The following is a 72,089-nucleotide window of genomic DNA, read 5'->3' as shown; positions in this document are numbered from 1 at the left end:
TCATCATACATGCTGCTTTGTCCACATATCCTGATCTGCATTCGTGCACCCCATGACCTCTCTTTTGACATAGTTGGCAAACCACTGGTGGACCACGTCGATTATCCTTCACCCGACAGTTCATTGCTATATGTCCCAGCCGGTTACAAAGAAAACATCTTTGTGACGTCCCTTGTCTGTTGATTAGACCCCGATTCCTCGTCTCTCCTACTGCTGCCATCAGCGCGTCGTTGCCACTCTCCTAAATTCCTTAGTCCCTGCGCCTCTACGAACTGATCTGAATACGCCGCCATTTCCTCTACTTTTTTTAATTTCCTCTCTTCGAGGAATATCGCCAGACTGTCGCTGCACCTGGCGAGAAATTGTTCTCCTACGACCTTGTCCTGCACCCCTTCATATGTCTTGTTGGCCTCTGACAACTCCATCCATCTTTCAAAGTAGTTTGTCAATCTACATACAAACTGTTTTCCAGTTTCCCTGTCTTCCTGCTTGCATGACCTGAACTTTTCGCGGAAACCCTCAGCGGTTAGCCGGAATCTTTGCAATAAAGTGTTCTTCACCTTGTCATAGTCTAAACTCTCTTCGGCGGCCATCCGACACTAAATAATGAAAACATGCCTTCTATGGAAAAGCTGACTAAACAGTTCATGCTTCTATTCCTGTAGAACATGCAATATAATGTTCCTGGGGCTAACTGTTTCATAAACAAATCCTGTTCTTGTAAGATACCTGTAAATAAAGCTGATATCAGGAAAGTCATTAGAACTATAAAAAATCAACATAAATGCAAACGGGTGTATTCAACAGTTCAGCAGGTAGCGTCAAGAAACGCAGAGCAGGAACAGCTCGAAGCACGAGTGGCTTACACTCGCGCTGCTATCCAGCTGGCTCAGTGGCTGCACTGCAGGCATCGAATCGATAATTTGGCTGGCCTTGTCCGTGCACTCTATTTATTTATGCAGATTACTACAGCAACTTTATGGGCATTGTAGAGGGAAAGGACCGAAACGAGTACAATAACAATGCAAACAATGTGAAATACACTGCAGATGCTTGACACAACAGTAGCACTATACACCAAATGAATGAAATAAATGTCGCAGTTTCGCCCGAAAGGCGAAGCATCAATTGCGATAGCAAATTAGAGAGCTATTCGGAGTAGGGATAGTAGTTTTATAGGCTGCATAAACTTGGACACATTCGCTTACAAATTGAATTAACAAGCGTGGTGTCGGCACGCACAAGCAAACATGAATAAATCACACTGAATTACCGCAGACGACCGTCAAAACGCTGGCAGCCGCCGCAGCGGGCGAAGGTTCGTGCGGTCTATTGCTGAAACGGAAACTGAGCGGCGAATGCACAGCGCATACAAAGGTCAGAGCCATGTGGAGATCGTTTTTAAGAGATGGTGCGGACGACCGCCGCAGCCGGGCAAAGTAGAAGCGCGATTGTTGGCAGAGTAGAAGCCACCCCCCCCCTCCCTCCCGCGCTGCCTTCCCGCTTTTCTTCTTTCGCGTGGGAGATTGAATGGCCAGTTCCTCTTGAGCTCGGTTGCAAGATATGCATTTTGTGCCGCAGCACAGTGTCACCCCGCCTCCCTCCCTCCCATATCCCTACGGCCTCTCTCGCGACAGAAGTCGCGTTTGCTTACCACTGTGCATTCGCTCTCCATGATAACGCGCGTCTCCCGCGTGCTTTCACTCGCACATACGGCGCCCGGCGACGATTTTATCGTCCTTGGACTTTATACGGAACCTCATGGTGACGCCGACGGCAGAGATCCGCTTGAAGTGTCCATTTAATTGCTATTGCAATAAAACAAGTTCAGGCTTTCTCAGCACTGCAAATATAGTCTTACAATAAAGAAAAAAAAGACGTCTTCACAAGCAACATCTTATAGAACCACATGGGCTACACAGAGTATGATTAAATGATGAACCTGCTTGAAGCAAGTTTATCGGCATAAAGTTATCAAGTCACGCTACCAGTGCTAAATGTACAGAGTATCTATATGGAAAATGAAACAAATATGATGGCCAGCATTTATACACTTGCGAAGCACAATGCAGGTCTCTTGGTGCTAGTCTGGGCCTGGAGCTGCTTGAACTTTAAGGAGACTATCCACATGTCTCATCTCTGGTGGCCACATGCAGTGGCTGTTGCCAATCAACCATCTGCTATGGATGATGGCGACAGAATTGTTTTCATCTAGAAATTTGGCAATGACGTCCCACCTTATACAAGAAAGAAAAAGATTAATTTATACAACATTTATAGAGTGACAAAGCAAATGCTAAACAAGCATTGTGACTTAAGAGTACTTCTGTTTAAGCAAGTTGGTGTGACATAAAGTTGAAACAGCATGAAAAGATGGCGACAAGGAGCACATACACACAGGACCAGTGCTGTACTACCAACTTGGTAGTGGTGGTAGTACAGCAGTGGTCCGGTGTGTATGTGCTCCTTGTTGTTGCTGTCTTTTCGTGATGTTTAAATGTGAAGCACTGTGAGTTAAGTCTGTACTATTGCATGGAACAGTGGGAAAATAAGTCTGTTTTTTAAAAACAGTTCTAAGACATTTCTGCAATATGTTGTGAAGTGGCCATGATTGCAGGCTAGAGAGCTGCGATGCTACGAAAATTCCCAGCATCGAGGATGTGCATGGCATTGAATAAAGTTCCCCCAGCTGCAGGTATTTCTTCCCTATGACGCAGGGTACACCAGATTGATAATGGGTGAAGTTGTCTACAACAATAATTGACCCATCACCGAGTTTGCAACAATGGCTCCCCTGTCAGCAGCAAGAAAAATGCCCTTAGGCAATGCGACTTTTGTGAACTGCGGGCCCTGCACGGAGCAATAAGTAGTCCAGAGTCATGTTCCCCCTTGAATGAGTCACGTTCAGTGCTATTATGGACCTTCAAACTGTGACCTTGCTCTGACAGCCTGTTACAGAGCTGCTCAAGAGGATTCCCTGGCTTTCTGAGCAATATTTTCAATGTGGACATGAAATTTTCAATAGGAAAAGCACTCCAGGTGTCCAATGGTCCAACTTGCTTGACATCACTTGCCAGATCACACGGCCATGCACATTATGCAATACATGCTCCTTGCCATATACATTAATAAATGACAATAAATAACTTCAAAACTTTGCCAGCATATTCAACTTCACTCACACTAGCACCAAGCACTGTGATGGCTACATGCAAAGCAAGGAAGTTCTTGTACATATGTGAAGGAATCAGTGATGACAGTACAACTGGTCCTCCATACAACAAAAAAAATTGAAATTCAGTGGCCTTCCATCGGTCCAGCTCTGACAAGCTTCATGGCCTTCTATTGAAATCAGAAGGGACATACTTAGCACTTTTTAAATTTCGCTCTGACAGCTCGTTGCGCACTTCCAAGTCTTATCTCTTTGAGGCCTCAGAACCACAATACAAGCAACTTATGCACCGCACCCAGACAGACAAGATGCATATAGTCGAGAGGCACATCTTTCACTATGTTCATTGGCAGCTCTTCCAAAATGCTATGCCCTGTTTGGTGACGCTGTTGCATTTTGGAACGAAAACTAGCATCAGTTCTCTCTGCAGTCAGATTTGGGAAGCACACTCTTTGGCAGTATTCGCCCTGAACCACACATTTCGTATAGCTATAATAACTACATTTCGTATAGCTATAGCCTATGCGACCTACGATAGAAAGGATGAAAGCTCTGGCAGGTGTGTCGCATACAAGTGCATGTAGCTCAACAGGGATTTCCAATGTGCCAAAGACAATGCCTGATGTCATTAGACGTTCATCAACGAAACGCCGCAAGAATTAGTTTGCGTCCTTTGGCTTGCTGTCACAGTACAAACAGCCAGCAACAAAGGGAGGTTTCTCCTGCAAATTTATGCGACCAAGGATAGTCCAGAACTGGCCTTTCGAGTTCTTTGTTAGCGGCAGTCCGTCAATATTAAAACTAAGCCTCAGTTCACTGGGCATCTGTTCACAGTCCTGCAGGGTTCGTCGTAGTCCTATTTCAAGACAGAAATGATGGTTCTTTCCGCCTGCAAAATCAAGAATGTTGACTGACTTTCTTGATGTTTGCAGCAGGGCTCGCGCTGACGATGGGAGTGAAGCCAAACATCCAAGGGAGCTAATCGCTCCTAACTGCAATGTCATCGCAGCGTGGGACGATTGCGATTCAACCACCCAAGCCTGCAACCTGCCCCGGAAGTCTGACACAGTGAGTGGCCTCGGATCTTATGCACCACCTTGCACCACGCTGTCATTAATACCAAACATTTGCGCATAACTTCCTCGCTGGCAGCTTTCCGATGTACTTATTGAGGACAGCACGTTAACTTGTTCACGGTCGGGGCACGATCACACAGACGACGATTCCTTCACCGTCCACGATTTCACCGCAAGCTCTTGATGTTGGTTCAACGGATAGTCACTAAGCAAACTGATGCACCCATCCACACGACGGTTTACTTCTCGTCGAAGTCTATGATTTCAATTGCAAAACATTTCAACTACTGTAACTTTCAGACCATCACACAACAGCCCCGCAGGGGCGCCTGCGTCAGCAGGCGTTTGGTGAGCTGCGCCACCACGTACCTGAGCACACGAGGGTTGGACCCTCCCGCGTCTAACCGTGCGCGGCTTAGCCGTGTCCGGGGAAAAGGGGATCCTGGGGGTTGAGCCAACACTGAGTGTTTGGACCTTTAAGGCCCCTCGGCGGAGGCAACACACCCCTTTGGCCTCGGCTTCACGTAGACGGCACCCCCGGACTGACCCACCCGGGGAAATCGGTAGTTGCCTTTTCCTGTCTCTCTCTCCAATCTTCGTCTTTCTCTCGTCTTTTCATCTTTCCTGTCTTCTACTCTCTTCTATATTACTTCCGATCTTCTTGGCAGCAAGGGTTAACCCTGTGTGAGTAGCCAACCTAGGTTATTTCATATTCGGTTATAGTGGTGACGTACGGCTGGCGTCTGCAGGACCTGTGTTTACAGGCCCTGCAGCGTCCCCTTGTTGGGCTCCATGGTGGGTGGCTGGCGTTGCTGCCGAAAAATCTATATATCCTTATGGCTAGTTCCTTCCCATCACTCCCTGATCGCCGTCTGAAACGAGGGCGCACCGAAGACGTGTTCCAGTTCTTTGGACAACAAAGACAAAACTTCCCACGATTCCATGTAATTCACTCCGAAAAAGCAGGAAAACAAGTACGAACAATCTCTCCATTTCTAGTCTCTAAATCCCTAACTGAGGCTCTTGGGCCAGGCTATAAGGCATCGAGGATGGCCAGTGGTGACCTCCTCTTGGAGCTCCATGATCAGAAACAATATGACAAGCTGCCTAATCTAGTGTCCTTTGGGGACATCCAAGTAACTGTAACCCCACACCGCACCATGAACACCACCCGCGGCGTTGTCTCAGATGACGATTTGTTGGAACTGACTGAAGCTGAACTCTTGGAGGGCTTCAGTGAACAGAATGTTATCAACGTTAAGCGAATTAAAATGAGGCGTGACGGAAAAGAAATCCAGACTAAGCACCTGATACTCACTTTCAATTCAAGTGTTCTGCCCGAGTCCATCGAGGCCGGGTACATCAAACTTCGTGTAAGGCCATACGTGCCAAATCCTCTGAGATGTTTTAAGTGCCAGCGATTTGGGCACAGCTCACAGAACTGCCGAGGTCGGCAAACTTGTGCGAAATGCAGTGCACACGAACACACTTCTGAATCTTGTGAAACTCTCTCCACTGTGTAAACTTTGATGGGGAACACGCCGCATACTCGCGGTCCTGCCCATCCTGGAAAAAGGAAAAGGAAATTGTCACAATTAAAGTAAAACAAAACATTTCGTTCAAAGAGGCACGTCGGCAGGTATTCTACCTGCCAAAAACCAGCTTTGCCGAAGTGGTGCGTCAGGGGGCTGCGCCACAACGGCTTTCGGCGGCTGTCTGGCACATGCGTAGTGAGCCAGCCGTGACGCCATCCGCCCCCTCGGTGGCTGCAGCTAGTGCTGCTCCGCCATCTCAGAAGAAGGGGCCATCGACCTCCGGGCTGGTGGCCTCAAGGGTCTCGTCTCTTGACACGAGGCCTTCAACGCGAACAAACCGCTCTCAAGAGCGGGTGTCCAGCGCGCCGCAAGAGCCGATGGACACATCTTCTAGCCAGACGGCGCAGCCAGCGCCTAAGGAGCGGCGAGAATTTCTCGACCGCTCCAAAAAAGAGAAACCCCGCATTACAGGGCCTCTAAAGGGTTCTGTAAGCTTTCTTCTCTTAAACACACAGCACAAAACTCTTTTTAATATGGGCACTCAAATAATTCATTGGAACGTCGGAGGTCTCCTTCAAAATCTTGACGACGTTAAAGAACTCCTCCGCAAGTTTAGTCCCAGGGTGCTGTGTGTTCAAGAAACACACCTCAAACATACACAAACAAATTTCCTTAGACAATATGCTATTTTTCGCAAAGACCGCGAGGACACTGTCGTGTCATCCGGTGGTGTAGCTATCATAGTAGACAGAGGTGTTGCCTGCCGGGAAATAAAACTTCATACGCCCCTAGAGGCAGTTGCTGTCCAAGGGGTGCTGTTTGACAAGCTAGTCACTGTCAGCTCTATATACATCCCTCCCAGTTATCACCTTAATAAAACCGAATTTCAAAACTACATAGATGAGCTTCCGGCTCCATACATAGTTGTCGGAGATTTGAACGCACACAACACACTGTGGGGAGACTCTCGTTGCGATGCGAGAGGTCGCCTAATCGAAAACTTTCTCTTTTCCTCAGGAGCATGTATACTTAATAAGAAAGAGCCAACATACTACAGTGTGGCGCATAATACATACTCCTCCATAGATTTAACTATAGTATCAAGCACACTAATGCCGTACCTAGAGTGGTCCGTTCTCAAGAACCCTTTTGGGAGCGACCACTTCCCTATTATATTAAACTTAACAAAACAAGATATAAGCTCACCACACATTTCCCGATGGAAGGTTGACACAGCTAACTGGGAACGTTTTCGAGAACTTACGTATTTAAGCACGGATGATACTGCCTCCTTTAATATAGAAGACGCTGTGGCATATATTACAGGCTTTATAATTGACGCTGCCACGAAATGCATCCGTCAAACTAATGGACTAGCGAATAAACGTCGCATCCCGTGGTGGAATGAAGAATGTAAACAAGCACGGAAAAATCAAAGCAAAGCTTGGGGACGACTTCGCGACTCCCCAACTGCTGAAAATTTGATTAGTTTCAAACAAATAAAGTCCCAGGGTAGAGGAACATGCCGACGTGCTAAAAGGGAGAGTTGGGAGAAGTACATCTCCAGTATAAATTCTTACACGGATGAGACAAAAGTGTGGAATCGAGTAAATAAATTAAAAGGCCGGGAGGTACACCCATTACCGTTAGTCAGTACCCAAGGTGAGAGCCTGGAAGACCAGGCAGATTGTCTGGGCGAACACTTCGAACATGTATCCAGTGCGTCCCACTACACACAAGCATTTCTGAGGTTCAAAGAACGCGAAGAGCGACAGCCCCTTAAACGTAAAGGTTCATCGAGTGAGGCCTACAACTATCCATTTACTTTAACTGAACTCAAGGCATCCCTCGCTTGCTGCAATGACTCGGCGCCAGGCGGTGATCGTGTCATATATGAAATGATTAAGTACGTACATCCTGAAGCTCTGAAAACACTCCTGTATCTTTTCAATGCCATGTGGGCAGATGGGTATATCCCGTCCTCGTGGAAAGAAGCTATATTCATCCCCGTGCTTAAACAAGGCAAAGACCCATCCCTAGCCAGCAGCTACAGGCCAATTGCGCTAACAAGCTGCCTGTGCAAACAATTTGAAAAAATGATAAACAGGCACTTAATCTCTTTCCTTGAATATAACAAACTACTAGACCCCTTAATGTGGTTTCAGGGAAGGTATGTCCACAACAGACCACCTTGTTCGCATTGAGTCTTATATTAGGGATGCTTTTATACATAAGCAGTTCTGCCTCTCAGTGTTCCTCGACCTAGAAAAAGCTTACGACACGACATGGCACTACGGCATTCTCAGAGATCTTTCCACGATGGGTGTCCGTGGCAACAGGTTAAATACAATCGAAAGTTACCTATCTAATCGCACATTCCGCGTAAGAGTAGGTAACGCTCTGTCTAAGTCATTCACCCAAGAGACCGGTGTACCACAGGGAGGCGTGCTCAGTTGCACACTATTTATAGTAAAAATGAATTCCCTGCACACAGTCATTCCACGCACAATGTTTTATTCCATTTATGTCGACGATGTACAAATAGCCTTCAAGTCATGCAATATTGCCATCTGCGAACGACAAGTGCAGCTTGGAATAAACAAATTGTCCAAATGGGCGGATGAGAATGGTTTTAAAGTTAACGCTCACAAGAGCACTTGCATACTCTTTACAAACTAGAGAGGCCTAACGCCAGTCCCAACTTTTGAAATCAAAGGAGATGCGCTCTCTGTAAGCAGCGAGCACAAGTTTCATGGAGTAACTTTAGATTCAAAACTCACGTTTATTCCTCATATTAAGCGTCTGAGGGCAAAGTGCCTGAAGACAATGAACCTCCTAAAGCTTCTATCGCGCACAACATGGGGCAGTGATCGAAGGTGTCTCTTAAACCTCTATAACAGTCTTGTCCTCTCACGCCTTGATTACGGGTCTATAATTTATAATTCTGCAATGCCAAGTGCGTTAAAAATCCTAGACCCCGTTCACCACTTGGGCATCCGTCTCGCGACTGGTGCTTTCAGGACAAGTCCAATCCAGAGCCTCTACGTAGAGTCGAATCAGTGGTCGCTTCATCTGCAACGGTCATACAGCAGTTTTACATATTTCCTGAAAGTACAAGCAAACATTGAACATCCTTGTTATTCAACTATAAATGACGTGACCGCTGCCACACTCTTCCATAATCGACCTGTCGCGAGAAAGCCGTTCTCTTTGCGTGTGAGGAACCTCAGTGAGGAAATGGGTGTTCCGCTTCTTGAACAATGTCCTGTGGCTCCAGCGAAACTGTTGCCACCATGGCAGTGGCAGCTCATAGAGTGTGACACATCGTTCGTAGAGGTCACTAAACACGCGCCAGAGGCACATATTAGAATTCATTTCTTTGAACTCCAATCTAAATACTCGTGTACAGAGTTTTACACAGACGCTTCCAAGTCACATGCCGGGGTATCTTATGCAGCCATCGGTCCATCGTTTTCGGAATCCGGTGTACTGCACCCGGAGACAAGTATCTTTACGGCTGAGGCCTATGCAGTATTATCGGCTGTAAAGTTTATAATGAAATCAAAACTCAAAAAGACTATCATATTTACAGACTCGCAAAGTGTTGTGAAAGCATTGCAATCACTCTGTAAACACAAAAACATTGTACTTAATGAGCTCTATTTCATTCTGTGTAAAGCGTATATATCTAACCAGCATGTGATTATATGCTGGGTGCCGGGTCATAGAGGCATTGAGGGTAATGTTCGAGCAGATCAAATGGCCACATCTGTTACATCTCAGGCTATTAACCCTACAACTGCCGTTCCTGCAACAGATTTGAAGCCTTTCCTGCGAAAGAAACTGCGAAGCCACTGGCAACGCTTGTGGGACGCTGAAACAAACAATAAGCTTCACCTCATTAAACCACAGTTAGGTTTCTGGCCTCCCGTAACGAAAACACGACGAACTGATGTCCTATTCTGTCGTCTCAGAATAGGACATACATATGGCACCCACAATTTTTTGCTTACTGGTAGTGAACCACCAACCTGTGGTAGATGTGGTGAGAGGCTGACTGTCCTCCATGTCCTCGTGGAGTGCCGGGAAGCCGAAACAGAAAGAAAGAAATATTTTTCACAAGCGTACCGATATCATGTCCCGCTTCACCCCATTATGTTTCTTGGCGAAGAACCGATCTTTAATGCCAAAGCAGTCGTCGATTTTTTTAGCAATGTGGTCCTGCATGTTATTAGCCCAACTAGTTCGTAGCGCATCCTCTATCCAGAGGATGCCGCTGTGATAATTTTTTATAGCACATGCCTCCAGGCCCTTGTGGTTCAAGGGCTCTGTCTAGGCAGTAGTGCTTCTTGCCAATTACTGCATCTTAAATATTTTAAATATCGTGTCATTCTTTCTCAATGCATTCTTCATTGCAGAGTACACCTCATTATTCATTGCCATGATTTTAGTACCTGTATATTTTACGCACTTTACAGCGATTATTTTTAGGCCCCTTTACAGCCCCGTCACATCTACTTTCAGAATTCATCACTTCACTGCGAACTAACAAACACTGGCATGGCGCTCTTTGGCCATACGAGGCCCTTGCGCCACTAAACCACACACATTCATTCATTCACACAACAGGGGATTTGCTCACATGATTCACATTCTTCACCGCGAGACGCCATCTCGACAGTCGGTAGGCTTGGAATAGCTTGGCTAATGGACTATCCAGAATGGAAGCACATAGGTGAAACAGGAGACGCTGGCGAAAGGTTGCTATTTTTATAGCGGCAATCTCCTAGCTGCTTGCTAGCTGTTGTTACATTTGGCGACCAGCGGGGGCAGCGATCTTGGAAGTATCTCCTGTTTACCTGCGACGAATCTCTTCAGGAGGCTGAAAAGCCGTCCCGCCGAGAAAGATCAGCGGCGACATCACGTCTCTACACCTTTCAAAGAGTACGAGTCTCGACACTATAGGAAGAGGAGACTCTTGGAAAAGGGCGGCTACTACGATGCATTCTCACGGCCGCTCGACAGACCAGCTGGCCGCCAAGGCCGTTCTCCAAACATACCCGTCGTTGGCTGGCCATTCCAGGAACAACAGACGTATCAGTTCAAGTCAGGTGCGAAGCCACCTGTCTACGAGTGTCCCCTCCTTTATGTGGGGAAGTGAGTTCTCGAGGGCACTTCTCCGAATGTGGTCGGGCAACGAAGGTGCCGGGGGATTATGTGCACCCTCGCCCTCAACGCAGACCATCGGTGACTCTCGATGCTCCGATTGGAGGATGGTGGGACCGCAGCTTGGACAGAGGGATTTTAAGAAAACTTTGGGGGCCATCAAGAGTGCTCTCCCATCTGCCCTGAGATATGAGGACCTGTTCCTCCCTTCAATGTCTTCAGCGTCAGCGTGGATGAGGCGGAAGATGGTATGGGCCAGCTACCACTTTGGATATGCCAGACTCCAACTCTTACACCAGCTGGCGAGGCCAGACACCCCAATTCCTGCAACTGGTAGCAGCGGTGGTGTAGGCTAGAGAGCGACCCACAGTTTGACGTCGAACTCGGATAGACCACGACTCCCAACTTCAACAACTGGTGGCAGCAGTGGGATTGACCTCACGGATGTTGGGATGGACGTGTTGACCGACCGGTATCCTGATCAAGTTGGAGGTGACTTGGGAATGACCACCTCTTGCAACTGACTGGATACGGCGGAGAAGGACTGGTGATATGGTGCTGCTTCTGTGGGTAAGCGTTTGGTTTTGGCTGTAGGATTTACCAGGCTTTAATTTCTTTGGGTTTGAAAAATTGAATCACTGGGGATCTTTTACTTGTATTCTCATTCGGAATTTTGATTTGCGTGTGTATCGCAGCAAGTATTGTGTGACAGCAGAGCCAAAGCTTAAAGCAGTGACCATGGTCCTGTTGAGTTTGACGAGAGCTAGCCTATTGTGGTTGTGTGAAGAGCTCGAGGTAGACGTAGAGGAGGACTTAGCGGAACCAGAGATTTGTAAAACCATTCTCCAAAGTGACAATGATTTGTATATCATCGAACATCTCGGTAACAAAATTCTAAGCAAAATTCAGAAGCAGGAACCAATTAGGCAGGAATAGGAAAAAATTAGACAGGAACAGGAAGAAAAGAGGCAGGAATTGAAAAGAATATTGCAGGAGAAATACAGTTGGAAGAAAGGGAAGCAAGTAGGAAGTATGCAGCATCGGTGGAGAGAGACATTGGACGTTTGCAGCAGACAATCGAAGACAGACAATGGAGGCTTGAGAAATCTGTTAAGTTGGAGGCAGCGAAAGTGGGAGGAAGTCGCTAGCAGGGTTTTGGCAAGAGCCGAAGAGGTTAGTACTTCTGAGGTTAGCAGCGAGTTCAAAGGTAACTTAAAGTGTTAGCTGCTAACGATGCCTTAGTGGCGACAAAGGCCGTTGAAGGCTGCAGTGAGAGTGACGAGGTGCTGTGTCAACAGAGCACTGTAGAAACAGCTAGGCCAGCTGAGAATGAATTGGCACAGTCACCGTGTGTGGGCGCCGCAGGAGTTGTTAGCGAGGTCGTTAACAAGGAACAGGGCACTACTGACCCGACAGACACGAGCACCCAGGTCGAGTGAGGGCTGCGTGCCGATGCGCAGTGCGACCTGGACGATGCAGTTGTGAGCAGTTCGCAGGATTGAGGGCTGGTAGCTCAAAGATAAACAGCTGCATGGTTCAGGGATCGATAAAGCTGTCTGCCAGTCTGGAAAGCCAAAAGAGGATGATTTAGGTACAAATCATTCAGACTGTGCGGGTGAGACAGCGATTAAGACTGACAAGCTGTGTCCTGATGCACAGTGTGAGCTAGACAATGCAGTAGAGGGCAGTTCGCAGGAGTGCGAGTTGCGTAGCTCGAGTAAATACTACTGCATTGTTCCAGAGTCGGTCGAGCTGTCCTGCCAGTCGGGGCAAAGAGGGAGATGATTTAATAGTAAATCACTCAGACTGTGGGGGTAAGACAGAGATCCGGACAGAGGAGATACCTAACGATCAGCACGAGGCGCGAGCAGATGACTCAAAAGTGAGTTCGAAAAAAAGGCGCCGTAGAAGCAAGCGCCGTAAGGATCGGAATGTGGTAGAGAGTCCAACACAGCCTAGCAAAGTGATAGGCGTAACGGTGCATGAGCGGGGCGCCAAGAAAAGAAAGGTGCGATCGGCGTTTTCGTGTCCGAGCCGCCGGCTTAAAAGCGTCAAGGGAGCATGCTCTGCACGAACGCGGACAAAGAGCATGGGGCAATTATGTTCCCCGTCGTTCCGTCGGTTTTTTTTTTTTCCGGGGTGCAGCATGCAGTGCGAAGGGGCGCAAGATGGCAGGACGAGGTGAGGTGATAGGGAGACGCGACGAGGTCAACCAAGGTCGCTTTGGAATCATGTCACCAGGGCACAAATTGGCAGGGGACTGTGACGTCTCTAAAGAGCTGACGGACTCTCAGGTCTTTTGTTGTGTGTGGTTAGCCAGAATAGCTTTCAGGGCGGGACCACCTCGAGTGCGGCTCAAAATTATGAGTCCGTCGGAACGAGTTGAAAAAACTAAAGGTTCCGCAGAAACAAACGCTTTGTTTAGTTAGTTTGTTTTTGAGCATTTAAAGGTTTCGCGATTTGAAATTATAGTTTCTTTCAATGAATAATTTTTTAGCTTTGTTGTTTTCTTTTGAGAAGCTCCGAGGTTTGAAAGATTTAATTTGAGTAAAACTTTAGTTTCGCAAAGTGTTCATTAATGAGTAGATAGGTTTTTTTTGTGTGTGTGAATGACCTGAAGCGTCAAGTTCATTCGTTAAAAGCCTTTAGTAACGCGCGCTGGTATCCGTTAACCTTCATAAAAAGTGTAAATTTTCTTTTAAGGTTAGGCGCGTTGTGTTTTAAGTGAGTGCATAATTTGCACTGAGAAACGTGCGTTCCATTAGCGCGGGTCCTGTGCGGACGGGAGGAAACAATATTTGCGACTGGTTCACTCGTGTGTGTTGAAGGGCGGCAGTGTTCTGTGTTTTCTATTAAGCGTGCATGGAAGCAGTTATTGGCAGACGCGTTTTCTTCTAAAATTCTTGTGAGTGCGTAAGTTACGCACGTTTAGTTTTGTTATTTTAAGGCGTGTCCTGCAATGTCAAAAAGGAAAGAAAACGTCTGCGTGAGACGCAAGTATACGTTGTGATTAGGGAGCGCAAAATTGGTGCGATTTTGATTATATATCCTTAGAGTTCACGAGGCTGTGCAGTGGCACCAGTAGGTGCGATAAGTAGTCCACTGTGATAAGGGTATGAACAGGCTGCTCGTGAAGTTAGGCTGCTGAAGGTATGCGGAAGCGTAGGTTATTTAGAGCCTCTGGGTTCAGCTCTACGTATGCCTTTGCTCTCGTGCGGCGTGACAGTCGGGTTTCGTTGAACTCAAAGGAACATGAGCACTTGCTTTGGCTGCACAAAATTTTGGGGTCGAAATTTGCAGTCCCCAGTTGAGTGGCGTATATTGAAATTTTAGTATGAGGCCTGGTGACTTAAACAGTTGATTCCGGGCGTTTACACGCTGAGTGGTACTGTGTTGCTGGGATTGACTCTTCCGTGCCGGTAGTTGTGAGATGGTTGGGGGCATTCTGAGTTTGCAGTTGTCGCAGAATGCCAAGCAATCTTCTGGGTCACCAGCCATTCTCTTCCTGGTTAGCGCTGGCCGGTCGAGATTTTCCGAGCCGCGAAGGAGCTGTTACGTTCGGCGACCAGCGGGGGCAGCGATCTTGGAAGTATCTCCTGTTTACCTGCGACGAATCGCTTCGGGAGCCTGAAAAGCCGTCCCGCCGGGAAAGATCAGCGGCGACATCACGTCTCTACACCTTTCAGAAGTACGAGTCTCGACACTATCGGATAGAGATGGGCAAAATGGCTCACTTCAGGTGAGCGGCTCGGAACGGCTCAGCTCACTGAAATGAACCGGTTCATTTGAACGGCTCACCGGTTCACTTAAACGTGTAACCTGTGTTATGCATATTCTATAGTTATCTGGCTTTGAAAAAAAAAACGATATATGCATAATTTAATAACCGTGCTATTGGTATTTTCGCTATGTGTACAGAATATTTTTACATATATTAAAAGCATGAATTTTTAGTTGTAATGAAACTTTTCTGATCATTGGGGATAAAATGCTTATGATACCCTGAGAGGCAGAACGCGACGTACTTTAAAAAAAAAAATGTAACTTCATCGTTATTACAGAGAAGCTTGTCTGTTTCTGTGGTACTTTAAAATCAACTTTTGTCAAACTAAAAACACAAAATGATTACATTATGTTTCAACTTTATTCATTTATTTACATACGTACGTTCACTATAATATGTGTAATCTGTAACGCCATGCAAAATGAATGTAGAAATCATTTCTTGAAGTAATATACAAAAATCATACGAAAGATCCACAAACTGCCGCACGTATCCTTTCGTTTTTTTTCCTCTTGAGTACACGCGCGATACTGGCGATCATGCCATCATACGCCAGGCCAAAAGAAAAAAAGAAGAATTGAAGTTCTATTACAACACAACAGATCATTGACCTCGTTTTAATGAAGTGCTAATGATACACGCTCAGAAAATGCACTGAAGTGGAGGTCATAGGCGACATTTTCATGACTACACTAATTAGCACAAATGAAGACCAGGACGTAAACTGTACGTTCACCTGTTGTCTTTAAAGACACGGAAGACCATCTTCGAAGTGTTATTGGACCAGCACACGATGTGCGATCGGTGAAAGTCGTGACACATCGTTCGAACAGCAGCAGGCAACGAACGGTACCATCCTTTGCCAATTAAGACTTCTTTACTTCTCCCCTCGGTGGCATCGGTTGCCACACCATAGGACGCACAAAAAACCAAAGGGACTGCTGCTCACACCACACACTGCGAGTGAGTACCAGTAGCACGAGTCTGCCCACACCGGCCACCATTCGTCGGTCAGAAATCGAAACCCAGCAGAAGACCAAGCTCTGACGGAACGGTTCGGCATGGCTCATTCAAGGAGAGCGAACCGGCTTCCTTACTCCAAAAGAAACGCTGCTCACTTACTGAACCACGGCTCAATCACTCTTCAAAAGCGCGGCTCAAAAGATCCGGCTCGTTCCTGAGCGCTTTCTAGGAATGGTTCCCTCACGCTCACTGAACGAGAGAGAGCCCAGCCAGCTTCCTCTCTCCGAAAGAACCTGCCGCTCACTTACTGAACCGCAGCTCCCTCGCTCTTCAAAAGAGCGGCGCGCTCCTGAGCGCTCCGGAGCGAGCTGGATCTCTTGAAGAGCGAGGGAGCCGTGGCGAAAAGAGCAGCGCGCTCAAGAGCAAGCCGGATCTTTTGAAGAGCGAGGGAAGCCGTGGTTCAGTAAGTGAGCGGCGGTTCTTTCGTTCTTCAGCCGAAGGCGAGGAGGTGAAAGGCGACTCTTGCGAGGAAGGGTGGAAGGGCAGTTGCTTTCTCGTACAGCTAATAGATGGCGCGGAAGTCGCATCCCAGCAGGAGACGCGGCTCTGACGGAACGCAACGGCACGGCTCTCTGAACGCGAGAGAACCGGCTCCGTTTCTCCAAAAGAACTGCCTCTCATTTTTGCTGAACCACCGCTCACTCACTCTTTAAAAAAAGCCACTCACAAGATCCGGCTCGCTCCTGAGCGACCCTTCTCTACTATAGGAAGAGGAGACTCTTGGAAAAGAGCCGCTGCTACGATGCGTTCTCATGGCCGCTCGACAGACCAGCTGGCCGCCAAGGCCATTTTCCAAACATACCCGTCGTTGGTGGCCATTCCAGGAACAACAGAGGCGTCAGTTCAAGTCAGGTGTGAAGCCACCTGTCTACGAGTGTCCCCTACTTTATGTGGGGAAGTGAGCAGTGTGTGCCCAAGGGCACTTCTCCGAATGTGGTCGGGCAACGAAGCCGCCGGGGGATGATGCGCACCCTCGCCCTCAACGCAGACCATCGGTGACTGAGGGTATTCCAAATATATAAAATAGGCCAAATTTTTTTTCTACATGAATTTAAAAGGCGAACGGCTTATAATCTGTTGTGGATGCACGAAGCGTTTCCGCGCCTCCGAGAAAGAACACTTAAAAAACTTTCAACAATCAAGCGGACTGCAAGGTGAAGATAATGGCAAACAGAAGTGTAGCGTATAAGTTTCACGTTTGCAGCTGCTTACTGAAAGAAAAGTAATTGTATTTGAAGCAAGCAGTGCACATGCTCTGATTGTCCCCATTAATTCCCCGAAAGAACATGCTCAGGACAATTCGTTGTCTCCAGAAAGTATGCAATAGGACGTTTTTGGGTCAATCCAGCTGGTGTCGTCTTCAGTACATCCCACGGACGTGAAGAAAAGTGCGAGGATGTTTGTATCATTTAAGGACGTCCTCAGGACATTGAGTGTTGTCTCGGCTTGTTGAAACGTGGGTGCCAGATTGAGGATTTTCTCATTTATTTACAGTTAATCGCTCACAGTTATACATCTGTTCGGTTTAGATTTCATATAACTGTTTAATTCATCTTACATATTTGCATTATTTTCAATCAATGTGTGCCTTTGACTCTGACTCCCCAAGTTCTCACTTTGATAGTTTCACGCAGCGGGTAAAGCCCTCTGCAGAATGCGTTTGGATGGGCCTACTCCTAGAGCATTGTGTTTCTCTGTTAGCACCTTTCAGAGTACAAGCTGCTTCTGTTCATTAGGTAGATGGCCCCTGTGAGAAAAGAAGGAGCTGCCGCAGCTTCGTCGGGCGCTTCAGGACAGCCGAATGCGAGCCGGGCCGCGCACAATGCATTATTCTAGCAGGTCGTGGGCTACGCCCGGAATTGCTTGCGGAAGCAAAACTACCAGAGCTGGTGGTCATGGAATGGTGAGTAAGACAGCATGGCCCCGCGAGCATGCGGCCACTATAGACGGCTGTCAAATGCGATCAATTCGGTTTTTAAAGCGAAACTTTCTAGCCGAGTACGAGGCACATTTTAGAAAATTTCAGGGCCTCTAACGCCAAACGCATTTAACAGGATGGTGACGCCATCTAGGAACGGTTCAGCGAATAAGTAGTTTATAAGCTTACCCCTTTCAAGCATAAAGTTTCATGCAGTAATTACTAGAGGGCACTGTGTGGTTCTGGTGTCTACGGGAGCTGCAAGAAGGGCGATGCAGCCAGCATATAGCAATGATCTCTAGTACATGGATTTGCCTAACCCTTGTCCTTTTGGTTTCACACGACTTTGTAAACTGATCAGAACAGCGTTATAGTAATGTAACAAATGTCAATAAAATTCTTCTACGGCAGGGGGTCCTAACACAGGACTTCGAGCACACAAGCCTGATATTGAAACCATTACGCGACGGACGTATGTGTCGAAAAGCCGCATAAAACAACCTTCCTCACGGGCAAGCAAGCGTATCGAGATGTTTGGTGCGTTTTGACTTGGCCACCTAGACAGGCGTTTCCGCTGCAATTTGTAGTGATTATGCGTGTTCGCAGATTCTTATTGCCGTCTGCATTTAGAAAAGTGTTCATGGCTTTGAAATTTAGGCCTATGAAGGCAGATAAAGCAGTAGTAAACAAACATGCTGCTTTTTAATACTAATATTTATACCTCAAGAACACATTTCAGATATACACACACGTGGTTCACGAGACAATCACACCATGAATGCGTCACTTTACGTAGTTGTCAACTGGTGCTGAATCTGCCAGCATTTCTTTATTTGGACTTTTATGACATCGCTCTAAAGACTATATCACTCATACAGGCCATAAATGCAGCGCGTGTAGGTGGCATGCCTTATAACTGCTATAACGCGGAAGGCGTGTCTTTTTTTTCTTTAATTATAGTTTTCTGTGGTCTTTATGGGCTCCTCACCAGGCACCACTGCAAATTTTTAGTTATACATTGGAACTTGTTAAACCTCTGTCTACGGATCATTTTACTACAAAAGTTTTCTCTATTTTTTTTTATCGACTTATTGAAGACAGTAATTGACAGTCACTTAAGGATCCTTACATGATTTGAATGCGAAAGCATTACAACTTATCTAAGCTATCACCATTAACAGTTTCTTAAGTATTGCAATGTGTTTGCATTGCATTCTTCGCTTTCCTTTTTTTTGCGTTCACCAAGGGGTGACGTGGCTTGTTGAAGTATTTTCTTTATTTTATTGTCGCATTTGTTTTATCGCTGATCTCGGGGCGTGCGGGTGTTAAGAGAGAAGAGGTTGTGAGACGCATGGCAACACAGCAAGCAATTTTAATTTCATGCAAAACCCAAAACCTCAAAATAAAAACTCACTCAAACTATATAGCACACACAGAACTAAAACACAATGAATAAATAAATGTTAACAAAAATACAACCTTATGAATCAATAAACATGCCCTTAATTCCTCCTACACTATTTCTGGGCGTTTCCTCCACGAAAGTCGGGCAACCTTAGCTTATTGCTGCGACATAACAAGAATAGATCATTCTTATACTGAGTTTGTTGTTGCAGGTATCTTCCCGGCCGGAAACTTGTAGGATCTTTCCCAATGTCCTTGCTCTTGCCGACTGTCGCATAATTGTTGCTGCCTTGATGTCGGCCCATCAACTTGTTCAACTCGGATGCCGGTGTCGTGAACTCAGTCGGTGACGTGGCATCTAGGCCCACCTGGTTAGGCCTCCCTAGCAAACATTCTAATACAAAAACTAATAGCCTATTAGGTTATTGACACTAATACTGTCTATTAGGTCTATTAGTGTATTAGTCTAATAGATATTGATGTGTTAGTCTAATAGGCCTATTAGTCTAGTAGGTCTATTATTGTATTAGTCTAGTAGGTCTATTAGTGTATTAGTCTAATAGGCCTATTAGTGTTAGTCTAATAGGCCTATTGCTGTGAAAGAAAACGTTGTAATGCACCAGATAACGAAAAACAGGTAAAATTGCTAGAAGCATTTATTAGCACAGCATATCCTTTTACAGATTCCTCTTTAGAGATATTCGTCAGGTCAGCAATCTTGATTGAGAGAGCTTTTCGTTGACTTCGACCAGAGGAGGTCTATTTGATGAAGTGGTTAAAAAAACCTGGGCACAAAAATACACACTTTATATAAAAACAGTTGAAAGCAGGGGTGCTAGTTCTACCACGAAACGTTTAAGCTGGCAATATTTGCTTCCAAATTAGAATAAATGCGGCTCGCCAATATTTTAGGACAGTTGATATATGCTAGCTCAAAATGCTTATCATAATAAACAATGACGTTACCTGACATGACAGGACAATTACAAAGCACACAAAATCAACATAACGTGTGTTCCATCGAAACTGTAGACAGATATAAGGAACTCTAGACAGAAATCTTGCACAGCGTTGTCGGAAACAGGCATGTTATCGCTGCAACGTACACAGCAATCGGCCCGACGGCACTGTACTTACGTCCACCGTCAGGATTTAAAAAAAGAAGAAAACACTTCGTACTGTACAACAGAAGCATAAATAAGAAGTATAATTACCTCGAAATGGTAAATCGGCGCCGGGGAAAACGCTGCACATCGATGCACGCTGATGATCCACAAAGCCGCGAAGGACAGGGGTAAAACAGTTGCCTTGCGTTGTTTTGAAGTATTAACAGCATCCATAGATAAAGCTATCCAAATATATTACTGCACGAATGAGATTGCACAGGCGCTAACACCACAGGTTCCTTAAAAACACATCGTTCATTCACTAACACGCACGCCTCACCTTGACATGGCAGCCGCCATGGCACACGTGCTGTGCGCAACTACGGCTGACTACGGTCGAAATTTTATGTCCTTCCTGCCCACCGTGTTCCCTTCTCTGCGATACTGCTCGTTGATGTCAATAAATATTACGGCCTTTTATATGCGGTATCAAGTTAGAAATTTAGGTTAAAAGTTTAACATTTGCTTTTTGCGCACTTCAACAGAAAATACGACACTGACGAAACTTCAGCCGCAAACAAATATGGTTGCTGCTATTGCCATGGGTACGGTACCATGGGTGTTCTGTGCCAACGCCTCATTGTCTGAGCTATTGCACTGTCGTACCGTCGTTCGTAAGCTGATCGGGCAGCGCGATTCTGCCTTACAGATTACAGCTGGTAGTTCGTTTTTTTTTTTCTCATTTTTTTTTTCGTGGGGAAGTATTCGCTGTGCTGTAAACACTAGCTGTTTCCTCAACGACTCATCGCGACGAGGCTCAGTGAAGCAAAATTGGCAAGACCATCATGTAGGCCAGCGCCTCCTTTACTTTGAGATGCCTGGCACATCGGCCGCGCTCCTATTGTGCGCCCGGGGCCGCTGTGTTTTTCCGGCTTTCCGCGAGGTGGCGCTAGCTTCTGACACTACCCACCGCTGGCTCCGCAAAAGAAAGTTACTGCACCAGTCCCTTTCTGGAGGCTTGCAGCGCCTAAGTGTGAAGAAATTTTGTGCTTCGAGGCTTGCAGAGCTCAGCAGAGTGAAATTAAGTAAAAGTTTGAAGACGAAATGAGAAAGTAAATGAAGTAAAACAATAGCACACTGTTTATTCACTGCAGCAGAAGTGCAGGCTAAAGATGCCAACAGGGAATGTTGCAGATAACGCAATATCACAGAACAGTATAATGAGATCAGAAATTGATTCAACATCAAAATGACAAAAGCATTAATGCAAAGCGAGATCAAATATGAGTTCATGCAGCTAATGCTAAGATAATTATGAACAAAGAAGAAAAAAGAATATGTATACATTTTCTGGCAGGAATAACTATCACACTGTTTATGCACATTAGCAGCAGTCCCGGCTATGAAGGAAAATGCAAAAGATTGACAGTTAATGAAGGTGCAAAGCAGGAAATGACTTTACCATCCCAAACAAGGGTAGGGAAATGAGGGGGTTCGTTGTGTCATACATATGAAGGAAGCCAACAATAATTGAAAGCAAAGAATAGAGGAGAAAAGTTCCATAATTCATAACACTTATCACAGTTGTTCACTCTGCAGTCCGATAAAAACAAAGAATATCAAAGTCTACAGCCATTAAATGCATGAAGTTTCAAAACACCTCAAAGCTTTAGTATTTTACGTGATAGTGGCTTGTTTTGATACATTTTAGCCACTGCATTTCTGTCACTTATGTCAAATGCATGATTGGAAAATAGCGGCTTCATGAATTTCTTGCATATTCAAATGCCTTCCTGTGGTCATCATTGCAGCTTTCACATTTCAACACAGGCAAGCCTGTGATTACATTCACGCTGTGCTGCAAACACTGCTCCATAGGCTTTAGGAGAGATCTTCGGTCTGATACCATAATCTCAACATATTTCTTGAGACCATAAAGAACTGTAGTGAGTTCTAGTGTGGGGTAGCAGAGGCCACCCCTATCTTGGTGGGAAATCAACCCATCCATAGCCGAATTGCTCTTTGGCTTCTTCACTAAAGCCACGCAGTTCTCACATGCAATTTTTTCGCTAACCACGCGAGATATGTAGCCCCCAACAAGTGCTATGGCTGCCATATCTGGAGTTGGCAAAAAAGTCTTAGATGACAGGCAAACTTCTCGCAGCGTTTGTTGTGCCCGATTGGTGTTCACACAAACAGGTGTTGTACTGCCTCTCACTTCACTTCCACTAACAGCCCGTGAAGAGCAGAATGACGTGGAGCTGTTGACATTACTTCTGTCGGATGATGCTACTATCCCTGTCTTCAGGATTTTTTCCAATCCGCAAACAGCACTTCTCACATCCATGACATCGTTGCAACCTGCACTCCTTCTCAGAAAGCCAAACAGTGATTCTATTGGATCGCTTGAGAACTTTCTTGTGAGCTAGTACGAACAAGAAGTCGCACTCATTCAATAGAAACTGTATGCATTGCACGTTGGAGACTGTAGTGAAAACTAGGGCATGATAGGTTTCCTTGGTGAGGAAGTTCTCTGGTCGGCTTGCTTCCTTTAGGATTTCGACGTACTCGAGAAAGACTAGCTCTAGCCAGTGAAGTCGAGGATCTTCAGCATCTGAAAACTGCCTAGTGTCGGGGTTGTTCTGGTGGATATGTTGCTGGCAGTTGCTGACATCCATTAGAACAAACCACCTGTACATGTTGGCCATGAACTCCACTGTAGGTCCAACACTTGCAAACTTGGCATCACAAGTGTGCCCTGCTTGGTCTTTCAAGAAGCTGAGGGCAGCAGTGACAGGAGGTGAAAAAATTTGGATTGCTGTTCTTACACCCATCTTCTCAATGTTTGTCGGATATACATGCTTTCTTGTAAGGAAACGGACTGGTTTGACCGAGGAGCCTTGCTGCATTCTATACAGGTCCTTTAGGTAGACAGCGGATATTTCTTGCTGACCTCCAATTTGTTTTGACAAGAACTGGGAGCGAATATTCTTGATAATATGACTCTGATCAAAGGCCAAAAACAGGTACCTTGAAGGGTCAGCTGGGTGGCGTATCCGGGTTTGAAGATGCCCCAGTGACATCGTCTCCATCGCTGCAACGTTCACTTTGTGGTTGTCCGTTACTAGGCGTACAATTTTGAACCCCACCTCTTCTGTCTTTCTAATAACATGTTGCACTGTTTTTGCAAGCAACTCCCCAGAACATCCCTTCGTAAAAAAGTACCCCACTGGAATCTTGAAGCTTGCATGCAGTCCACACAGCAAGAAGCACAAAAGGAGTTCGCAAGCTGACCCTTTTCAGATGCTGGCAAAAGATGATTGAGGTCGGCACTCAAGTCAATGTCTCCAAGAAATGCATCTCGTTGCTTGTGGTACTCAAGCTTCTGTCGAATGCGCATCTCATCCACGACGAGGCTACATAGTTTTGATTGGGTGTTGTCAGACATTCAAGCTCAGCACTTAGCCTTCTCTTGACGAGTTCACTAAATCCAACTTCCCCTGAGGAACTTCCGAGGTATTTCTTCAGAGTATTTCTGCATGGAAAGGAGAGCAGGTTCTTGGTTCTCATATGTTCGTAACATTTTGCTGAGAGTTGGCGCAAGATCGTACATTGCCTAATAGTCGTTTCGGACCATATAGGCTTCTTGGCCTTATAATTAACCACTTGATCTAAAATAATTTTGGCCTTCGTGCACGCAAGTTCCGAGTTTTTGACCACGTGAAGAAACTTGCTAACGTGACATTGCTCCTTCATTTGTTGAAGCTCCTTCTTGTACGCGTCAACAGTTGATCGCAGCCTCTCATTTTGTGCCTTCAAGGTCCTTTCTTTTTCATGCCACTTTTTGCGCTGCAAAAAAGCCGCTGACGAACTTCGCTCGTTGGTCTGCGTGCCAAACGACCTCATGGCATATGCAGTCTGGCCGGGATGTGGCAGTCTCTCTGTGCAAGTTAAATCGGGCCTCTCAGCGGAATTTTCGGTGGTACGGGACGTGCAGAATTGCTGCGTCAAGTCCTGAGAGGCGACACTGTCGGTGTCAGACACGGACATAACCATACAATCAACGGAGACCGTCGAGTCCGACATATGTTGCTGCGTTGAACGAACACCGGTGATGTTTTCAGACGCGCAATTCAATGCTGATTTCGTTGGTGAAGATTCGCGTTTTCTTTTTGCGATGCTTCTCGCACCTCGCGGCTTCGACGGTGCTGGCTTGAGGTAAGAAGGGTATTGGGGAAACACGCTGGGCACGGTACCTGACTTCAACATGCGTCTTTTGGTATCTTGGCGAAAGTCCCCATCAAGAAAATGAAGGCTGCAGACAGCTGAATAATTCGATGTAGAATTAGGCTGCCAGTTCTTCCTTGATATAACTTTCAACCATTGTTCCCTGAGTGTTGCGTCTGCAGGTATCTCGTGGAAAGAAACGCCAGGCTGCTTCTTGCGCTGGCTTGATGTGCAAAAAGGCACGCAGCAATACCGCATGGCTGCAGGGCTTCAGCTGCGGTTATTAGACCGAGGGACGAAGCATTGAAGCGGCAAGACACGATAAAGCACATGAGTTCACTAAATCCAACTTCCCCTGAGGAACTTCCGAGGTATTTCTTCAAAGTATTTCTCACGTAGGGCGCCGGGAAAAACAACGACCAGCAACGATAATCCACACGCGGAATGGGCTACGGGGCTACCACAAAGATTGCACGGGTGCTGGCTTGGCCGGTGGGACGCATGATAGTGTCAGAACACAGCGCCGCTGCGCGGCGGCGGCGTGCGTAAACAGGAGAGGGTTGAGCTGGGGGCTTCGGCGCCGACGTGCCAGGCATCTCAAAGTAAAGGCGCTGTGTAGGCGCACGTCGCTTTTGTGTATGTCGCCGAGAGATGGCCAGTTTCACTAGCTTAGTGCGCTGAAACTAATGCAAACGTGCGAACGCAGTCTGCTGCAAAATTGTACAGAATTTTTAATTATTCAGTGATTAAATAGAAACACCTCTCCATGCAAGCAATTAAGCGGGCCGCTAGTCTATTTTTTTTATCAACTTTCACCAGCAAACACGAGCTGTGGAATCCAGCAATACATGTTGTATCACACCAGCAACAATCTGTATAAGGCCAATGGGACCTATTAGTCTAATAGAGATACTAGTACGCACGCAACACTGTTTGCATAAGACTAATAAGTCTAATACACAGGGCCTATTGGTCTTATAGGTAAATCAGTACGACTAATAGAAATTTCTATTGGTCTAATACAAAACTGATACAACTAATACAAAACTGTATTAGACCAATATAAATTTCTATTAGTCTAATACAAAACTAATACAACTAATACAAAACTGTATTGGACTAATACAAACTTCTATTAGAATTTTTGCTAGGGCTAACACCGAGGCACACTGTAACTTCTTCTGCGAGTGCCGATGTGGTGCCCCGGGGATTCTCGAACGCGCTGGGCTGCCGGTGAAGGGGGATCCTCTCTGGAGTGCCCGGCTACAGCTAGTCCAAGGAGCCTTGCTCGAACTTCCCCGAGGTCGACGGCCGCACCCTGGACTGCTAGCGTCACAGATTCGACTGAACCTCCAAGGCTCCCGTCGCCAGTGCGGTGCTGACGATGCGACGTTCCTGGCTCAGAACCACGTCGATAATCTCTGCTCAGCGTCTCTTCACCCTCAATTACGCCTCAGGTCACGCCCCTCAAGGTCTCCTGCCGTTCGGAACGCTTCGTTCACATCGTCCTCTTTTTCTTCTCTTGGGCCGCGTGCCTCTTACTCATGACATTTATGGCCAAACACAATGCAATTTCTCAAACTTGTTTAACTTTTTAGGCTTTTTAGGCTGATTTTAAATATGCAAAAAGTTTTCTTGTAAGCTAAGATTTTCTTGTAAGCCTCGTTCAGGAGATATACCATGCAGCCACTCTATTGTTTCTGGAGACAATAGAAAAAACTGCTCAGCAAAACGCAAATATTATTACATAACTGGATACCAGTACAAGCAGTAAGTGCCGTGCTGGAAGCAGCTTTTAAATCAAATCATAATTAGTCATTCTGCAGAGGATCAAAGTTCAGTGTTTGTAGGGTGGCTATGTCAAAGGAAAAACAGAATCAAAACTTAATAATTGTGAGGTCTCACTTGTTCTCTTGAGACAAAGGAACGGCAACACAGTAGGGCAAACAATCAAAAGGGCATCATTGCACGCTAACCTAATTACTACGCATAGAACATTCACATCGGCGCACAACAAATCGAAGTTTGACTCACCGCGACCGGATAGCGATCGAATATATTTGCCCCATGCTAGACACCATCACGTAATCGTTCACGTGTACGGTCACACGAACGGTGGCACGTTTGAACAATCAGTGTTCATCCATTTTGATGTCGTGCTCCTAAGCCTCCTCGAGACTGTCTTGCAAAGCGGGTTGGCGCATATGCGAGAGGTGCACGCTGCTCGCAGACTCCACACCAAAGAGGAAGCGCCTTCTCCCTTTTGTGCCCAAGTAACCCCGCTGTTAGGTGGCGTTAGCTGCGCATTACTAGCGCCATCTCTCACAATACGCCGCCTCCGTAAAGCCATGCAAGGAAGCCGGATATCATGAGACAGGAGCCATGCGGGCAAAACAACATCACAGGACGTGTGAGAGTCGCGCATTCCCACAAAATATATATCCAGGAAGTTAAAATTCTGCTTCCAGCACTATCTAATATAAAGATTGGGCTTTGTGATAAAAAAAGAATTGTAGCTCTAGCTTTTCTAGATCACGAAATATCACTGACAAAATAAGAAAGTGACCAAAAAACGTGTTGAGAAAAACAAACTAGACCTACTTACGTATATACAGCTGGAACAGCCTAATGTGCGCCAGGCATATAGTCTTGTTGACTTTGGCACCCTTGTGCCGCATGAAGCGGCACAAGGGTGCCAGCTACTGCTCGTCGCTGATCCTTTTCAGTTATACGGGTATGGCTTGGTCTGCTTGGATTGAGACTCGGTTTTCTCAGGATGGCCTCTGAAGCCCTTGCATTACCTGCATTGAACTTCAGTACTGCTTCCGCCACAGCAGCCTTTCCTACCAAAAATTCTAATACAACAACTAATAGCCTAATAAATTATTAACAATAATACAGTCTATTAGTGTATTGTTCTAATAGATATTGGTGTATTTAATAGGCCTATTGGTCTAGTAGGTCCATTAGTATGTTGGTATAATAGGTCTATTAGTCCTATTGGTGTAATAGTCTAATAGGCCTGTTAGAGTATGCCGATTGGTGTGAATGAAAATGTTGCAATCCACCAGATACAGATCGAAAAACAGGTAAAATTGCTAAAACTGCTAGAAGCATTTATTAGCACAGCTTGTGTTTTTAGATTACTCGTTCGAGATCTTCATCAGGACAGCAATCTTGATTGAGAGCTTTTCAGTGACTTCGACCAAAGGACGTCCTTTTGAGGAAGTGGTTAAAAAAACCAGGGCACAAAAATACACACATATAGACACAGTTAGAAGCAGGGGTGCTAGGTATACCACTAAACATCTAAGCTGACAATATTTGCTACCAAATTAGTTTGGTAATTGTGGAGCCACATTATTCTAATTTTAGGACAGTGATATATGCTAGCTTAATGTTTATCATAATAAAAAATGAAGCCACCTGACATAACAAGGCATTATAAAGCACACAAAGTCAACATAAGATGTGTGTTCCATTGAAACTGTAGGCAGATATAAGAAACTCTAGACAGAATTGTTGCACAGCGTTGTCGGAACAGGCATGCATTGCTGCAACGCACACAGCAATCGTCCCAACGACACTGTACAGAAGTACCTACGTCCACTGTCAAGATAAAAAGAAAACACTTCATACTGTACTATAGAAGCATAAATAAGAAGTATAATTACCTCGAAATGGTAAATCGGCGCTGGGGAAAACGCTGCACATCGATGCACGCTGATAGATCCACAAAGCCGTGCAAGGCAGGGGTAAAACAGTTCAGTTGCCTTGCATTGTTTTGAATTCACAGCTGTAGCCATAGTGTCACGTGATGTATTGAAGTGTAAATCTCAAAGAATGGCGAGAAACATCAGGCGAACGTCAAGAAGTGGCGGGGTGACAAGCAGCCAAAATCCAGGCAAGCGCAAGCTCGGGGCGCGTGGTTACCACCAACACTGGCTTGCTTGCTGACTGTTTTGTCGTCGTCTTGTCTTCTTCATTACATTGGCCCCCGGGCAATAGCGTAGCCATCCTGGCGACTTAAGGCGTTGACAATATAGATGGGTCATAATAGGGCTTTAGGCGACTCACATAAACGATTTTTTGACCACGACAACTTAAGTCTTGGGACGGTGTGAAAGGCTCAACGTCGGACTGGAGATGTCCAAGCGAGGATGTGGTAGGGCCCATGATATCGGGCCAATAATTTAGGCGAAAGGCCAGGAGTACTTAGAGAAATCCAAAGCCAAACCAGGGCACTGGTCGCAAAAGTAATGAAAGGTCGGTCGGTGTTGTGCCTGAGCTTCTGGTGACCTTGGTCCTCGGTTGTCAATGAAGGGTCCAATTGTCGACAATCTTCGGCGTAGCTGGCGACATCAGAAATTGCAGTGTACTCAGATGAGTTAGGTGCGTGGGGAAGCATAGTGTCCAGCATGCATGATGGCTCACGTCCGTACAAGAGAAAGAACTGCGAGAATCCTGTGGTTGCGTGCGTAGCAGTGTTGTACGCATATGTGACGAATGGAAGGACGGTGTCCAAATTGGTCTGGTCCGACGCGGTGTACATCGTCAGCATATCCCCGAGAGTGCAATTAAATCGCTCAGTTAGGCCATTAGTTTGTGGATGATATGCACTGGTCATGCAATGAACGATGTTAAACTGAACGAGTAAGGCTTGAATAGCATCAGACATGAAAACACGTCCCCTGTCGCTCAAAAGTTCACAGGGAGCACCGTGGCACAGTATGAAGTTGCGTAAGATTAAAAATGCAATGTCTGTGGCTGTGGGCAAAGCTGCAGTCTCTGCGTAATGCGTGAGGTGGTCCACGCCGACAATTATCCACGTATTCCCAGAGGTGGTCGAGGGAAGCGGGCCGTATAAGTGGATACCGACGTGGTCGAATGGACGGGCTTGAATAATGATATGTGTGACACCTTGAATACACCTTGAATAATGACATGTGGTGCACACAGCTGAAGGCGCAATGTATTGTCAGCTGGCAGTACGGAGCATTAGTCCCGAGAGCGACGTGGTCACTTTTTTTATCTTGCAGCATAGGTTCTCGCAGATAGCCGAAACGGTGGCCCCCATGTCAATAAGCGCTAGTGCGGCGGTTTCTTCAACATCAACATCGATAATATTTTGCGGCAAAATAGATGTCGGTTTGCAGATGACATTGTCCTATTCAGCAACAATGGAGACGAATTACAGCAAATGATTGAGGACCTTAATCGAGAAAGTGTAAGAATTGGGTTGAAGATGAATATGCAGAAGACAAAGATAATATTCAACAGCCTGGTAAGCAAACAAGAATTCAGGATCGCCAGTCAGCCTCTAGAATCTGTAAAGGAGTACGTTTATCTAGGTCAATTACTCACAGGGGACCCTGACCATGAGAAAGAAATTCACAGAAGAATAAAATTGGGCTGGAGTGCATACGGCAGGCATTGCCAAATCCTGACTGGGAGCTTACCACGGTCATTGAAAAGAAAAGTGTACAATCATTGCATTCTACCGGTGCTAACATATGGGGCAGAAACTTGGAGGTTAACAATGAAGCTCGAGAACAAGTTAAGGACCGCACAAAGAGCAATGGAACGAAAAATCTTAGGACCAACGTTAAGAGACAGGAAGAGAGCGGTGTGGATCAGAGAACAAACGGGGATAGCCGATATTCTAGTTGACATTAAGCAGAAGAAATGGAGCTATGTAATGCATAGGATGGATAACTGATGGACCATTAGGGTTACAGAATGGATACCAAGAGAAGGGAAGTGCACTCGAGGTCGGCAGAAAATGAGATAGGGCAATGAAGTTAGGAAATTTGCAGGTGCAAGTTGGAATACGCTAGCGCAAGACAGGGGAGTGTGTAATTGGAGATCGCAGGGAGAGGCCTTCGTCCTGCGGTGGACATAAAATATAGGCTGATGATGATGATGAGATAGAGGCCTTGGGCAGTTCGTTGGGCATGCAGCTCTTGCCTCTGGAACTGCAGCGATCAGTTTCCCTCCTCCGTAGGAGGTCAGCGACGCATGGGTAATAGCGAGAGTCGTCGCAGAGAAAGGGACTGGCGGTTGACATAAGCTGGCGCCCGGGAAGACGAAGGAACAGGCCTGCCCATGACGTCAAATGGCCAAGGTGGACATCGGCTACAGTGGCGAGCGACGTGTCCAGCAACACCACAGGCGAAGCAGATGGGCCTATTGTCTGGTGTTCGCCATGCGTCTGGGCGGCGGAGGAACAGAGCCAAAGGTCTCGCTAAGGCGAGCAGCACAGCGTTCGCAGTCGTTGGCGACGCATGGGTCGGCATCGCAGGTCGAGCATACGGCGCAGAATGTTGAGGGGGCCGAGCCGTGTCGGAGGCGTAGGTAAGTGGCACAGTGATGGGTGGTTGATGAGTCACATGCGGGAGGGCCTTAGCAACCTGGGTCTGAATGACGTGTTGAAGGTCCGGAGCCAAAGACTGCAAAGGCTCGTGCGTGAGAGGTAGCAATAAAAGCTGACGCGCTACCTCTTCACAGATGAAGTCCTTGATGGTAGATAGCAGCGGCTGTTGATCGTCAGGGTGGGCAGCTAGCTGCAAGCTTGATAGTGTGTCAGGCGTCATGAGGGCTTGGCAGGCGATCGTGCGCTGCCTACGCAACTCGTCAAAGCTCTGACACAATGAGACGAGTGCAGCAATCGTGATTGGATGTCTCGCGAGCAGCATCTGAAAAGCGTCGTCCTCGATGCCCTTCAGTATGTGCTTGATTTTCTCCTCTGTCATGGTCGGTTTGACGCGGTTGCAGAGATTAAGCACATCTTCGATGTAGCCCGTGTAATTCTCCCCTGGATGCTGCGCACATTCACGCAAGCGCTGCTCTGCACGAAGCTTGCGGGCTGTAGGCCGACCAACGACGTCCGAAATGGAAGTCTTGAAAACGGACCAAGTGGGAATGTCAGTCTCGTGGTTGCAATACCACAGTTGCACGATGTCTGCGAGATAAAACATGGCGTGAGTCAACTGCGTTGGATTGTCGCCTTTGTTATTTTCGCTGACCAGGTCGTATGTCGACAACCAGTCTTCAACATCTGAGTCACCTGAGCCGTTGAAGATGGGCGGATCCTGCTGATGGTACACACTGCTGCAGGTGGCAGGCGCTGCCAAAGGGTCAGTCTGAGTCGAGGTGTCGTTGACCATAATAGGTACAGGAACCGAAGGGAGCGGAGTTCCAGGTTGGTGCGGGGACTCACGCAGCCTCCACCAAATGTCATGTGATTTATTGACGTGTAAACGTCAAGGAACATCAGGCGAATGTCAAGAAGTGGCGGGGCGACAAGCAGCCAAAATCCAGGCAAGCGCAAGCTCGGGGCGCGTGGTTACCATCAACACTGTGGCTTGCTTGCTAACTGCTTCGTTGTCGTCTTGTCTTCTTTAATAGATAAAACTATCCACATATACTGCTGCACGAATGAGATTGCGCAGGCGCTAACACCATGGGTTCCTTAAAAACACATCGTTCATTCACTAGCACGCATGCCTCGCCTTGACATGGCTGCCGCCATTGCGCACGTGCTGTCTGCAACTATGGCTGACTACAGTCGCAGTTTTATGTACTTCCCACCTGCCATGTTCACTTCTCTGCAATACTGCTCTTTGATGTCAATAAATATTACGGCCTTTTATATGGGGTATCAAGTTAGCAATTTAGGTTACAAGTTTAACATTTACTGTATGCACACTTCAACAGAAAATACGACACTGACGAAACTTCAGCGGCAAACAAATATGGTTGCTGCTATTTCACCGTCGTTCGTAAGCTGACCGGGCACCGCAATTCTGCCTTGCAGTTGATGGCTGGTTGTTCAGCTTAGTGCACTGAAACTAATGCAAACGTGCAAACGCAGTCTGCTCCCAGTCAAAAAAAAGTTCCTCAAACCAGTTGGAAATTTCCAATTGGAACCAATTGGATATTTCCAATTGTGTTTTGGGACATCCATTGGAAAAATCCAACAGGTCCAATTGGACCAATTGGTTTTTTAGCAAAATTGGTCTCCGACCTGGGCTCACTGGGACCAACATTAAAAATGAAGGAAAGGAAAAAAAAAAGCCTAGATAGGCCTTAACCTTGATATGACACGGATATACTTAAAACTCCTTTCGAGAAGCATACTCGTGCATGAACACACTACAGCAATTATCTTCATTGAAATATACCAACACTCACCACTTACTTACCTTAAGAGATGCATGTCAGGTGCTATATATGTGAGCAAAATTTGGTTGACCAAGTGGTGCCAGTTGTTCATGAGAAATTCGTAAAATTTCAAGATATATTTTTAACTTGACAGAAAGCTAAATGCTTTTCTCCATTGATCACACCAAATTAAAAAGATCTTTTTATTTTAAAACTAACAATATAATTGTGATATTAATATTATCAACTGTTCTGCTGTTTCGCGAGATTACTCAGTGACTTCCAATTGGGTCCAGTTGGGACCAACTGGCATACCAAGCTCCAGTGATGCCCAATTGGAACCAACTGAACTTCTCATGAAGCCCAATTGGAACTTGTGCCTCCGATGATGTCCAATTGGAACCAGTTGGGTCCCATTGAAAAATCCAACTGGACTCAATGGGTTTTTTTGACTGGGCTGCACAATTGTACAGTAGAATTTTTAATTATTCAGTGATTAATTAGAAACATCTCTCCATGCAAGCAAGTGGTCCGCTAGTCTTATTTGTAATCAACTTTCACCAGCAAACAAAAGCTGCGGAATCCAGCAATACATGTTGTATCAGACCAGCAACAATCTGTATAATAGGACCTATCGGTCTAATAGAGAAACTAGTAGACATGCAACACTGTTTGTATAAGACTAGTAAGTCTAATACACAGGGCCTATTTGTCTTATAGGTAAATCAGTACGACTAATAGAAATTTCTATTGGTCTAATACAAAACTTATACAGCTAATACAAAACTGTGTTAGACTAATACAAACTTCTACTAGAGTTCTTGCTAGGGTCGACTGTGAACAAAGAACCATGGCGCTCCTTTGGTGCCAGTGCCCATATCATCGAATGCAGGCTTTCATTGTTGTTTTACGTTTTCCCACACTGGCATTGTTAAAGGAGCTTTTTGTCTGAGAGGCGCTCATATATGGGAAGCAAGGACTCACCGACATGTGGAGGCAGCTTTCGATGGTGTTTAGGAGCAGGCTCACCCTTAGCCTTTGCAGCATTTTGCTTGCACCAGAAGTCGGGGCCTGTTGGGCAGAAAGTGTGGTTAGCCACATTGTCATTAGAAGTAACGTCATGATAAGTGGCCATCACTGCCCGCTACGTGGCATCCACGTCTCCTTTGTGGGTTTTGAGAGCTCATTCATAGTAGGAGCTGAGATTGTTGATCAAGTCTCCTGTCAAATGACCCTTTCCACCGAGGCTTTCAAGGCTATATATCCCACATGAAAATCGAGAGGGAATTTCCGGCTGGAAAGAGAGTTTTCCAGCCACAATTTCCAGCTGGAAACCGTGGTTTTCCAGCCAACTTTCCAGCTGGATATATCATTCCCAGCCGGAACCTTTCCATGGACAGCTTTAAATCATTTTCCAGCTTGAAATTGACTTTACTCCTGCTGGAAACTAGATTTTCCATTTGTGTTTCTGGCTCGTAGTAGCACTTTCTACTGCATCTCCCCATGATAGACCGGAAATCATTTTATAGCTACAAACAATCTACTCCAGCTATGTGCAGACATTCGAAGCTGAAGATGCCAGGTATGACTGGAAGCCTTCCGAACTAAATGGGGAACATACGTATATGGAAGCCAATTGAGAGAAATTGTTTCCATTTACAAGAACTGATACAGCAGCTAGGAAACGTCCTGTCACATTGAATGCTGGTTTTAGCATGGGATGCTGAAAATATGGGAAGCACAAATCAGAATAATTTTTGTCCCGTGTGTAAAATTGTAAATGCATAAAGCATGACCATGAAAATACAACTCCTGCTCAATGAATGTGAATGTGTAGAACATATATGCAGTTTGCACTGAGCAACACAGTGAATTGTACCGTATGACTACACAGAAGAGACATTTATTACAGTTCTGGCAAAAACAGTTGGCGACTTTAGCAAAGTGGGATACGAAAAGTACGGTACCGCAGAAGTTGGCAGAAAGGCAACTGCAAGATGCACACAAACATATCTGGCAACAACACACCGAAAAACTAAAGTGGCAATTTAACCAAATGCAAGGCAATGTCATGCAATGCAAAGGCATCAAACAAACATGCTCGTGGACTCTTTTTGGGGGCATCTCTAAATGCACACCTTTATTTAAATATAGTATGATAAATAGTGAATAATTTTTATAACAATAGTAATAATTTGCCATGACTGATTTTTTTGCTTTTTCTCACTCTTTACTGCATGAATTTAAATTCGCTTGTAAAAAGTTTAAATAACCTTTGTTTAGGCAAGATGTCTAAGCCAAACGTCACCTTTCGAAAGGATTGTTTACAGTGTAGACTTTTGAGCCAGAATTCTCACATATATGATACACTATGCAGCTACAGGCACATTTTGTGACCATGAAAAACATTCTAATTGCAGAAAACTGCAATTCAAATTTGATGTCCTTTATTGAAGGCTTCAATACCTATATGCCGGATCATTTACAGATCTTTGTTTAAGTTGGTCTGGGAATTTGATGCAAAAAAATCTGCTATGTTGCTATTATGAGCTCTCGGAATGTGTAAAGCTCCACACTATGTTCATTGTAAACACCATTGGGCAGCGCACATAAAAAACGAAATGCGAGAAAATTTGTTCTCAATTCTGTCTTTAAAAAGTTGTCCTGTTTCCTTTATCGTGTGTTGTTATGTCCAAGAAATGGATAGGTTGCAACTCGCCCGCTTTTAAATTCTTCTGCAGGTCATCGTAAACACTGCAGTTATTGTATTTTCTACGTATTCTGCTTCGATTATGGTGTTAAGAAAGCCTATAGCTTGTACAATCATTATATTTTGCCACCAAATTCGCAATTTTGTGAAAAAGATCTCTACACTCTTCGACAAAGCATTAACTTCACGCTGCATCACATATGATACAGCAATTAATGCCTCACAGAACCATCTGAATTACTTTTCGACCAAAACATCTGTTGGCTAATAAACACCTTCATACTTTTTGTGGACTCATTTAAACAGTATAAATTGTGAAAGTGACCTCTTCGTTAACTTCTTGCACATTGCACGCATGATCAGCTTGGTGCCATACAATGTCAAAAATAATTTCCAGTGCAAAATTTGCTCAGTATTTCACTGCTAGAGAGAGAGGACGCAGATTTCTGATGAATCTAGGATTTTCACTAAAAGTTGTTCTATGCATGTGCATCATACATGATACACCATGCAGTAAGATGTCAATCTGATAAGCTCTATTCAAAAAACAATGCATACAGACTCATGGCAAACCACAGAAAATATCTTTCTCAGCATGACGTTTCGGAGATAGATCAACCTCGCAATTGTTTAGCATGTCAAAAAGATTAGCTCTTTAATGCTCTGTCAGCATTCCAGACGAAGATGTATGTCCCTGCATTTCATGACCACTCATAAATGTCTACAAGGTCACAAAAAAATTCCTGCCCATCCAACGAGAAATATATGCAAGGACGAGCACGTACATCAATCTTCTGCAGCGTCTCCTGCTCTTGTTGCCTTGCCCTCTTTATATGTGCACTTTTAACTGTGCTGCTAGTAACATACACATGTGACAAGAGGAAAAATTCCTCTCCAGCTAGCCCTCTACACAAAATTATTCTTTTTGTTTTCATGTAGGTGCCATCTTGAAGTGCTACTGCAGTACAATCAATTTTGGTGTGCCTAGTATATTTTTCTGAGGCAATTACAGCCCCTCGGACCTTCAGTCTTTTGTACTCTACTGCAGTCTCACTACCCTGCAGGTATTTCGAATGAAAAGATTGATCAATAATCTCCGGCTTCCCCAAGGGAACAATGCTTTCTTCACCTGCTTCGGAAACTTTCTGAGCTATGAGTGACAGCGCATGGCTGCTTGCAAGTGCCTTCAAACAAATTAGGCTACTGTGCAAGAGTAGCCGTGTGGCAATCTGAATGGCCACACCATTTGATGATGTGACCAGCCTTAACAACTTGCCGATGTTATTCTCAAAAACAAAGCATGAATGTGTCCACAGAGGACCGAACAGAAGTACAAACTTTGGTATGTGCAGAAGTTGATGAACATTGTAAGTCATGGTACTTTTACCATAAAGAAATTGCACATTCACAACAAATTGTGTGAGCAGACGAGTGCTCTGGTCAACATCTGCCTTTGTAACGGAGTTTCTCAGTAGGAGAAAGACTCCTGCGACCAAGAGGCTCTAATGGTGTAGACATCTGCCGTCAAGCACATCTGCTAGGCACGGCATGCTGTGATACAGGAGCCAACACTGCCATTCAGAAGCTTTCCAATACTTCCGAGCCAGCAGTGCTCTTGGCCGCCGGTTAATGCACTCAGGCAACTTTAAAGACAGAATTCTCTTATCTACGATTGCCATTTTCGATGCCTTGCCACAGTAATACTCAGTGCCTGTTGCTGTAAGCCACAGGTCTGTTATCTGTCGCACAACACGCAGCATGACACTGCATATAGTCTGGGCACCAGGACCAAATAGGGCTAAAACCTGGCAAATTAATTAATGGTGATGGCCCCTTAACCCCATGTACAGTGGCTCCAGTGTTGCAGGCGTCTTAAGTGCCTCTTCATCTGTTCGGTCTGAAAAGGGTGTGGTGACACAGTATTTCACAGTACCTAGAAGAATGAGAAACACAAGGTATTAAAATGGCCCCTCCAAATGTGCAGCTAAACAGCTAAATTAGGCCAGCAGGGGCTTGCCTAAAGAAAAGTGCTCAGGAGGCTGCTGTGTGTGCCAAGAACAGAGATGTAAATATTGCCAAATAGTGTGGCAATATTATGCAGCCTAGTTCCAAAGTTATTATGTATATGGTTGTGTAAGTGCTTACTGCTGCTGCTGACACTGAACAAATACAAATAGCTGGTGAAAGGTTAATTACGACAGTTACATGCCAAAATTGCCCTCAGAGTGACTGTATAGCTCTAGAATTAGCTCTTTTCTAGAAATTTTACTAGAGTATGTTCTGTGGCTAATGAGTTTTTTAGGGAAATGTATACACAGCTAGGCCAAGCATTATTTCAGCGGAAGCCCATAAGGTGGAGGAAGGTTCATGAAACGGAAAAATTGTCATCCACCTAGTTTGTAGCGAAAAACTTGCAAAGGAAACCTACACAGGTTTCATAAATGTGGTGGGTGTGTAGTTAACAGCAACCAGGCCTGAAGCTTCCTTGCCAAACTATGGGCCAATATGGTGTGCAAAATTTGCAGGCACATGTCAATTAATGGCTACATGCACATCATAAAACACTAAATATAAAAGTAAACTTATTTTTCCTTCCACTGCATTTATTGATACACGCTGCTGCTATTTTAAAAGACACCATCATCATTTACCTCTGGGTGGTAGCACCAGCGGCATCCATAGTAAGCCGTTGAACTGAACCCTGTGCTGCATTGCAGCCCTGGCTGGGGAATCGGCACAACAGATGCAGAACACCTGCAAGATAGAAAGTGAAGTAGCAGTAAATGCATTGACACATATGTCGCTCAGCTATCTAATGAATAGGCATTTACCTTTGATTTTACTATGGTGTTGGCAAACGTCCTTGTCAGTCCAGTTTTGTTCAGCTCCTGCAGCTGCCTCACGAAGGCTTGGAGTGCACGAGTCATGTCCGGGTGCTCTTTGCCATACCAAAGTACCTGTGTCATGATGTTGTTCCAGCACAATCGTGGCGGCAGCTCATTCAAAGCAAGCTGCACTGGCCATATGCTGTAATTGGACGAGTTGAAGACAGGGCTTCCGTCAGAATTTAGGGTCAAAGTTAAATCAGTCCCGTAAATTCTTTGACGCATCTTGTAATCATTGTAATTGACATCGGTGATGTCGCTCATCACGCTCTCATTGTGGTGCTTCCAAGTGAGCGAGCTCATTACAGCAGAGCCAACTGTCTTGCTTGATAGGATGGAGGTAAGTTACTTCTTAATGGGGAGACTTATAAAAAAGCTTCCATCACGCTTAAGGCCACTATCCGAGTATTGCGTATGACAACTATCACACAATTTGGAGACGTTTCCTCTCGTCCAGGGTACCTTTCGTGTCTGCAAGGTGCAACCTGCAGTGTGAATAGTAAAAATGAAATACGACATCGTCCATATCTACACCACAAACCTTTTGGAAAGGTACTTGCTTTCAGGAAACGCTTTTTTTTTTTCAATGAGGTTGTTGACCAACTTTTGAATTTCCTCAATTGCTGTCCATGATAGGCCAAGTCCTCGACATTAAAAGAATCACTTGGCAGGTCATAATTGCCGCTTGAACCCTCGTCTTCCTGGATGAACAACGATGTGCCACACGGGGATGTCATGCGTTCACTACCTTCACTGGAGTTGCTGAAATAATCATCACTTATCCGTGACCTCCAAGTTGTCGCAACTTCTTTCGGAATGCTGCCGTAAACTTTCATTGTCAGCGTTGCTGCACAGCGGTTGCGGTGAATGTGCGCTGGCAGGCCTCTGATTGCTTTCACTTGCTGTCCGACGACGCGTTGCTTGTGAACTACCGTCGGCAGATCTTGTAAGATGCCACTTTGTGGCCCGCAGTATGGTGGCAGTGGACCCAGAATCCAGGTAGGCTTTCCGCCTTTTCTGCGGCGCCATGCAGACGTGTGAGTAGGTGCCGTTGTCAGAGGAGTATATTTTATCGACTACCAAGAACACAGACTTCAATATCTAGCGGGACGAACGCAAACTCCAACTCCACCGCAACACAAGCGAGCTCCTATGCCTTGTCGTACTTCGCCGCTGGCTAGAGGGGATGATGATGATGGCAGCTCTGCATTCGGGCTGCTTTTTTCTTTTCTTCTAACCTTGTAACGATCGCCCTCCTTTTTTTTAATTCTAGAAAATGCGTAGTAAAATTTTAAAAGATATTTAAGCCACATATCTGCATGCAAGAAAATTTACGGCAATTTGTGCTGTTGTGCTGACCAGTGCGGACTACTTTTTTTTTTGCTTTACGGTCTTCCATGTTGTGTATACACCACGTGCTTTTTTGTAGCGTGGCGTTTGGCTTGAATTACGGCACATAGTAGTCTCGGCTTTTTGTGTGTATGTGCAATATGTTTGCGCTTGTACGATTTATCGATGATGACATGGACAAGCGCCAATATGTCATTCCTGTTCATGACATCGAGGAGTTTGATCCAGTGGATGAGAACGATTTCAACAATAAGAGTGCATACCGAGCCAAGTGGGACGATCCCGACAATGACATCAACGATGGGACGTACACAATTCAGATCTTAAGACTTGCTGGTGAGTACCCACACGTGCTGACTTTTGTATGAATTTGCCATAGCGGTCCATATTTTTCCTTTTGTTTTTACTTGCGTGGAATGACAAGAGAAATAATTAGCTCCGGGGCTCCTATCGATTTACCATGGGAAACCAGAAATCGTTTTTCTCAGCAACCAGCTGGTGCACCGAATTTCATGAGGTTTGATGCATTTTAAAGAAAGGTTAAAATGTAGTGCTTGTTGGAAGTGGATTTCTTTATGGATTTGTCTATTTAGGCCGTCAAATTTTTACAAAAATTCTTAAAAGCACAAAATTTTGAAAAACAATACTATAATTTACAACTCTATAACTCAGCAATGAAAAATATATCACAATTCTAGCTATAAAGTGAACGTAATAAGCATCTAAGGTGGACAGAAGCGATATATACTCCACTCCCCTCTGAAACCTTTCATTGCTTTGAGTAATGATTTTTAACATCTATGTAAACATTGTGACCAATTCACGTAAGCTAGCTGTAACTATATATATGAAGTTTGTCCGCTTTAGATGCTTTAATAATAGATGCAGTTTACAGATATGCAACATCTGTTTTGATGCTGATCGAGTTGTGCAATTTGTAAACTTCGTGCGTCTATTTCAATCTTACAAATTTTGAACAATTTTTTAAGACATTCAAGGCCCTCCCTAGCAAAAATTCTAATACAAAAACTAATAGCCTATTAGGTTATTGACACTAATACAGTCTATTAGGTCTATTAGTGTATTAGTCTAATAGATATTGGTGTATTAGTCTAATAGGCCTATTAGTCTAGTAGGTCTATTAGTGTATTAGTCTAATAGGCCTATTAGTGTTAGTCTAATAAGTCTATTGCTGTGAAAGAAAATGTTGCAATGCACCAGATAACGAAAAACAGGTAAAATTTCTAGAAGCATTTATTAGCACAGCATATCTTTTTACAGATTCCTCTTTCGAGATCTTCGTCAGGTCAGCAATCTTGATTGAGAGAGCTTTTCGTTGACTTCGACCAGAGGACGTCCTTTTGATGAAGTGGTTAAAAAAACCTGGGTACAAAAATACACACATATAGAAACAGTTGAAAGCAGGGGTGCTAGTTCTACCACGAAATGTTTAAGCTGGCAATATTTGCTTCCAAATTAGAATAAATGCGGCTCGGCAATATTTTAGGACATTTGATATATGCTAGCTCAAAATATTTATAACAAACAATGACGTTACCTGACGTGACAGGACAATTACAAAGCACACAAAATCAACATAAGATCTGTGTTCCATCGAAACTGTAGACAGATATAAGGAACTCTAGACAGAAATCTTGCACAGCGTTGTCGGAAACAGGCATGTTATTGCTGCAACGCACACAGCTATCGGCCCCACAGCACTGTACTTACGTCCACCGTCAGGATTTTAAAAAAAAGAAGAAAACGCTTCATACTGTACTACAGAGGCATAAATAAGAAGTATAATTACCTCGAAATGGCAAATCGGCGCCGGGGAAAACGCTGCACATCGATGCACGCTGATAGATCCACAAAGCCGCGAAGGACAGGGGTAAAACAGTTGCCTTGCGTTGTTTTGAAGTATTAACAGCATCCATAGATAAAACTATCCAAATATATTACTGCACGAATAAGATTGCACAGGCGCTAACACCACGGGTTCCTTAAAAACACATCGTTCATTCACTAACACGCACGCCTCGCGTGACGCCTTGCCTTGACATGGCGGCCGCCATTGCACACGTGCTGTGCGTAACTACGGCTGACTACGGTCGCAGTTTTATATCCTTCCCAACCGCCGTGTTCCCTTCTCTGCGATATTGCTCTTTGATGTCAATAAATATTACGGCCTTTTATATGCGATATCAAGTCAGTAATTTAGGTTAAAAGTTTTTACATTTACTTTTTGCGCACTTCAACAGAAAATACGACACTAACGAAACTTCAGCCGCAAACAATTATGGTTGCACCGTCATTCGTAAGCTGACCGGGCAGCGCTTCTGCCTTGCAGATTACAGCTGGTAATTCGTTTCTTTTTTTTTTTTTTCTTTTTTTTTTTTCATGGGGAAGTATTCGCTGTGCTGTAAACACTAGCTGTTTCCTCAACGACTCATCGCGATGAGGTTCAGTGAAGCAAAATTGGCAAGACCATGTTGCCGCACGTCGCTTTTGTGTATGTCGCCGAGAGATGGCCAGTTTCGCTAGCTTAGTGCGCTGAAACTAATGCAAACGTGCGAACGCAGTCTGCTGCACATTTGTACAGCAGGCCTGATTTTTAATTATTCAGTGATTAAATAGAAACACCTCTCCATGCAAGCAAGGGGTCCGCTAGTCTATTTTTTTCATCAACTTTCACCAGCAAACACGAGCTGTGGAATCCAGCAATACATGTTGTATCAGACCAGCAACAATCTGCATAAGACCAATAGGACCTATTAGTCTAACAGAGATACTAGTAGACACGCAACACTGTTTGCATAAGACTAATACAGGGCCTATTGGTCTTGCAGGTAAATCAGTACGACTAATAGAAATTTCTATTGGTCTAATACAAAACTGATACAACTAATACAAAACTGTATTAGACCAATAGAAACTTCTAATAAATTTTATTAGTCTAATACAAAACTAATACAACTAATACAAAACTGTATTAGACTTATACAAACTTCTATTAGAATTTTTACTAGGGCTAAATCGAAATTCCACTTCTAACAGTCACCAGAATTGAACTTTATGACTCAAATGCAACAAATTTCATTCAAATCGGACCAGTGGTTATCCCATAAAAGCATTTCCATGTTTTTACATGCATTTCAATGGGCGACGTCGAAGTTGGGCTTGAGCTAAAGCTTCCCTTATGCCGACAGGCATGCTTGCTTGCTATGCACAGTTGTAGCGCATACAGAAAAGCTAGATCGAGGCCATTAATCCCAAGCCGGATCGTAATTCTTGACCAAAATTGTCTGCATCCTGGCGCTTGCACAATAAGGTAGCCAATCACGACTGAAAAATTCAATCGGGAACAAAAGTGTGCCGTGTGACACATATTATGTTCGATTGGCACAAACGAGAAAGGAAAAAAATGCAGTATCACTAATTTACGAGGCTGCAGTGATGATTATTCAGGCAGTCGGTCCGTCACCTGCAGTACTAACGAATGTCAGCGTGACCTTTAGTATGAACAACCTGAATATGTCTGTTTTCGAAAAATATGCCGCAGTGCCACTGCAGAGCATGCCAAGGCAGTTTTACTTTAAAGCATCAGCATCAAGGAAAAAATATACCCAAATTGACAAACAATTTTGTTAAAGTTTTATTCTAAGGTGTCCTGGATATATGCCATATTTTGTGTTCTGTTACAGAAACTAAAGAAGATATGCAATGAAAAGTGCTCCTAAAACAGCCTGTCATCCCCCCTATAAGCCTTTCTGATGTTGAAAATGGCACAGATGATGAGATGACACAGAAAAGAAAGGTTTTGAGACATGTAGTTATGCCTTTTATGGACAACTTCTGTAGTGTCTAACTTCGCCAAATAGTGCTATATGTATGCACATGCATGTCACTTCTTGCAGGAGTCAAAGAAGAAGCTTGTGAATAGGGCTGCGTCAAAAAAAGCAGCAGTTTGAAGATGTGCTGAGTAACTATACAGCACATGCCCTACAGACCAATGATGCTGTTAGAAACAAGGCATCAGTTGTAAAGGTATGCAATCACATTTTGTTTTGAGCTTAAGTTGACAGTGTAACAAAATCTTCTAGGCTCATGTATCAGCTGGTGAGAGCAGCTGTGAGCCACAGAGACGCCAGGTTTCCTCACCCGTGGCATCCCAGCTTGCTAAGAAGGTAATAATTTCGTAATATACTTTTGTTACCCTCCTCATGCTTATCTTTTTTTTCCTACTTAAGAGAAAGAGGTCTGACACACCATGCACATCAGAATCGGATGATGGGTTGGTTCCCGAAAATGAGGTTCGAGCCGCCAGGAAAGAGGCTAGGTTTTGGAAGGCGCAGTATCACCTTCAGTGTCAACATAATGCGTCACTTAAAAGCCAACTGTCGTTTTTACAAGAGACGGTGAAAACACAGGTTCATGTAAGATGCATTTATTTGTTCTTGCTACTTTTCCTTTCTGCATGCTGTTCATTTTTAGTTAGTTGGGATTTGTGCATTAATATTTGCATTTATCTTTACCCTGCAGTTCAGCATTTGCTGGAAGAAATGTCAGAGACCAGAGGTGAGCACTTCATGTTTGAAACAAAGAAAATGATGGAACCCTTTAGCATATCATGGGGTTGCTTTGCCAGTCTTTTAGTTAGCATATGATGGCTAGCTTCTAGAAATGGCTGCGAGTAATATAATAGCATCTGCATGATGTCTTGCAGTTTTTTTAGTTCTAGAAAGTGCTATGAGTAATATACAGGGTGTCGCAGGTAACTCTAGCCAAGCTGTTCAAAGGGGCGGTGGGGGGGGTAAGGAAACAAGGTGCAAATTACAATTCTAAGTCCTATGGCGTTCGGTCATCAGACCTCTGGCGACCGAACGCTGTAGGTCTTATAAAGTGTATCTTGCACCACGTTTCCTTAATTTTTGTTTTCTTTTTCTCGTTAAACAGCTTAGCTTAAGTTAGCAGGGACACCCTGTATATTAGCATCTGCACAATGTTTTGCAGTTCTTTATTTTTCTCAAAGCTGCGTTACTGCCTGAAGTTTTTGCTTGAAGGCTGTATCATTCACCATTTTAATTTAATCATATGTCATTCTTATGGTACCTTTTTTAGGTAATTGCCAGGAACTATACGTGTGAAGTTTTTATTGCAGTACAATGCAACTGTGAACTTGTGCGACTCAGAACAGTGTCGGTGGACTGTCCATTTCAGCATGCACTGATTGGATAGAAGTCGGAGTCAGAGGACAGCCACCATTCGTCAGCACCGGCACTCGAGCTCTATCCAATCAGCAAGCGCTGAAATGGGCAGTCCACTTTGTGAACACTTGCAGAATAGCCCCCCTGGCTCACATTGGCTTATGATCTAATAATCAAATCGTCTCTAGCCAAAATATGCTGTCACTACTTGTGTGTTAAACTGGTAACTGTAAATCTTAGGCAGCTGTTTGAGGTACAGTGATGCCTCGCATTTTGCTTTAAGTGGACAAAGGCGTAGCTGGGCTTTTGGGAGAGCAGCCGGTGGACATGGCCAGAAGCACAACAAGCAGTGGGCCCCAGCATGTTCAAGGTAGGAATGTTGCATTTTATATTGCAGAATGCAGTTGGTGGGAACCAACAGTGCAGTTTCCACTGCACATGAATCTGTGAACTTACTCAAATTCATAGTGGCTGTATGTTGCATAGTGTACATTGGTTAAGGAATATTTGCTTGTGATGTCTTTTCCATTAAATTGTTAGCTGTATAAATGTTCAGCATCTGTCCAAAGTTCAGTACAGTGAACTCCCGTTAAGACGAACTCGAAGGGACCGCGAAAATTTGTTCGTTTTATCAGAAGTTCGTCTCAACCGAAGTGGCCTCGAAAAAATAAATGGCAACATAACCACATGCACCTAAACATCCTACTTCAACACAGTAAATGAAGGAGACTTACAACGGGAGAAAATAACAAAAAACATTTATTCGCGCTCACCTTACTGAAAACCACCCTCAATTTGAACTATTGCTGGGCTTCAGCCAGTCCGTGATGGTTGCTTGCCGCTTCGTGGCAAATTGGCGAGCAGACACAAACGATGCCATTTCCCCTAAGGACTTTAAAAATCCTTCTGTACCCTCGTGCTGCTGAAAAAAAATCACCAGCGAGTTCAAGTAGGCATCTGCTGCCTCGCAGGACACAGGCACGGGCCTTGGATTAGCATCGTCCTCGTCGTCATCAGAGCAGCCTTCAGAAGACACCTCAAGCACTTCTTCGATGATGGAGTCAATTGTGTCCGCCCTACACGTTTCCACATCCTCGTCGACGCTGACGTAGGTGCTCATGTCCACGACGACGCCTTGGTCCCTAGTGAAGAAAGCAATGCAGCCTCCTCCTCGTTGTCACTGCCGCAATCCTCGGTTGGACTGTCAGGTGCGCTGTCATCGTCTGGAGCGACAAATCCCGCATGGCGGAATGAATTCGCAATTGTCGCTTCAGTTACTTGGCTCCATGCATTGCTCAGCAAATGCACAGCAGCCAGAAGGTCCACCACGTACTGCTTATTGCTCTCCAAGCAGAGCAACATCCTTTGGAGAAGTGATCGGCGGTAGTGCCTCTTGAGACTGCTGATCACTCCCTGGTCCATGGGCTGGAGCTTCGCCGTTGTATTCGCGGGCAGAAACTCCACACGAATGGCTTCAAGTCCGGCGACTTGCCCATGACCAGGGCAGTTGTCGACAAGAAACAGGACACGCCTTTTTTCTTTTACGAAACGGCGGTCCATATCCCGCAGCCACTGCTCAAACAGTGACCGAGTCATCCACGACTTGGCGTTGGCCGTGTACGTCACCGGAAGCGTTTTGATATTCTTGAAGCAACGCGACTTCGACTTGCCAATAACAAAAAGCTTCAGTTTGTCAGTTCCGGTCATGTTGGCGCCAACGAGGACGGTAATCCTGACTTTGCTGTGCTTGCCCCCTGTGCAGCTGTCACCAGCAAGGGCCGAGCGTCTTCTGCGGGAGCATCTGATAAAAAACGGCAGTCTCGTCCACGTTGTAGATGTCCCTGGGGTTATATTCCCGTAGAAGATCCTTGAGCTTCGTTAGCCTCCAGTCGTTGCATGTCGCTTCATCAACGGCGGCGGACTCACCGACGATCGACCGAAAAACCAGCCCGTGCCTTTTGCGGAAACGGTCAAGCCACCCGTCACTACACGAGAATTTTAAGTTCATCCGGAGGGCAACTTCTTCTGCCTTTGCTTTCAGTACAACACCGTTGACAGGCAGATTTGCACTTCTAGCTCGCTGGATCCAAGCCAGGAGAACATCTTCTAAATCCTTGTTTGCCGCAGTCCGCATCTTCTTCCGTTTCGGCGCAAACTCGCCATCGTTGAACGCGGCGGTTACTCGTGCCTCGTTCTTAATGATTCCTGCCAACGTGCTCTTTGCAATTCCATACTTCCGTGCAATCTCAGTTTTCGAGGCTTTGCCGGCTTTTACATCAGACAATATCTCGGCCTTCTTTGCAAGCGTGATGGGCTTGCGCTGAACACTTGCCCTAGCAGACATACTAGCCCTTGCAACGAGGCAAAGAAAAGAAAGCGTGCGAGCGAGACACAGTTCGCAGCCGATCACTGTCGAGGCAACAAAGAGAATGAGGGAACGAAGGACGGGACGCGGCGGTGGCGCGGTGCGGTGGCCGCGGTGGTCACGTGGTCCGCGCGTTGTAGAGAGAGTCCACATGCTCATGTAGACAGCAGTCACTCCGCTTTTTTTTTTTTTGCCTTGTTTTTCTCCTTTCCTCCTCTCGCGGTTTTTCTCTCTGCCCGCGATGTGCGACGCGCGCACGCCTTCGAGCGAAGCATGCGGATCGCGGCAACGACGACTCCAAACCGGTTGGCCCGGTGGAGATTCCCCCTCGCTCTCTCTCTTGGCTCCTTTTGTTGTGGTTTTGTTTGCTTTACTGCTGGCTCCGCATTCCCATGCGCGGGTGCTTTTTCTCGCTTCTCTCGCGTGCCGTTCTGTCAGGGGAAGTTCCTTTTGTTATTTTCCCTTTCCCGCTTGTCGCATGAATGCCCTACCAAGCCTGCGCAGGGTCGCGAGGCGGCGGCGGTCAGTTTGAAAGTTCGTCTTAACCGAAGAGTGCGTCTGAGATGGTTCTTCTTAAGCGCATTTTTTTTGCATTGAGTCTATGAAAAACCAAACAATCGATCCTATGTTTGTCATAAGCGAGAATTCTTCTTAACCGAGTTCGTCTTAACGAGAGTTCACTGTAATATCATAAATTTTACTTTATATACTCTAACGCAGGCATGGCTCCAAATCATGATGTGTAATGTCCTCCAGCTTGGTTTCAGCTTTAATGTGGTTGAGTGATCACCAGATAATAATTCATAAGTCCCTATGCTTCACGGTATAGGAAGCATATCTGCAGTATTGGCGGAGATTCATTCTGAACAAAGTGTGTCTGCTTGACCAGAGGCTGTGGTAATGCCACGCTTTCACTCCATGTAGTGCCCACTTGCACTCAGTTCATTGGGTATTTGGTCTAATTGCCTTTTTCTGTATAGATGATGGAGCACATGGCCTTGCGGAATTTTCCCCCACTCCTGATGGCCGTGTAAGTAGGATTGTAATGTGTATGGGTAGAGCTTGCTTGCAAACATTTACATCAAATATTTTGCATTGCTTTGTTTAGTTCCATCTCTGCAAGGGGGTGAAAGTCACAGCAGACCAGGTGGCAAAGATTTTGAAAAACAAGAAGGCCACGATTGTCATACGCGATACATCCCAAGCAATTTGGGGTCTTGAGGCATTGGCCCTAAGGACAGTGAGTGGCCGATCAGTGCCTGGTGAGACAACAAAGCAGCTCACACCTGCCAAAGTTCAAGTTGTGCAAGGTGGGCTTGTTGTTTAACTGTTCCATTTCTTAATGTACATAGCATATTTTTTTCTAATCTTGTATTTTTCGTCTAAAGAATGCCTGGCCTACTGGGGCAGAATGAACAACCAGGACATTACAGTGGCTGCCCATGGAGTGCTGAGGGTCTTAAGTGAAAAGATTCAAGATGTAAAAAAGAAGCTCAAGCTCGGTAAAGAGTAGTCTCCGAGCCAGAGGCTGTGGTAATGCCACGCTTTCACTCCATGTAGTGCCCACTTGCACTCAGTTCATTGGGTATTTGGTCTAATTGCCTTTTTCTGTATAGATGATGGAGCACATGGCCTGGCGGAATTTTCCCCCACTCCTGATGGCCGTGTAAGTAGGATTGTAATGTGTATGGGTAGAGCTTGCTTGCAAACATTTACATAAAATATTTTGCATTGCTTTGCTTAGTTCCATCTCTGCAAGGGGGTGAAAGTCACAGCAGGCCAGGCGGCAAAGATTTTGAAAAACAAGAATGCCATGATTGTCATATGCGATACAGCCCAAGCAATTTGGGGTCTTGAGGCATTGGCCCTAAGGACAGTGAGTGGCCGATCAGTGCCTGGTGAGACGACAAAGCAGCTCACATCTGCCAAAGTTCAAGTTGTGCAAGGTGGGCTTGTTGTTTAACTATTCCATTTCTTAATGCACATGGCATATTTTTTTCTAATCTCGTATTTTTCTTCTAAAGAATGCCTGGCCTACTGGGGCAGAACGAACAACCAGGACATTACAGTGGCTGCCCATGGAGTGCTGAGGGTCTTAAGTGAAAAGATTCAAGATGTAAAAAAGAAGCTCGAGCTCGGCAAGGAGTAGTCTCCGAGGAGTGTAGCCTTTGCTGGCAATAAAGTCTCTTCTGAAACCTTGCCTCATTATTGCATGAAGAAGTGCACGTTTTTGACTGGGAACAGCATGTTTCTTGTTTGAAATGCTCCCGACATCAAACCGGAATGGCTTCTAGTTCTGGCTGGAACGGTTTCCATTTCCGGCTGGATTGGCATTCATTTCTGGCTGGATTGGCTTCCATTTCCAGCCAGAACGGCTTCCATTTCCTGCTGGAACGGTTCCCATTTCCAGCCAGAACGGCTCCCATTTCCAGCTGGATCCAGCTGGAATCGATTTCCTGTCTAATATTCCAGCCGGGACTGGAAATGCTTTTCACTTGGTCTGTGTGTTTTGCAACACAGATGCGCAGAGCTGTCTCCATGCATTTTTGGACATGGTGCATACAGTCTTCTTTTTCAATTGGGATATACCCATAGACTTTGTTCCCTTGCAATGCGAGATAACTGCGGCTGTCCCCGTCACAAAGGACTGTGGTGTATGGCAGATTGTACTGCTCTAAAGATCTGAGGAGGATCAAGGCTGCCTCTACCTCCCCAGCCTTCTTATTAGAGTTCTTTTGACATGTGACCATCCTTCCATGCTCCATAACCAGGGTCACTCTGTTTTGGGCCCGACTCACAACCAGCACAGAAGTTGCTCATAACTACAAAGTCTAACACAAGTGCGCAAAACAACTATTACGGTGCCAACACCAACGTGTGATGAATGACCGTGGGTCATCCATGACCCATTGTCACATGTAAGAGGCCGCCTGTGGCGAGAAAAGAAGAGGACAATATGAACGGAGCGTTCCGAGCGCACGAGGTGCGTGACCCGAGGTGTGGTCGAGGCAGAAGTGAGGCTGAGCTGTCATTATCGACGTGGCTTTGGGCTGAGAAGGTCACATCGTCAGCTACGCTCTGGCGACAGGAGACTTGGAGGTGTGGCTGAGTCCGTGACGCGGGCAGTCCGAGGTGCAGCCGTCGACCTCGAAGATGTTCGAGCGAGGCTCCGTGGACCAGCTGCAGTACCACACGGCATGGCCGGGCACTCCAGATAGGATCCCCCTTCTGTGGCAGACCAGCGCGTTCGATGATCTCCGAAACGCCACGTCGGCACTCCGGAAAGGAGCTGGACGGAAGCGGCGGCCGAGCACATCGCTAGGCCTAACCCGTCGAGCCTCCCTGCCACGTCGGCATAAGCGACTGGGTTACAGGCGTCTACCAAGGCGACGACATCGTCAAGATCGTCGGGAACCACGACTCCGAAAAGGACGTGACTTGGACGAACAGAGCCCCATGAGTCAGCGTCAAGAAACGCGAGGACGATCCATTCTTGTAACGAGATAGCAGTAGGCCAGAGTTGCCAGATTTTCGTGGAGCAAACGTCCAGAATTAGTGTAAGCGGAAGTAAGGACATGTTTAGTGTTTATTAAGGATTAGGTTGTATTTTTGTTAGCCTTTATTTGTTCAGTGTGTTCTAGTTCGAGTGAGGTTTTAGTTTGAGATTTTTGGTTTTGAGTGCTATTAGAGTCTGCTTGCTGTGTTGCCATGCGTTTCCCAATCTCATCTCTATTAACACCTGCACGCCTCCGAGATCGGTGACAAAAACATCACACCCATCATAGGACACCGTGATGTCCCCAGGGTGGCTCACGTCCAGCTCGGCGTAAAGTTAGTGAACCGACCGCGCGCAGTCGATCGTCAGGTTACGCGCCACGCGATTAGCCGCGGGCGTCAACTTTGTCTTCACGTAGCGTTGCCACATTTTCGCATGGAGAGCATGATGGCTACTGCCCCTCAACGAAAATACGTCATTAAGGGCCGTCTGTATATTCCCGGTTGCCTGCATGGCACGCGCAGTCAGAATGTTGACAGTGAAGCGGTTCATTCTTTCATCACTACGTACGCGCAGCGAGCTCCATGCCGACAGTCTCTCCACAGTTCGCGCACGTCAAACACAACTTCATGGTGAGTCCGTACTCCCATTCGTCTTTGCTGATTTGAAGTTTACCGTTGCAAGTTGTGCACTTGGCAAGCAACAATAAAGTGTTCACCGCATTTAAACCTAATATTGTGGACGTCGTCCTATCAAGCGGGCGAACTGCGCCGTCCGTGCCGTAACACACTGTTCCATTTCCTCTCCATTGCTGGAGTGGACGACAACAGTTTTTCTTCTGCTTTCCTTTTTTCCTTGTCCAAGTCTGAGGGATGTCGATATCTTGTATCTTGTAACGCGATCGCTGCTCGAAGGGCCGGTAGCTGATGGTGTTGTCACGGTCTCCACGGCAGCCGATGCATATCGCTCATTAGGCCTACCTTGGTAGTATCGACTTCGTCGTTGCACACTGAGGATATGACGTCTTCAACGTTTTGCGGTGCCAGGCAGCGTTTGTCAAAGTTTTCATTAAGCGTCGGTTTCACTTTTCTCGCGCAAAACTTGTACCTCGTACAGAATTTCTGCTCCGGTTTTGACATTGCAATGTCAAAACAGCGCTGACACAGGCAAAATGGCGCATGTCAGTACGCGGCCCAAGGCGCGGAGCAGACGAAGATGTTCCACCAATCGGGTGGTGCCCTCAAGTCACGTGCGCCAAATAACGAATAGGAGGATACACTGGTACCTCTTTTTGCCACGCATTTTCTAAATGGCCAATGGCTGAATGAGACCCGATCTGGTGGGAATTTGAAGGAGAGAGACGTACGGCTCTTTTAAATGAGACCAAGATATATTGTCCGTGCTACTGTGCATGGAACCGCAGCTGCATGTTACAGAAAAATTGTCATTTCAGTGTCGATTGCGACTCAGATCCAGCTCTTACACATTGAATAAAACGTTATTGCGGCTAAAACACTGATCTTAAGTATAAAATTAGGTATATATGTGCGAAAATAGGAGTATCTTCGAAAATGCAATTAAAAAAACTATGCTTTCCACGATTTCTTCATCTCAATAAGCCGTGTCTCCCCTTAATCGCCAGACCGCAACCATTCAGAACTAGTCGCCAAGTAGCTACGAGTCCATGTTGGGATTGCTCTATTATACCCCTTCAAGAGACGGAGCGCTCGTACCCCGACAGAGCTTGACTCGCAACAAAGAGAGGCAGCCTGCTAATGGCACCGACGCAAAATGAAAACACATGCAAAGCGTCATTTCGTGCGCGTCTCCCGGGCGATGGCCCGAGGTGCCAATTATCGTTGGGTGTGCAAGGGTCTTCAGTGTGGCGGCACAGAATCTCAGTACTTTCAAATTATCAAGGGACTTTACAACCACTGGGTCCATGGCGCCACCTCGCGAGCATGGAGGTAAAACAATAAACTTGCTAACAAAAGACTTGCATCGTGCTGTTTTCGATAGACCCCGCCATTTTTAGCGAGTGCTCATGCATGCTTAATGCACACTAACGGTCGCTCTTCTCAGGCTGTATAATTTGAACCTGCTTGCCTCGAAAAGGGCACGAATATTGCACCACAAGAGCTCTCAATCCGTAATTCAAGTTTGCCCTAAACATGCATATCTGTGGATGCCTGCGAGCGAGTCAGACGGCCAGTGCTTGCTTTCTTTGGTGTGTTCATCCGTGCACGTATTTGCGTGTGTGTGCGAGTCATTCAGTATTTGTGTATGTGCGGCCAATCGATCAAAATACACATGGTGCGGGCTGTGCATCGTTAATCGAGCGGTCGTGATGCATGCATGTGAGTGAGTCATGGTCATGCATGTGAGCACTCGTTCTCGCAGTTGTTCTTGTTCGTCCAGCCATGTGTTCGTTCGGCCAATCCTGTTGATTTTGTATCTTTTTGTCCTTATACTTGGCGCGCCCTCCTTAAGCTCTCGCCGCGAAAGCACTCCGCTGTTTGCTCGACCTTTCAGTGGTTTATTACCCTAACGAATTTATACAAGTCCCCTTATCGAAATGTGGGTGCCAGCTTGAGGATTTCCTTATTTATTTAGAGTTAATCGCTCACAGTTATACATCTGTTCATTTTATATTTCATATAACAGTTTGTTTTATTCATCTTACATATTTGCATTATTTTCAATCAATATGTGCCACTGTTTGCTCTTGACTCCCGAACTTTTCACTTTGATAGTGTCGCAGCGGGTAAAGTCCCCTGCAGAATGCTTTACAATGGTTTACTCCCAGAGCATTGCGTTTCTCCATTAGCACCTTTGAGAGGACAAGCTGCTTTTGTTCATTGTGTAGATGGCCCCTGTGAGAAAAGAAGCTGCCACAGTGTCGGCGGGCACTTCAGAACAGCCAAATGCAAGCCAGGCTGCGCGCAACGTATTAATCCAGCGGGTTGGGGGCTACACCCGGAATCGCCTGTGGAAGCAAAACTACCAGAGCTGGTGGTCATGGAATAGAGAGTAAGACAGCATGGCTTCGCAAGCATGCAGCCACTATAAACCGCTGTCAAATGCGATAAATTCACTTTTTAAAGCGAAGCTTTCTTGCCGAATTCGAGGCACTTTTTTAAAGGTTTCTAGGCCTCTAACGCCGAACGCATCTAACGGGATTGTGGCGCCATCTATGAATGGTTCAGCGAATAAGTAGTTTACAAGTTTACTCCTTTCAAGCATAAATTTTCATGCAGTAATTACTAGAGGGCACTGTGTGGTTCTGGTGTCTATGGGAGCTGCAAGAAGGGCGATTCAGCCAGCATGTAGGAATGATCTCTAGTACATGGATTTGCCTAAACCTTGACCTTTTGGTTTCACACGACTTTGTACAAACTGATTAGTACGGCATTATAATAATGAAAACAACCATCAATCAAATTCTCCTGTGGCAGGGGGTCCTAACACGACCTCGAGCACACAAGCCTGATATTGAAACCATTACGCCACGGACGGGTGATTCCACGAGAGGTCAACAGAGGTAAAAAAATTCATATTTTAGATTCTATTGAATATTTTATATTTCATGGACATATCACTCGGTACCACAAAAGTGAACTTGGCTTCTTTGCCAAACGGATACTTGAGGAGGAAAAAATACCGAAATTCTTCAGTGTGGGGGCGCTATTTTCATGAACCGGGCATTCTCGCAAATTCACTACGATGTGAAATACTAAATATTGCCGCGACAAGAATACATTTCTTTTGTGTAAAATGCATACGTAATGAGGAGTCGGCTAGCATTGCTTGAGGCTTCTGTGCAAAACGAAAGTGTTTTAAAGATTTTAATCATTTTCCACACTTTTCAAAACCTGTTATAGGCTCCGTACAGTCGAGTTTACGGCTGCTCTGGCGCCATCTGCCACAGCGACGCGACAGTATTGGGAAGGTGGCTCCGTAGCTCGGCCAGCTCGATGCGTATTCTTTCCCGCGTACTACACTTCGTCTCGGCCACGGTTGAAGCCGTTTTGCTTTGTTCACCAGCCTCCCATATTTTTTTGGATATGTCTTGCGACGATGCAATGGCATGCGCTTCATCGGCAAGTGTCGAAATTGACGGAGGTGAAAAAAAAAAGGCAAGTGGAACCGGCGATACTGCTGCGTAAAGGACTCTCACAACCACGAAGGCCAGCCTGAGATGAAGTCCTACAGGTTTCCTGGCAATTGGTCTTACGAAATCGAACGGCGAAAGAAATTGATCGCAGCTGTGAGGAGAGTAAAGTAAGTCAGCTTCTTTCATATTTATGAGAAGGGCTTGTTTTGTAAATCGTGCTACACATGCGCGTTTCACAGCTCGTGTGACGCCAGCGGCCATGGCCAGCTGCTGAACGTGTAAAAGAAATTAGTCACGACTGCTGATTTGACAACTGCTTGCCGTCTCCTTAGCATTCGGTATGATCAGCAATGCACTGGCATGTGCGATGGGCAATATTTTACGTGAAGGAAGCCTATTTTGTGCTGGCGAGCGCTAATTCATAGACAATCCTCGTTTCCGCCGCTGGCGCTTATGAGGTGCAATTTCACATGGAGCGATTTTTGTTCTGATTTTTCTTCGATTCGTCCAACAATTCGAATCGAGTTAGTTTAGCTCACTCGACATGACTGTGCTGATGACAGCCTATGAGTGAGCGTGTAGCAGCACGCGGTCCAGATCGAGCTGTTTGACAATCAAAAATAACAGTGTGACATCAAATGATAGGCCGCGGCGTACAATGCGCCGAAGCGAAATGAGGCATGCATGGCCAACAGTGAGGCGTTGATTAAAATTGATCAACTACAACATTTTCAGGCTGCCAGTTTAGTGGCTTCAATTTTAATGTAACAGTAGGCTTTACTCTCATGAAGGATGATTTCGTATAGTTGTTTTCCCTGCTGGAAACGGCACTTCGCGTGAATGTCCACGCCGTCCATTTCTTTCACAGAGGTAACATGTGAAGCAGCGTAGAGCTTGTCTCCGCTGGTTAACGCTGCAGCATGAAAGTACTTGTCTGTTCCTTTAATAGGCCTGAACCCCGCAAAAACTATTTGTGACATCACAGAGGGCCACGCTTGCACTTTCATGCACACACACACAAAGAGAAAGGCGGTGGATCGCGGATACACGTGCGGCTATCGGAGACGTGTGTATACGTAGTTTCGAAATCTCGCAGTCTTCTCACCTTCCCAGTTTTGCGCTGCCCGCCACATGTGCCGCTGTAGCCTTTTGAAATTTGGTGGACTGTGAGACCTTAACCTGTTCCCCGCAGGGGCGTCTGTGTAAGCAGACGTTTGGTGTGTTGCGACACCACGGACCCGAACACATGGGGGTCGGACCCTCCCGCGTGTAGCCGTGCGCGGCTTAGCCGTGTCCGGGGAAAAGAGGATCCTGGGGGTTGAGCCGATGCCGGGTGTTTGGACCGTTATGGCCCCCCGGCGGAGGCAACACACCTCTTTGGCCTCCGCTTCACGTAGACGGCACCCCCGGACTGACCCACTCGGGGGAAATCGGTAGTTGCCTTTTCCTATCCTTCTCTCCAATCTTCGTCTTTCTCTCTCACTTTTAATCTTTCCTGTCTCCTCCTCTCTTCTATTTACTTCCACATTTCCTGGCGGCAAGGGTTAACCCTGTGTATTATATCCTACCTTGGGTATACATATATTAGGTTATAGTGGTGGTGTATAGCTGGCGTCGGCAGGTTTCTCCAAACCTGACGCGTCCCCTGGTTGGGCTCGGAGGTGGGTGGCTACCACCGCCGCCGAATATCCAAGAAACTTTATGGAATCATCATTCCCTCCCTTAACAGATCGCCGTCATAAAAGAGGGCGCACCGATGCATCATTTGAATTTACATTCAGAAGCAATGTCCCAACATTTGTAAAATACTATGTGATCCACAGTGTAGGAAACACTTCCGCGAGGAAGCTTTCCCCATTTTTGATGGCAAAGATTTTGACACAAAAACTCGGACCAGCCTACAAGGCTTCAAAGATGTCTAGTGGAGATATACTCCTTGAACTGAAAGAAAAACAACAAGTAGAGAAGCTTTTGGATGCCACCAGTATCGGTGATGTAGCAGTAACGATTTCACCCCATCGCTCACTAAACACGAGCCGGGGCGTGATCTCTGAGGAAGACTTCATGAATTTGAGTGATGAGGAACTCCTTGAGGGTTTCCAGGAGCAAGGCGTCACAAAAGTTCAGAGAATCGTCCTTCGACGAAACAACCACGAAATTCCCACAAAGCATGTCATTCTCACATTTGCTACCAGCATATTGCCCAGTTCCCTTGAGGCTGGCTACGTCAAGGTCAATGTCAGGCCATATATCCCCAATCCTAGACGATGCTTTAAATGCCAAAGGTTTGGCCTTGCTTCTCCTTCTTGCAGAGGCAAAGCAACATGTGCAAAATGCAGCTCAAACGATCATGAATCCGACAAATGTAATTCTTCTCCACAGTGCACAAACTGCAAAGGTGATCACCCTGCTTACTCACGGTCATGTCCCGTCTGGAAAAAAGAAAAAGAAGTCATTGCAATCACAGTCAAAGAAAAAATATCGTTCTATGAAGCTAGAAAACGCCTATCACTTTTACCAAAACTAAGCTATGCCAATGTGGTGCATCAGGGGGCAGCGCCACATAGGCCCCGGGAGCCTACAGGGTCTACTAGCAGTAGCCCTGCGGTGGCTCCTCCAGCCCCCATGGTGGCGGCAGCCAGTGCTGCCCCATCGCTTTCAAAGGCTCCGGAGATCCCGGTCTCGCAGGGTCTTAAAACAACTCGTCCATCAAGGCCTGAGGCACGTGCCTCAGCGTCAACCCTTCGGTCCTCCAGCGCTTCTGCAATGGAGGTCGATACCAAAACACCGGTGTCATTGACACCGAAGGACCAACGCTCTCTCGAGCGCACAAAGAGGGATAAACTCCCAGTAACCGCTCCTAAAAAGGACAGGTAACCTAAGGGTTACCGTTCAAATCCACTGTCCACATTTAAAACATATGTCACCTATAATTTGTATTTCAGAACCAATTATCATTTAAGCATTCTCATTTCTGTTCCATCATGGCTTTTATTATACAGTGGAACTGCAGAGGTCTACTACATAACCTAGGTGACATAAAAGACATCATAAACAGTTTTTCCCCAGTTGCCTTTTGTTTACAAGAAACAAATCTAGGCCCCCAAAATCAGAATATTTTGAAAGGCTTTTCTGTCTTTCGAAAAGACCGGGCAAACACTAGCCGACTGTGTGGAGGAGTTGCCGTTGTCGTGAAAGGCGGCACTCCCACCCGTGAAGTTAAACTGAATACTCCATTCGAAGCGGTTGCCGTCACTATTCTCTCTTTTAAAACTTTGACAGTTTGTTCTATATACATCCCACCTCACGAAAGTGTAAGCCTTAAAGAACTTGAAAAACTCATAGAACATCTACCAGACCCATTTATAATTGTAGGAGATTTTAATGCTCATTGTACTCTTTGGGGAAGTGAGAAGACTGACCAAAGAGGACAACTCATAGAAGATTTTATTCTATCTAACAACATCTGTCTTTTAAACTCGGGAGCACCTACTTACTTTTCACCTACATCACGTAATTTTAGCTGTCTTGATTTATCTTTATGTTCACCTTCTCTTTTTATAGATTTTAGCTGGGAAGTGTTGGACAATCCATACGGCAGTGACCACTTACCTGCCATAATTAAACTGTCATCAACTTTACCCATCATCACCTGCAGGCCGCGTCGTTGGAAACTCCAACTGGCAGACTGGACGCTTTTTACAGAAGCTGCCAAACTAGAAGAAAACTTTTCAGCCGATCTAGGCATCGATGAAATTAATGAAACATTTACGACTATCATAATCACAGCAGCGGAAAGAGCCATACCCCCATCTACAGGACAATATCGAAAGAAACTAAACCCGTGGTGGACAGAGGAATGTTCCAAAGCAAAAAAAGAACAGAATAAGGCCTGGGGCAATCTTCGTAGATACCCGACATATAAAAACCTAATTATTTTCAAACAGAAAAAAGCCCATGCACGATACATCCGTAGACAAGCTGAAAAAAACTCTTGGCAGGAATACGTCTCCTCAATTAACAGTTCAGTCTCCTCCAAACGCATGTGGGAACAGGTAAAGAAATTCAAAGGGGATTACTCGTCCTACACAATTCCCTTACTCTCAAATCCTGGTACACAAACAACACTCGACGAACAAGCAAACATTCTGGGGGAACACTTCTACAAAGTATCAAGTTCAGCCAACTACACGGACACATTTTTAACATACAAAAACTCTGCTGAAAGACAAAGATTACCAACAACAGGTGCTTCTGATGAGCCGTACAATGCTCCCCTCACACTCCCAGAATTAAATAGCGTACTTTCTGCTGGAAAGAAAACTGCAGTTGGTATGGACCGTATTCACTACACCATGCTTGCCCACTTGTCACAAACATCTATCAAAGCATTACTAAAATTCTTTAACAAGATTTGGGAAACTGGAGAAATGCCAAAAGCATGGAAAAACGCCATAATCATACCTTTCCTAAAATCTGGAAAGCCAGCTACATCCCCCAGCAGTTACCGCCCCATTGCTCTCACCAGCTGTTTGGCAAAGTCATACGAATGTGTTGTGAACACCAGGCTAACTTTCACCCTCGAAATAGAAAAGTCCTTAAACATACATCAATGTGGTTACAAAAAGGGTTGTTCTACAACTGATCACCTTGTCCGACTTGAACATGAAATACGCAATGCCTTTTTACACAAACAACACTGCCTAGCTGTCTTTTTCGACTTGGAGAAGGCATATGATACCACATGGAGATATGGCATTTTGAGGGACTTGGCAGACCTAGGGATTCGGGGCAGAATGCTCAAGTGCCTATCTGATTTTATGTCCGATCGAACATTTCAGGTGCGTCTTGGTAGGGTTCTGTCACGCGTATTCACCCAGGAAAACGGTGTGCCTCAGGGCTGTGTTTTAAGTACAACACTGTTTGTTGTCAAAATGAATTCTGTCAACAAAGTCATACCTTCTACTCTTATGCACTCTCTTTACGTTGATGACCTCCAGATTGCTTTCCGCGCATCTAACATGACGTGTGAACGGCAGATTCAAATCACCCTAAACAAACTGACACTATGGGCTAATAAAAACGGCTTCCGTTTCTCATCCGAAAAAACTGTTGCCGTGGTGTTTTCTCAGAAGAGGGGCTTACAACCTGACCCCACCCTAACACTAAATGGAATAGTACTGCCAGTCAAACAAGAGCAAAAGTTCTTAGGGGTAATATTCGATAAAAAGCTAAATTTTCTTTCACACATTAACAACCTAAAGGTTAAAACAAATAAGGCCCTTAATGTCCTGAAAGTCCTGTCCCGGAAGCACTGGGGCTCTGACCGCAAATGCCTCCTTCATATTTATCGTTCCTTGGTACGTAGCAAATTGGACTACGGGTGCATAACGTATGGTTCAGCCAGACAATCGTACCTTAAGCGGTTAGATCTCGTTCATAATAAAGGACTACGCTTAGCAACCGGTGCCTATAGGACCTCACCCGTTCCCAGCTTGTATTCCGAGAGCAACGAGCCGCCTTTAGACCACAGAAGAACGCAACTCATGTTGACATACGTTCTAAGAGTTCGCTCATCGCCAGACCACATTTGCCACAACATTATCACACACTGCGAGAAACGACTACACTACATGAACAAGCCAAATGCTATAAAACCACTTATACTTAGATTTGAAGAAAAAGTACTCAACTACAATGTCCCTACTGAAACGCTTTCTGTCATGCAAAGACCAACCAGACTAGCACCTTGGAACGATTTCACAAAATTTCTAGATTTTTCGTTAACGCATCTAAAAAAACAAGATATGCCTCGTGAATTTATACTACAGGAATTTCGCACAGTGCAAGACACATACGACACTTACACGGAATTTTACACCGATGGCTCGAAGACGCCCATTTATGTCGGAAGCAGCGTGGTTCAAGGTATGTGGGAACAGACACTTAGACTACCACAGTTTGTATCAGTTTTCACTGCTGAGTGTTATGCCTTATGGATGGCAGTACAAAAGATTATAAGCACTAAACACGAAAAATCTGTAATTTATACAGACTCTTTAAGTGCACTTAAAGCCCTGAATATGCAATCACAATACGAACCCATCATTGGCAATATCCTAAACACACTAACACATCTAAGTGAAGGCCAGATTATTCGTTTCTGCTGGGTGCCAAGCCATGTGGGGATCCCAGGAAATGAAAAGGCGGATGAATGTGCTGCAACGGCAAAATATATGAATACTTCAAAAGTTAATATACCTGCTAGGGACGGGATTCAAGCAGTTCGCAAGGCACTCCTTTCAAACTGGCAACGCGAATGGCAACTGAAAGATAACAACAAACTTCAACTTATTAAACCTGTCCTTGGAGAGTGGAAGACATGCTATCATCAAGAACGTTTCATCGAAGTAATACTTTGTCGCCTTCGGATAGGCCACACACACATGACACATAATTACCTTTTGACAGAGGAGGAACAACCAACATGTGATAAATGCCATTAACAGTAATACACATTTTAATCACATGTCCGCATCTCGAAATTGTGAGGAAAAAGTACTTCCGAGTTTTGTATAAGTCACACACTCCACTTCACCCGATGTTGCTATTAGGAGATGATGCACTGGTATCTCTGACTGACGTGTTAAGTTTCTTTGACGAAACAGGGTTTTTAAGTAAGTTTTAATTAAAGTGTATGCTCCATCTACAAAGGAAATTTTATCATCCTGTGTCTGGCGCAGCATAGCCGTAGCCGCTTTTGCGCCAATAAATCCAACTTAACTAACTTAACCTGTTCAACAATTGTGCTCAATATTTTTGCTGTATCACAAATTGCCATGTTTACAGTTTGCCTCAAATGTGAAGTTTTGTCGAACATTAACTCTGAATATCAAAATAATCATAAATTTTTCTTCAAAATCTCGTAAACAGCTGTTCGCAGACACTTGTGGAGATGGGTTTGCACAGGGCTTACCCTAAGAGCGACGGTCAGGAAAGGGCACGATGCTCCTCTACTCTGCAACGCACAAAGGCGCTACGGCAGGGTTTGTTGACTCTCCGACATGGCTCCGGAGTCAGATCGCCAACAAACACGGGTTTATTCACCCAAAATACAGCAGTGAGACAGTCACGGCACTTACGGGCCAAGGCTCACCGCAAGACCAATCGAGTACGCGCGCCCGCTGCGCTAGGGCTAACCGGGTAGCGGTCTGCCAAGCATGAGAACGAGGAGTCGCGAGAACAAAGGTCTCATGTAACCACCTCGTTGCGGGCCTCTGAGCATCTACCGCAGCGAGGAAGCAGTCAGCACAGGAGAGCTCGGGCGGACAGGGTGCCCTGAGGCCGCCACGTGGGAGGCCAATCAGGGCACGTCCCGGTGACATGTTCTCGCGGGGCAAGTCCAATCCTGGGGGGGAGAAGCACGGCTTGCGCGGGAAAGTAGGTCCGGCACACTAGCCATGTCCACCATGTTGCCGTTACGGCAGCGGTTCCTGGAGATGGAGCTAAGCACCACAGGCGAGCTAGGGGATGAGGTGCGAGAAGGCACCTCGATCCCCACATTCCCCCCTCCTAAAGACCGCAGCCAGCCTAAGAGAGCGCGACACCTGCATGACCAACCATCACCTATATTCACTGCACTCAGTCCAGAAAGCTGAAGTCCATGGTCGGTGGGCCGAAAGCCATATCTTCCTCGTCCACAGCCCAGTCAACCGCATGTTCCAGCCAAGAGCTCACCTCCTTCATGGTCAGGTTTGACGCTGCAACCACTGCCGCAATGGCCGCCGTGAAGCTCGGGTCAGCGACGAGGGCTGCCACAACTGAGTGCAATGGTTCCGGGGCGACGGCGGGCTGTGTAGCCAGAGTTGCGTTATGCTGCTGAGCCGACTGTTCCACATTGTCCGCTTTGGCATTGTGCACCAGTGACCACTCATGCATCGCCTGGTGCATGACGAGCACCCCAGACGAGTCGCAGAAGGTTGCCTCGGGGTTCGCTGGCATTGCCGCATTGCCGGGCACCTGGGTTTGATTAAAGAGTTTGCAGCCCCGCAACGGGCGGCGGTATTCCTGAGCCGCCATTCCGACCTCTACTTTCCGCTGGTCCTGTCAACGCCAAGGGGAGACGAAAGTCACGGGGGCTTCCTGTCCTTACTGAAAAGTCCACGTCGCCACGCTTCGATAAACCAACCGCTTCTTAGGGGCAGGAGGTGCCTGGGCAAGTTCTGGCCTGGTCAACTCCTGCGCCGGCTTGGAGGGGCGATGCGACGCTTCGTTGTCACGAGCAGTCCCCGCCGCCTCGCCAGACTTCGGCTTCAAGCGGCGACACACCAAGTTCAATTGCTTTTTTGCAGGCATCGCGGATGTGGACGAACTGCGAGCTCCCGCACAAGCAAACAAAGGAAATGACGGGGGCAATGGTCATGCAGGGCGCGAAGGAAAGCGCGGCCTCTGTGGCTCTGGATTTGAAGGAGCATTGGGCTAACAAGGGCACGTGCTTCCTTCCACACCGGTATTCCTAAACAGGTATGCGCTCGCCTGATGAGTAAGCGCAGTCGAGGGGGGGAAAAAGTCCTCTCCCCTTTGGCTGGTGTTCAGCGCAGGCAGAGAGGAAGCAAACCCAGTTTACCCAGGTTGTAGCAGTATTTACATGGGAGAATAGCCCACCAACGTCCCGTTACTTCTGAGCTGTAGCGAAACACGTACATCGGTGCAGGGCGGGCTGCACACAAGGGCATATTAAGCAAAGAGTGCCTGTCACCGCTTCAATGTGCACCCTCCAACCATTAATTTTCTCCGCTTACCAGCGCGATACAGAACAAATGTCCATCTACCTATTGGTAGGAGAAAATTCCTTAGTAGCATCGCTACAAGGTCGGGTCGGCACTCGAGGGTATATTTGGCCAAAAGGGGCCTGTCACTGCTTCAATGTGCGCCCTCGCACCGTAACTGTATTTCTCCGTTCACTGGCGTGGTAAGGAATAAAGTCTGGCTATCTGGGGGTAGAAAGTCTGCCTAGGTGCATTTCCGCAGGTTGTACTGGTGGTGTGGCCTGGGGCCAGTTGTGTCACGGTTTGCCTGTGGTTCGTTGACCGCCTCCCCTTCTCCCCAGTCGTTGCTACGGGCAATGAAAGGTTTGAGGTCTGAGACGTAAACTGGACCGCCGACTGGTCTCCCTTGGGAGTCAGCCAGCTTGAATGCAAGAGGGGACATTTTGGTCTCCACTTTGTAGGGGCCCAACCATTTAGGCGACAGGGAGGCAGAGATGCCTTTGGTGGCGTCACTCAGGACATGGTTGCGTATGAGAACGAGATCGCTGACACCGTAGTGCACGTCCCGATGTGACCGCTCGTATTGGGCTTTTTGTCCAGCTCGCGCTTTTGCCAGGTTGGAACGGGCCAGGTCAAGGGGATCCGCGAGAGTTCTGCCGCGTAGCTGGATAGGCCGGTTTTCGTGGCGCACGCCTTGCTGCTGGGCTGAAAAACGCGGTTCATGGGCACTCCTAAAGTTGAGGAAAAAAAGCGGGCGTGTACCCAGTCGAACGGTTCATCGTGGACTGCAAGAAGAAGCATATCTCGTTAAGACAGACATCCCAATCCCTGTGTTGCTGGGCAAAGGCCACGCAAGGGCTTGGAGAGCTTTATCGGCATTCAGCAGATATGTATCCAACGTGCCCGCAGCAATACCAGCTGTCCAGGTGTGCCCGACGGGTTTGCTGCCCCACTCCTCTTGGGAGCTCGACTCTTTAAGCCCGTCAACAATTCGTCAACAAAATGGATCGCTCTACTGTGCCTTTGGTAACTCTTGCCTGCTGAAGAGAATACCCGATAAGGTAACGGAGTCCACCAGGTAAACATCCTCTCCCGGGGCTGGCAATCCGGGGATCGCTTCGCCGTCGGGGGTTGCGCCGTTCGAGTCATTGGAGACACAAGCTCCGGTCTCTACCGAGTGCGTGAGGTTCGCGTCTTTTGAGCCAATGGAGACTGAGGCTCCGGCTTCTACTTGGTGCGAATGCTCATGGGAGTGGCGGACCAAAGGATCAGACGCCGAAATGGCGGCTCGTGACAAGGCGTCCGCCACTACGTTTGAACTCCCTTTCCGGTAGCGCACAACAAAGTTGTACCGCTGCAGTGTCAGCGCCCAGCGCGTGAGGTGGCCAGAAGGCTCGCGCAGCGCTTAAGCCAGGTGAGTGCCATGTGGTCTTTCTCCACCACAAATGGCACTCCGTCGACGTAGCAGTCAAACTTTCGCAGAGCAAAAACTATAGCGAGACGTTCCCGTTCAGTCATGCTGTAGTTGCACTCGGCGGCGTTAAGTGACCGGCTTGCAAAGGCGACTGATCAAAGAATGCCATCGTGCTCCTGAAGCAGCACAGCACCAAGGCCCAGGTCGCTCGTGTCATCATGGACAACGAACTCCCTGTTGAGATCGGGCAACTTCAGTATGGCTGTGGCCACTAGAGCTCGGGATAGTGCATGAAAGGAACCCTCCTGCTCAGGCCCCCAGCTCCATCGTGCCAACTTTTTCAACAGCGTGGTCAAGGGCGCTTGAAGAGCAGCGCAATTTGGGATGAACTGTCTGTAGTAGTTCACCATACCCTAAAAGCGCCTAAGGCCCTGAACGTTCACCGGCGTCGGGTATTCAAGGATAGCTTGGACCTTCTCTTTGCATGGCAGAACACGACCCCTGTCAATGGTAAAGCCCAATAGGGAAATGCAAGTCTCAGCTATTTGGGCTTTCTGCGGACTTATGGTCAACCCGGCAGCACGTAACCTCTCAAGGACGCCCTCCAGGTGGTGGAGGTGCTCCTCGAACGTTCGAGAGATGACAATGTCATCGAGGTACGCCAGCGCCTAGCGCCACTTAGCATTCCTGAGAATGCGGTTAATCTCTGGAACGTAGCTGCAGCTCCAGAGCAGCCAAATGGCATACGGGTGAACTGGTAAAGGCCTCGGTGAGAGCTGAACACAGTTTTCTCCACATCAGTTAGTCCCATCTGAACCTGCAGGTAGCCACGGCTAGCATCCAGGGTGGTGAAGTAGCGCGCATCGCCTAGATTAGCCACTATTGATTCCACGTTAGGCATAGCTAGGATAAGCATCCTTCCTCGTGACCTCGTTCAGTCGCCGGTAGTCCACACAGAGCGGAAAAGAGCCGTCTCTTTTAGGGACCATTACCACCGGAGAGCCCCAGGGACTGTTTGAGCACTGGACAATACCGGTCTCAATAAGCTCATCCAATGCCTGGTCAGTTGCCTTTCTCTTAGCCACACTAACGGGGTGAGGATTACATTTCCACGGCAGTGTGTCGCCTGTGTCGATACGATGTCGCACAAGGGAGGTGCAACCCGGTCGTTCAGTGAACATCGCGCTGAAACGAGTCAGCAGCGACAACAGGCGGGCCTTCTCGTGCAGCGACAAGCTGTCAGAAAAAGCTAGGCAGCAGCGAGCAGTCCGAGCTGCGGCTTAACGGGGTTTTCGCTGGGGTAGCCGGAACCTTGACTGCCGTAGCAGTGCAATGCTCGTGAGAAAGCGGATCGCAGCGACCGTTTTCCGCCGTGCCAGCCAAGGGGCCAATTTCGGCGGTGGAGTGAGGGACACGAGCCAGGGGGGCCGCCGCACTAGGTCTCCTCTCCTCCTTCACTCGCACAGCATCCAGCGTCTGAAGGGCCGCCATGGCCAGCGGGAGTGTAGTGAAGGGTTGCAGGGGGCCGGAAGGGCCAGCCCTGTATCCTCCACTTGCAACATCAATCACGATACCCGTGAGGGCGAGGAAGTCACGACCAAGAATCAAGGCCACGGACAGACCCAGGAAATGCACAAAGCGCTGACGGCGCACGTGATTCTCCCAGCGCACAACCAACCGCACCGAGCTGCACGAGGTAGCCGTGTCGCTCTCGAGGTTCAAGGCGGTACTGCAGGCTCTAATGCGGACAGAACGCCAGCGCAAATGAGCCATAACCTCTTCACTGAACAGCGAGACCGAGGCCCCGCTATCCAGCAATGCCACACAAACTGTCGACCAGCGATCGTAAGGGCGATGAAAGGCGCTGGCGTGGCGGACGAGGTAGTGCCAGCGTGGCACGCCATGGGAGCCAGAGGTTGCGTTTCACCACCATGCTCCCCTACTGTCGCCGCCAGCGATAGGGAGCTCACCGGCGGTCGACGCTGTTTCCCTACGGGCGACGAGGCTCTTGCATCGGGCGGCGCACAGTGCATGTTCGGGCAATGGCTGCGTTCATGACAATGGTAGCAGACAATGCCTCGGCCCGATCGAGGGTGCCTGGGTGTGTCTTGAGCGCTAGATGGTTTTGCTTCGCTAGCCATAGGGGCACGGCAATCGAATTTCCCCTCATGCGCTGGGGTACAGGGTTCCCGTTCTCGTTGGACGTGCGGGGCAGAACAGCATGCCCAGGCGTACGAGTACGAGTCGAGAGCATGGTCTGAAAGGTCGCGCTTATCTCCGTACTCTCTCGTGGCCTTGTATTTAGGGGGATTACGGGGTGAAGAGTCACCACCAGCCCACGCGCAACGAGGTTTGAGAGAGGCGGTAGCGGTGGGCAGTAGGCTCTCGCGGCCAGTATGTCGCCCTAAATCCACTTCGCATCAGAGGCCAACTCGTTTAGGTCACGATAATGGGCGCTCCGCAGGTAAGCGGCGAAGGTTGCGTAGGCTTGACGAATGGCCCGCTCTACCTTCTCGGCATCAGATGCCAAAGGGTCAGCAAGAAGATAGAGCTCCTGCATAGCCCTGACATACTCGAGCAGGGATTCGTCGGGGTGTTTAGTTCGGACATAACACCCCGATGAATCACTGCTCGAGTATGTCAGGCTCTAGCTCGCAACGCATGCGGTGCTCATAGACAGGAAGGAGGAATTCGCTGCAGAAAAGCGTCGAAACTCCTCCATCGAACGAGCTTGATGGCCGACAAGTCGGTAGCACCATGCTGCGTTGGCTGTTAACAAGACGGGCAATACAGTGCCTAGCATCGCACTGTTGTCCAGCCGCATTGCCTGTTGATAGCGGTGCAGTGCCTTGAGGTACTCTGTAGCACTTGTGCAGTCCGAATAACCGCCGTACTCGGGGAGAGGTACCTGTAGGCTGCTCGGCACACCTGGCTGAGGGGACTGAAGGTCTCCCTTTAGAGCACTAGGCTGCGAGCGCACCGCTTCCATCAGGACTTCAAGAAGCTGAGCTGCTGCGGTGTGCAGCGGCGTTTTCTCTGTGCCAGGTGTGGCGGTCTGAGAAGGGCCAACCTGCGCCAGATCTCCAAAATGCACACCCGACCCTAAGGGGCCACTAAACGGCATGGAGGAGAGCTGGATTGCCGCTCCAACAGGTGCATGAGGCTTCACGCGACCGGCGAACGGTTCGACAGTGGAGCGGGGTGGCTAGTCGGAAAGCGCGGTGACTGTCAGCTGAGCGGGGTGGCTCGCGCTCCACATTGCTTCTCAGCTGCGCTCGGGACAAGGAGACGCCAGCGAGCGGTTTTACACCAACAGCGAGGCAGGGAGGCTCAGCTGTGGCATACGGGACACCAAACTGCGCTCGGGACAAAGGAAGGCCAGCGAGCAAGCTCACGCCTATGGCAGAGCGGGAAGGCTGCACCGGGACGTATTCGTTCGAGAAAGGCGCTCGAGAGAAAGGTAGGCCAGCGAGAGTATGTGTACCAGTATATAAGCGGGGCGGCTCCGATGCGGCACTTTGGGCACTAAACTGTGCTCAGTACAAAGCAAGGCCAGCGAGCGAGTTTGTGCCAGTACCTAAGCAGTGTGGCTCCGATGCGACACCAGCCTTTGCTCGGGGCAGGGAAAGGCCCGCAAACGCACCGGGAGGGCGGTGTGGCTCCGACGTTCACGGCGCACGACGCTTGCGTCAAAGGGAGGCCAGCGAGCGTATTCGTGCCGGCATCTAAGTGGGGTGGCTCCGATGCGACACATGAGGTACTCTGCTGCGCTCGGGACAAATAGGGGTCAGTGAGCGGATACAGCACGTAGGAGGGGCTAGTAGGCACCTGCTCCGCACGTGTCTCAAACAGCTGAGGAAACCCGAAACTGGCATGGCTAGGACTAGCATATACACATCCGAGCGGTCGTCACCAAAAGGCTGTCCAAAGAAAGGATCGCCCCCGGTGGCCGAAAGCAGAGGGTCACCGAGGCGAACGTACCTCATGCTGTCGGTGTCGTCCGCGTCGAAGGACATTAAGTCCATACCCAGGGGGTCAAGCAGGAACGAGGGCCATAAAGGGGCCTGCTCTGACACCATGCCGAAACCGCGTTGGGCGCCAGTTATGTGGAGATGGGTTTGCACAGGGCTTACCCTACGAGTGACGGTCAGGAAAGGGCACGATGCTCCTCCACTCCGCAACGCACAAAGGCGCTACGGCAGGGTTCGTTGACTCTCCGACACAGCGCAGAGAAGGCTCCGGAGTCAGATCGCCAACAAACACGGGTTTATTCACCCAAGATACAGCACAGTGCGACTGTGATGTTTTTTTTTTCACCGATCTCGGGGGCGTGCGGGTGGTAAAAGAGATGAAGAAGGAAGACGGATGGCAACACAGCAAACAGATTTTTAATAGCACACATACTTAAAACCAAAAACCTCAAACTGAAAATCAAGCACACTAAAACATAGGGAACAAATACAAGAACAACTTGAAGCTTCATGCACTAAACAAATTCTAATCTGCGCCAAGTGTAGGCGCAGATTTGAAGGATTAGGTGCTGTGGCACCTAATCCTTCAAAGTCAGGCAACCCTATCCTATCGCTCTGAAACGCACGCCTGAAACGCTACAGAGAGTCACCTTGCTGCACCCGTCATTGCACATCTGTTCGGACTTGTCGGCTCCTTTCCCAAGCAGTTGTCGCTCTCGTTGATGACGTAGTCGTCGTCGCGTCATCTCTTTTCTCGGTGGTGAGCTCGTCGGTACTTCGTCAGTAAGTCTTCAGTGACGGCGCTCGGCGTTGCTTAGGCCGACCTGGATAGGCTTAGCGTCGGGATGCGTCGCAACTTCATGAGTGCCGACGTGGCGTCCCGCGGAGAATCGAACGTGCCGGTCTGCCGCAGAAGGGGGATCCTCTCTGGGGTGCCCGGTCCTGCCGTGAGAGGCTGCAGCCAGTCCAGGAGCCTCGTTCGAACTTGCCAAGGTCGACGGCCACACCTTGGACGGCCAACGTCACAGACTCAGCCAGACCCCCAAGTCTCCCGTCGCCAGAGCGGAGCTGGCGAAGCGACCTTCCTGGCCCGGAGCCACGTCGATAATCCCCCGACAGCACCGTTCATCCCCCGATTACGCCTTGGCTCACGCGCCTCGAGAGCTCGTCCCGTTTCGAACACTGTGCTTCCCGTGCTCCTCTTTTTCGCGCCGCAGGCGGCCTCTTACATATGACAGCGACAGTCACGGCGCTTACGGGCCAAGGCTCACCGCACGACCGATCGAGTACGCGTGCCTGCTGCGCTAGGACTAACCGGGTAGCGGTCCGCCAAGCGTGAGAACGAGGAGTCGCGAGAACAAAGGTTTCATGTAACCACCTAACCACCTCGTTGCGGGCCTGTGAGCATCTGCCGCGGTGAGGAAGCGCTCAGCATACGAGAGCTCGGGTGGACAGGGTGCCCGGGAGCCACCACGTGGCGCAGGAGGCCAATCAGGGGCGCGTCCCGGTGACGTGTTCTCGCGGGGCAAGTCCAATTCCGGGGGGAGAAGCATGGTTTGCGTGGGAAAGTAGGTCCGGCGCGCTAGCCATGACTGACATGTCGTTACGGCGGCGGTTCGCGGAGATCGAGCTAAGCACCACACGTGAGCTGGGGGCTCGCGTGTGGTGCTTTCCCCATACACTGGAAAAAGAATATTAAAAAAACATGTTGCATTATTTTGTTTGTAGTGACAATATACCCCCGCAGGGGCGTCTGCGTCAGCAGGCGTTTGGTGTGTTGCGACACCACGGACCCGAGCACATGGGGGTTGGCCCCTCCCGCGTGTAACCGTGCGCGGCTTAGCCGTGTCCGGGGAAAAGAGGATCCTGGGGGTTGAGCCGATGCCGGGTGTTCGGACCTTTATGGCCCCTCGGCGGAGGCAACACGCCTCTTTGGCCTCCGCTTCACGTAGACGGCACCCCCGGACTGACCCACCCGGGGGAAATCGGTAGTTGCCCTTTCCTGTCTCTCTCTCCCTCCAACCTTCACCTTTCTCTCTCCCTTTCAATCTTTCCTGTCCTCTCTTCATTTTCTATCACTTCCGACTTCGCGGGCAGCAAGGGTTAACCTTGTGCATTATATCCTGCCTTGGGTATATGTATTTGGTTATAGCGGTGGCGTACAGTTGGCGTTTGCAGGACCTGTTCCTTACAGATTCTGCAGCGTCCCCTTGTTGGGCTCCATGGTGGGTGGCTGGCGCCACCGCCGAAACACATTCCACATATATGGATAACTCCTTTCCTGCACCTGCTGATCGCCGGCCGAAACGGGGGCGCACCGAAGTATTTCAATTTTTTGGTCACAAGACAGAGATTTTTCCACGATTTCACGTGATCCATAGTGAGAAGCCAGAGAAGAACGCAAGAGCTGCATCACCTTTTCTCGTTGCGAAATGCTTGACTGAAACCATAGGACCAGGCTACAAGGCTACAAAGTTGGCAAGTGGAGATCTCCTGCTGGAACTCCGCGACAAAAAACAACATGACAAGTTACATACCCTAGTGTCTTTTGGCGAAATACCAATTACAGTAACCCCGCACCGCACGATGAACACCACTCGTGGTGTCGTCTCAGATGATGATCTCATGAACCTAACCGAAGCTGAACTTCTAGAAGGCTGGAAAGATGAAAACGTGATCAATGTAAAACGAATTAAGATGAGGCGAGATGGCAAAGAGATCCAAACGAAACACATTATTCTCACATTCGGTACAAGTGTTCTGCCCGAGACCATAGAGACAGGATACATAAAGATCAGAGTGAGGCCCTACATTCCGAACCCTCTCCGTTGCTTTAAGTGTCAAAGATTTGGCCACAGTTCGCAGAACTGCCGTGGCCGTCTCACCTGTGCGAAATGTGCCCACGAACATGCATCCGAATCCTGTGAAAACAAACTGCAATGTGTCAACTGCGATGGCGAGCATGCCGCCTACTCGCGGTCGTGCCCGGCGTGGAAGAAAGAGAAGGAAATAGTCACAGTAAAAGTCAAACAAAACATTTCGTTTAAAGAGGCACGAAGGCAGGTGTCCTACCTGTCAAAAACCAGCTTTGCCGATGTGACGCGCCAGGGGGCAGCGCCGCAGCGGCTTCCGGCTGCTGTCCGGCCCGCGCGTAGTGAGCCGGCGGTGAAGCCATCTGCCCCCTCGGCGGCTGCAGCTAGCCCTGCTCCGCCATCCCAGAAGGGGCCATCGACCT

General features: G+C 47.1%; 2 protein-coding genes and 1 long non-coding RNA gene across 3 annotated transcripts; all 3 read right to left on the bottom strand.

Annotated features, from left to right (window-relative positions):
- Window positions 1-40,755: 40,755 nt before the first annotated feature.
- Window positions 40,756-42,346, bottom strand: LOC125940489 (uncharacterized). Its single transcript, XR_007463685.1, has 2 exons — window positions 41,330-42,346; window positions 40,756-40,902 (listed from the first exon to the last, which is right to left on the bottom strand). It is a non-coding gene; the product is annotated as an uncharacterized LOC125940489 (long non-coding RNA).
- Window positions 42,347-45,842: 3,496 nt separating this feature from the next.
- Window positions 45,843-46,433, bottom strand: LOC125941077 (tigger transposable element-derived protein 4-like). The gene has a single exon (XM_049658004.1). It carries the CDS (start codon window positions 46,431-46,433, stop codon window positions 45,843-45,845), a length of 591 nt encoding a protein of 196 aa, XP_049513961.1.
- Window positions 46,434-46,491: 58 nt separating this feature from the next.
- LOC125941076 (tigger transposable element-derived protein 4-like) lies at window positions 46,492-47,070 on the bottom strand. Its single transcript, XM_049658003.1, has one exon. The coding sequence runs from the start codon at window positions 47,068-47,070 to the stop codon at window positions 46,492-46,494; it is 579 nt and encodes a 192-aa protein (XP_049513960.1).
- Window positions 47,071-72,089: the final 25,019 nt, after the last annotated feature.

This window comes from Dermacentor silvarum, chromosome 10 (assembly GCF_013339745.2).
Source record: "Dermacentor silvarum isolate Dsil-2018 chromosome 10, BIME_Dsil_1.4, whole genome shotgun sequence".
In the NCBI taxonomy this organism is placed as follows: domain Eukaryota; kingdom Metazoa; phylum Arthropoda; class Arachnida; order Ixodida; family Ixodidae; genus Dermacentor; species Dermacentor silvarum.
Note: the sequence above shows the minus strand (reverse complement) of the source record. Positions and strands in the feature narration are given on the sequence as shown.

Coding starts and splice junctions, on each gene's coding strand:
- LOC125941077 (XM_049658004.1), bottom strand. CDS start 46,433: ATGACCGGAACTGACAAACTGAAGCTTTTTGTTATTGGCAAGTCGAAG.
- LOC125941076 (XM_049658003.1), bottom strand. CDS start 47,070: ATGTCTGCTAGGGCAAGTGTTCAGCGCAAGCCCATCACGCTTGCAAAG.